This window comes from Alnus glutinosa, chromosome 1, assembly GCF_958979055.1.
Source record: "Alnus glutinosa chromosome 1, dhAlnGlut1.1, whole genome shotgun sequence".
Classification (NCBI taxonomy): domain Eukaryota; kingdom Viridiplantae; phylum Streptophyta; class Magnoliopsida; order Fagales; family Betulaceae; genus Alnus; species Alnus glutinosa.
Genome location: NC_084886.1, coordinates 45,622,792 through 45,692,375, shown reverse-complemented (window position 1 = coordinate 45,692,375; position 69,584 = coordinate 45,622,792). Strand labels below are relative to the sequence as shown.

Genomic DNA, 69,584 nt, shown 5'->3' with positions numbered 1-69,584 from the left:
TTTTAAGTTCTAGAGTGAAAATTGACCAACTTGAAGATGCAGCTAAAACGCAAAATTCGAAAAAGCATAGAGGATTCTGAAATATTTTTCCAAAATATAAAAAAGGATGGACATGACGCTATTTTAGAGGTTTATGACTGGTGGGAGCGCTCTCCTTTAGTCAAATTTTTAAGAAAAATACAAATTTATTGGCTTAGTAATTGCGTCATTTCAATTTATTCTTTGGGTTTGTCAATTTGACTTTTAACTTTTAAGTTTTTACGTTTTCGTTTCACTTATTCCATCCAAAAATGTCTAAGATTGCTTACATGGCATTAACTTCGTTAATGTTACTTTTTGTGATCCTATAAAAAAAAGAAAAAAAAAAGAAAAAGGGTACATTTTTGTAATTGTGATTTCGTAGATAAAAATGCGATTTTAAACTAAATTGCAGAAAATGAATCATTTAGTAATTACGTTTTTAAAAAATTGCGATTTGAAAACGTAGAAAACTGATTTTTCCAATCTCAGGGAAGGATGCGCTTTTCTGAAAAAAGTAGAATTTTAAAGCCTAACTTGCGATTTTAAATACCAAACTGCGATTTTGCCAAACGCTTAATTGCGATTTTAATAATCATTTTTTTAAATCGCACATTTTAAAATCTATTTTTTAAAATAGTACTTTTTGAAATCGTAAACTCAAACGAACCCTTAAGCAGTTTTTTCATCTCACTCAAAAGAATAAGATTTTATTATATTAAAAGGAAAAAAAAAAAAAAAAAAGAAAAAAAGAAAAAAAAAAAAAGACAAGGGTGGCCGAATTACTCCTCCACCCGCACAATGCGGAGTAGATTAAAATCTCGCGGTTATTCAATGAGTAAATAATAAATATATATTTTCCATTGAATTTATTGTCATTTCTTTCTACACGCAGGTTTAGATTTTCTATATCACAGCTTAAATATAATCTTAAGATCCAAAAGCAAGTGATCTGCTTTATGAAATATATATATATATATATATATATATAAAAGTGGGGCCGGCCTTCTTCTTAAGATCCAGAGATTTAATTAGGTCATCTGGGTCCGTCAAATTGATGATAAAAAAAAAATAAAAAGAAAAAAAGAAAAAAGAACTATGATTTATTTATCGAAAACCCAATATAAACCACAACCATCAAAATTATGATTTATTTATCCATTTCTCCAGGACGACCATGACTCAAAACTTGTGTTGTACTAGAAAGTAGAAACATACCAAACTGCCCACTCAGTGCCAAATAAAGATGAGAGCTACAACGAGATATTAATTACTTATTTAGCTGGGAATTAAGAAGTAATTAGATAAATAAGATGAGAAATTAGTCTAGCACGTGGGAAATGGGGTGCCACAAGTGGTGGCCACAGTCCTGGCATTGGGAGAGCTGACAAGTTTTTGGAGGTTAGGGTCCTTCACGTACTGGCAAAGGCAAGGCCTCTGCTCCTTCAATTTGCTGCAACACAAAGATGTGGGCTTGCTAGCGGACGTGATTGCACTCGCACATGCGCTCAGCTCAAGCGGGTTGCATGTGATCGCCCTACACACTCGAGCCCCAAGCAGCACAACAAGCACAACACAAAACGCAACATATGCCGCCCTTTTCATCATTTTCGCCTGCTCAATTAGTGCTTACAAGTTACAACCAAAGAGAGAGAGACAGAAATGGAGATGGGTGCAGTTGGTTGCGGCTGTGTCTTCAGAATTTATAGCTGAGTGGGGAGTGACTGTAAATATAAAAATAATTTATTCTGATCGTGAATTCTTTCATGGATGTCGATTTAAAAAAAATAAAAAATAAAAAATAAAAAAATTTACCTGTCGATGTAAATAGCACTAAAGTTGGTGCGCTTTATTATGGAGGTGCAGCGAAAGTGTGGTGCGCCTAATGATGAAATTTGCTGTAGTGTACGTACTCAGCACGCACATACACGCCACCTACATTTCCTATCGGTTTTGCATAGTTTAGGTTAGAGATCAAAGATCGTGGTTTATCGGCACTAATTTACAATACAATCAAACAATAGTTTTCGTTAAAGTACGGATTAAATCAAACAATAGTTTTCGTTAAATTTCAGATTAAATGATTAAATTTTTTTTTTTTTTTCTTTATATTAGCTTAAGATTTTAGGATAAGTGGTGATTTAATATGGTATCAAAGCAAATGTCTTGAGTTTGAACCTTGACTTAACGAGATATTCGTGGTCATTTAACGTGGTCATTTACCTCCATTTCAATTAATGCTCCGTTTGTTTCGGCGTAAAATGATTTCGGTATTTTACGGTGTTTGGTAGGGGCGAAAATAACGGTCAACGAAAACCATTTTCGGTTTGACCGTAAAACCTTCTTTAATTTTTGGAAAACGATTTACGGTTTTTAAAACCGTAAATCGTTTCCAAAATTATATTCTTCGTCTTTACACGCACGTTTGATATTTGACTGGTCGAATCCGACAATAGTCGGTCGTTCGAAAATAGGCAGCACCGGAATCCGGTATCATTAAGTCACTGGAATAATGCCGGCGTCGGAATCCGACCATCAAAATCCTGCCGGCCGCCAGAATCTGGCGACATCCGGCAACTACGCCGAATGCCGGCAGAATCTAGCCATGGACAGAAACCGGCCGGAATCCGGCCTGATTTGACCGGATCCGGACACTGATCCGGCCGAATCCAACCAAAATGGCCAGAATCCAGCTTGATCTGACTGGATCCGGACACTGATCCGGCCGGATCTGGCCAAAATGGTCGGGATCCAGCCAGATATGACCGGATCCGGACATTGATCCGGCCGGATCTGGCCAAAATGGCCGGAATCCGGCCGGATATGACCGGATCCGGCTACTGATCCTACCGGATCTGGCCGGAATCCAGCTTGATCTGACCGGATCCGGCCACTGGTCTTGCCGAGATCCGGCCAAAATGACCGGGCCCGGAGGTGTCCTGCCGGAATCCGGCAATTTTAGCAGGATCCGGCCAAACATGCTCGCCGGATTACGGCGACGGCAACCGGTGGTCGCCAGATTCCGGCGATAGTTGCATTTTCACTTTTCGTAATTTTTTGTACGAACCAAACGCCGAAAAATATTTTCGAGAAAATAATTTCTTTTGAAATTGATTTCGTTGAAAATATTTTACGACGGAAACCATTTTACGTCGAAACCAACGGAGCATAAATATTTTACGTGTTGAGTCTCATCTATAAAAAATGAGTTTGAGCCCACCACACGTGAGGAAGAGTATTAAAGTATTGATTAAGTGATTAAATTTACTTATTTTTATCAATTTACGTTTTTAGGATAAGTGGTGATTTAACAGTTCCAATTTCTTCTTCTTCTTTTTTTCCCCAATTCTCCCACTTGAAAGAGAAAATATTTCAAAATTGTACAAAGAAGAGTTGGGACGGAGATCACCTACAATAAAATTGTCATATTGTACTATAATAAGATAACCCATACAAGAGTATGTTCGGATAGTCCAAACAAGTAAGGGTCAAACAAACTCTCGCATGGAGACCGTGACGAAACTAGAATAAAATTTTCTTGTTAAAAATGCATTTTTTTTTTTTTTAAGCTTTAAAAACACACACACACACACATTTTAGGTCCTCCTTTTCTACTTTGGCCCCTCAAATTTGTTTTACTATAGTCGGCCCCTTAAAGTTAACTTTCTAGTTCCAAAGAGCTGATAAAAAAGGTTCAATTAACCAATGTGAACTTATGCCTATTTAAGTTGAGGAAGAGTTTAAATCCTATTGGAAGATGCCTCTGAAAATGTTTTATGTATTTGTTTTGTTCATATATTTTTTTTCTACATGGCCGAGTTCTTATCATCATACCAATATAAGAGATCGAGTGCGTATATTGATGGAAAGTCTCCGTGCAATTTGGTAGGATAAAGTTCAAAGATTCTCAAATATGATAGGATTATTCTTAATAACTACTAGAGATTGAAAAAAATTAAAAAAAAAAAAAAAAAACCCATAATATATTGATTGCCAGTGCATGTTACTAAAAGGTTACAATCTCCTTATATAATATAATCGTTTTATGATTTCCTAAGAGTGACTCCAAACATTTTTTTTAGCGATACATCAAATGATAAATGCTACATTTATTTATAAGCGCTTATTTCTTGATATATATGATAGTAAAAATTATTATTAAATTTTAGATGTGATAATTTATATATGATATATTAATAATGATTTTTACTGCTACCAACAAGAACTGGGCATTTAAAAGTACATATATTATTTCTCTTTTCTTTTTTTTACACTGATCTTTATTTTTTTTTTTGAGGTTTTGATGTGACGCGTCATTTACACTTTTGTTGCAGTTTTAATATTTTATATATATTGTTTTTAATTTTATAGATGTTCCTATAGTTCTTGATCTATTTTTCCCTGTAGTTTTTTTTTTTTTTTTTTTATCTACTTTCAAATATAAATAAGATTAGCCGATCAGTCAAAATCGATTGTTACTTTCATGATTGTATCCATTACTTTTCGTGCCCACGCCAGAAGTAAACAGTTCTTCAAGGAAAATTTCATCCTTGATTAATTAGCTGATTATTTTTAGGGTTTACAATTATTTTATTTTGTTATGAGCATTATATTTTTATGAGAAGTGAATGGTGCACAATAGCGTTGCATCACTTTAAAGACATGGGATAGGTCCTACGTAGAACCATGTGTTGGAACTCATCACGTGGAACCCATCCCATGTTTTTAAGACCTGGCATAACTGTTGTGCAAGAATTATTTTTCTATTTTTATTATTAAAGTAGACCTCAATACGTCACATGATTATTTTAGGGATAAGAGTTTTCTTCAAATTAACTTGGATAATTTTTTTTTTTATTAAATCTATTAAATTAACATTTGTACCTAGAACATACCCAAAAAAATAATTTTAAAAAATAAAAATAAAAGAAAGAAGACGGATAAAGGAAAAATATACACATAAACCTCAAAAAGCCGCTCATAGAAATCTATAAAAAGATAATAAATAAAGTAGGGGTGAGGCACTCCTTTAAATAAAATAATGTTGAAAACAATCTAATTAAGCATGATCACGCTTGCCCAGATCGACAAAGAAAAGTGATTAACGATTAATTAGGGCCTCTCTAAGATCGGATCTCCGACTTTTTTCAATTCTACCGATCACTTTTTCATTGCGAAAGTGAACATCTCAGTCTCGAGACCAAAAATCGACTAATATAATAATCTTTTCAACAGTCTAAATTCTCATTGGTCAATGGTCAAAGCCCAACTTTGAGATATAAATTATAATTGGCTAGGCTTATAGATTGAACAAACATAATCTCAAGGATTTCAGTCATGATTACTAAAGCATGAGCCATCCTAAATGATTATCAAACCATGCTTATCAACAGCGGATTATGATTGACCCACCAAGTAGCGGAAGGAAAATTCTTTTTCTGTTCTACTCAAATTTGTAATTTTTTTTTTTTAATCTCTATATCAAGTATTTGAGATATTTGAATTTTGTTTTTTGTTTTTTTTTTCTTTAAAAAAAAAAATTATGGAGTCCCAAAACACAGATAGATTAAATTGAAAACGTACTTTTGAAATGGTGATTCTATTTGTTTCGTTACGAAACAAAACAACAAACATATTTTATATTTAGTCTCTAAGTTTTATTTTGGTTTTGATTTTTTTTTTTTCGGTTTTCAAATTCAAGAATAAGATTTTTAAGTTTTGTTCAAATTTTAAATATGTTCCGGTATCACTTTACCATTAAAGTTAACGGTTTTTCATCTGCCACGTATATCTCATTTGATGTGTTTACATAAACAGCCTAATATCAATGCCACATTAGCAAGTGATTTTAATATTTAATTTTTGAGCAATAAGTTTCTTAATTAGATGTGGTACTTTTAATGTGTTAATAACCTTTGTCAAACTGCTTATTAATTAATATAAAACTGATTATATGTTGCCCATTTAAAGAAATATGTTGATGAATTTAAATTTCATTAAACTATACAATTTTTGGATCACTTATAGACAATTATTTTCTTTTTTTTCTTTTTTGTGAGTTGATTTAAGAGATCTTGAAGTGGATCCCAAAACTTTGAGACCACCTTTCAAATAATTGAGATAAAGTTAGAAAAGCATATCTAGTTAAAGAATCATTTTCAATCTAATAGCCATAACCAGGGTACTTTTTGTTTTCTTTTGTTTATAATATGTACCCACAGGGAGAAAATCATGGCTCCATTGGTGAATCTATTGTCTTCGTCACAAAGATAGAATGACATTTATCTTAAAATTGTTAAAGTATTGATTATGCGATTAAATTTATCTATTCCCATCAGTTTAAGTTTTTGGGATGAGTGATGATTTAACATGATTTCAGAACCTTTGGCTTTGTCGTTCACCCCATTTTTGATTATATACCATGTGGTAGTTTGAGTGCACACGTGAGGAGAAGTATTAAAGTATTGATTAAGTAATTAAATTTATTTTTTCCTATCAGCTTAAGCTTTTAGGATAAATGATGATTTAACAACAAAAAAGATCTAACAATCTTTTATTATTATTATTTTTCTTGAATCTCTTACATCAATTGTTAGGCACCACCGTCACCGGACATGGACATGAACATTGTCTCCATTATCTCCACTGTTTTTCATCCGATTACTTTGTGGTGCTCAAATTTCCCTTGCTTAAGTCTAAATCCCACCTCTTGCAGCTCAATTGACGGGTTTATCATCTCAGCATTAGCTGTAAAACCACCAATCACGGTGGCCTTATCTTGGCCGGCGTGTTAAGATTCTTTTCAAATTGGGCGTTGGCCCATTTTCAATGTCCTTATATATCCACCAACACTATATTAATTAGGGACAAGCTCCCTGCACAACAGGTTGTGTTTGTACACAACCACCCACATTGGTGAGACCCATGTGAATGGTTGTGCACAATTGTGCAGGGATCAGTCCCTTACTTTATGGTGTACAATTGGGTTGTAGTGATTATATTTATTCTTTGACAGTGGTGAATCTAGCCTTGTGAATATAGGGGGTTAAATTGAAAAAAAAAATAAAAATTGAGAGGGCAAAACTAAAATAAAAAATTTATGGGTAAAATTTAATTTTTTTTATTTTTTAAAAAAATTTTTTGAGGCTTGTTGGGCGGGGGGCGAGCCCCATGTAGGTCCGCCTCTGCCCTTTGAGTTGTTCTATAATTATTTTGTTTTTTTTTTTTTTTTTTTGTATAAGAAAAGAAAGAAACTCTTTTTACATTCAATCCAAAACGCTCGTACAAAAGGGGTCAAAGGGCGCCTTTTCTTTTCGACAAAACAAAAGACAAGGATAAACATATCATAGACGCTTATGGAAAAGAGATGGAGAGAGAGATACGAGTGTATTTGGTAATCTTTTTTTCTAGGTCAATTTTGTGTCTGAATAGTAATAATAAGGGATTAATGTGATATAAATATAAAGAATTTAAATGAAAAAGTGAAAAAAGAATTGTTTTGTAGTGAGCTTTTATTTATTTTAATAGTAATAAAAAATTATTAATGTGATATAAATATTAAGACAAGAGTTACAAGAACTCAAGAGACAATGTCACAAAAGTTATAAACATTCAAGAGATGAGTTATAAGATGATAAATTAAATTTATTGTTTTTTTTTTTTTGACATGTCTACACAAGAGGGGGGAGGGGAGATTCGAATTAGTGATCTCTGTTTCATGAGGCGTGGTCTTCAGCCGATTGAGCTACCTCTTGGGGACAAATTAAATTTATTGTTCATAATATTTAAGTATAAAAGACTTGTAATGTTTAGATTATTTCTCTATAAATAGTGTCTTGCATACAATCAAACAAACAATTAAGAAAAGATGTAGTCAAATAAAAGGCTTTAATGTGTGGATTTAAGCCATAAGCCAAACTACCTTAATTATATGTCTCTCTTTCTTATTTCTCAACTCTTTCTCAAATTTTTTTTTCTTACAATAAAAAAGTGAAAATAATTATAATTTTTGAAGTTGACATTTTTTTGAAAAAGTGAAAATAAAGGAAAGGGATGGGAGGGTGGTTACCAAACATAGTATTTTTTATTTCTCTTACACTTTTGTAAGGATAAGGTGTGTTTGGTAAATAATTTTGAGAGGAAAAATGAAAAAGGAATTGATTGATGTAATATAAAGTAAAAAGAAATTTTAAATTTTTGTAAGAAAAAAGTGAAAAAAATTGTTTCCTAAAAAAAAAAAAAAATCATTTTTTTAAGAGAAAGCAAAAGAGTTTTTTTTTTTTTTTTTTTTTTAACAAATGGCATATGCCATCATATATTATGGAATAAAGTCATAGGGTAAGGACAAAACAAGAGGTTACCCCTAATACCCTAAGCCAGATAAATCTAACTTGATACAGCAACCTAAACAATACAAAATCGTTACAGGGACAACAATGAGCCACTCTTTACATTTACAACACAACTTACAAATAGAAGAGGGCAGATCTAACACCTAGGCCAACAAATAGTCCAGTAACTTTTCAGCATCACAAAGGCAAACTGTAAACAAAACACTTAAAAAATAAAACACCCTAAACCAGAAGCACAAATCGGGACCGGCGTCAGGTGGCGCCGTCACTGGAGACCTCCTCAATAGCAGAAATCCACCAGAAGACCTCGGATCCACCGTAAAGCCCCCAACCTCGCCTTGGAAGACAAGCAGTGACCCACACGCGCCGGTCCAGGTAGAGACTTCCTTGGCGCGTGTAGGCCAAGCGCCGAGCGTAAAGGACCGACACGGCTGTGGCTGGAGGCTGCTGGACCGGAAGAAGCCGGCGACCATTGTGGTGAGGCGTGTGTCTTAGAAGAAGCCGCCGAAGAGAGCAGATCTAACACCAAAGAATGAAACCCAAACAAAGAAAACCAGGTCAAAGACTCCGCTGGAGAAACGCACCAGATAGTCGCTTCACAACCCAAATCCCATTTAGTCTTCTGTCGGGGAACAACAACCACTACTGGATCTAACTCGGGGGAACAAAAACCCAAAAACTAAATGGCCGGAGGAAAACAAACACTCCACTAGCACTAGCCAAGGAGGAACAAAAGACCATCCCCAGCCGAAAAGGGCAAGGGGGAGGGGGAAAAAAACACCACCGGAGGAGGGAGGTATATCATTTTTGTAAAGATTGATAGGACCTTTCTTTCCTAATAAAATAAGGAAAAGGGTTACGCGCGAGGGAGTGTTTTTTTTTTTCCTATTAAAACATCAGTTTAGGGTCATTTTAATTTCAAAACTCTCATTTATTTATTTTCCACAAAATTAATAATAGGAACTTAGATAAAAAGAAAACTAAACATTGAACATGATATTAGGAAAAAAAGAAGAAGAAGAAGAAAAATCGCTGGATTTGTGTGAGAATGAAGCAACATTGAACATGTTATGAAGGACATGATATTAAATCCTTATATTTCTGGAAAACTTGTGTCTTGTCACTGTCGTGATGCAAGTAACATGTAAACAACTTGGGTTGTAGGTTTCTTCCATTGATAATAGATTCTGAGCTTTCGTTGGATTCCTTGGATGAAAATGAAGATGTACTGCATTGATGAAACTCCTTATATTATTGAAGTGGGCATGTGAATCGTGATCGACCTAGCTTCCTAGTTCCTGGCTTTGGCGGCCAAGTCATTCCTTTCTTGTAGTGAGTCTCTTTAGGCTCTAAGCTTACAACCCCCGCAACATTCCGTATATATATATAGGCTTAATAGAACATCAGAGGAGGAACAAATTGAAACCTATTCTATCAGAATCTAACAGTTATATATGTCGAGATATTCAGCATATTCGGACCATCAAGGTCAATCACATGGAAGATTGTTTGGTCGTGAAAGGTCTTTGCATGACATCCTTGGAGGAGGAAAAGGTAGTAATCTTCTCCTTGTTAATTGAAGCATTTACCGTTGGAACATAATTTTGGTTAATTCAAGTCGTGTAGTCTTCCCCTTGTTGTTCCTTTTTGTTGTTTTCTATCTTTGGGGGTAAGCGGAATAGATTGCTTTATTCCACCCAAATTTATTCTTGAACATCATCTTCAATTTACACTTTCCTCATATTTTTCTCACAGAATTCAATATTCCAAATCATGCCAATCCCAAAATTTCGATTCACTCTTTCTATAAACCCGTTCTTATCAACTATGCGATGTCCGATTGCTATACAATTGGTACATGGTACCAGTTAGAGCATCCGCAATGACTTATTCATTTTAAATTTTTATTTATAATGAGTCAAATGACTAACCAAACCCTTGAAGAACATTTCCATCCCCTTTTTTAAATCAAATATATTTTGCATTTTATCTACAGTAATCTAACGTAGGAAAGCATTGCAGCTTTATGGACAAGTTTTTAGTTGCTTTCTCTTTCTCTCTCCCTCCCTATCCTTCTTTATTCATTTCTTTTCTCCTTTCTCTCTCCCCCTTTCAAAAGCAAATGAATAGAAAATTATTAAGAAAGATTATTTTAATAGAATAAAGAAATAATTTAGACTAGCGAATGCATGATGTTTTTGAAAAGTTATTAGTTAAAATAAAAAAAAATAAAAAATAGTTTTTAGTTAGCTACTTTGGATTGAAATTTAAATAAGTCCTTGTGAATGCTCTGAATTATGACCTACTTTAGTACTCAAATGTCCCATCAGTCGGCTACATGGAACATGCATGGTCCAAACCAGATGTGGCCTGCTTCATTCCGAACGGAATCCCTTGCAATTTTCTGTCCAAATTACAACCAATTCGACAAAAGAGAGAGAGAGGGAGGGTACTGCAGGGCCTTGGGCAGATGGGTTCCGCACTCCAATTCTCATTCTCAGTCCGAATTGGCTGCAATTTGGGCAGAGAAATATTGTAGCCAATCCTCATCTTTTTGACTCTATATGCCGCATTTATCAAAACTGTGAACCTAGACTAGAATAATAACAATGATGATGGTGCGATATAAGGAAGAGCTCTGCTTCATATTAAGTTGGGTTAATTTTGCAGTTGCTGACATACTACTCTGGAAGAACAATAAATTATCAGCTGCAGTCCTAGCTGGGTTCACCATTATATGGCTTCTTTTTGAAGTTGCGGAGTACCATTTCGTGACTCTTCTTTGTCACCTACTCATCATCACAATGCTCATTATTTTCATTTGGTTTAAAGCGGCAGGATTGACCGAAAGGTGATCACTAAAATGGGTTCTTAAATTTGTGTAGCATCCTCGACAAGTTTTTGCTGAATCTTTCTATTTAATTTTGTTGTGTTATCTCAGGAGTCCACCCAGTATCCAGGAAATTAGACTTTCAGAATCGACATGTAGACACTTGTTAGCAAAAGTTAATTGGTTCTTGTTCAAATTCTACGAAATTTCAAGCGGGAAAGATTTGACACACTTCTTTCTGGTATGTAAAGCTAGCTATGTTCCCTCCACAACTCCACTTGACTACTCTCCAAAGATTAATTGACATGCATGCTTGATTGCTTGATATACAGGCAGTCGCTTGTCTTTGGCTGTTGTCTGTTGTCGGGACTTATTTCAGCTCTTTGAGCCTTTCATATATTGGTAAAATCTAGACCTTTCTTACATGTGTGTTGTGTCTTTCTTGTTCGAGCCTAACTGCTTATACGTTTGTCTTTGCTGCTGTGAAGTCTTTCTCGGCATACAAACACTACCTGTTTTGTATGAGCGATATGAAAAGGAGGTGGATTATCTTGCTACCAGAGGCAACCAAGACGTGAAGAAATGGTACAGGAAATTTGACTCCAATGTTCTTACCAAGATTCCAAGGGGACCAGTAAAAGAAAGGAAATTCAAATAAGTATTGAAGCTGTGGGTCTGAAAATAATTTGTGCATAGAGTGTGAAAATTCATATGTCTATAAACAACTTTATGTGATGTTCAAGTCAATAAAAAAAAAAATCTAAACTAGCTGTATGTGTTTACTATAATATTCTTATAGTATTATGGAATCAACACTACAATATTCTTATTTAAAGATTTATAGGATTTAAGGTACCTATACATGCAACCAGCTAGAAATGTAGCATTGGGGAATCAACACTATAATATTACATATTTTAGAAGTTCAGAGATTGGAAACTCATAGGCCACTGTCAAGGATTTCTTCGATCATCCTGCTGCAAACATCAAACACAACCACCCGCTGTTATGCAAATTATAAGTTACAAAGTCCCGAGTGACCATAAAAGATAAAAGTAGACTCTTTCAGTAACTCGAACAGCTGCAGCCAGCTTCATCTTTGAAGGATGGAGCCGTCTGATCATTTTATTACATGACTTGCTGGCACAGTCAGTGATGAACCAGGTTGGTTACATTTTTCTACACAGATTTAAACGTAATGAATATATATCAGATAAATTAGTTGCTATATCATAACTTATCTCAAAAGTTTAAACGATAAAAAATGATGAATTTAATCATTTAATCGATATTCTAATATTAGTGTTATAAAAGAACAAGTTCTAGCCATAATAAATGATAAACTTGAGAATGACCTCAAGGAGGGTATGCATAGAAGTTGTTTACCTACTTATGACAAAGTTTTAACTGAAAGTATGACATTTGAAAATTTTAGAAAATGGAAAGGTTGAAATGAACCTGGGAATTGTTGGGATACTTTGGGAGCTAGACTCCCCTTGGTTTGAATAGTTGAATGGGGTAACCAATTCCCTGGTAAACTGTGGAGGCACAGTGGATGTGGCAGTGTTTGTAGGCAATGCTTGTGAGTCAATGAGAGGCACTTGCGATTGAGGGACTGGAAGAACTCTTGATCCAGAAATCAAATAAAATCCTGCAGCTGCTGAGGGAAATGGATGGAGATAAAGGCAAGGGAGCGGTTATCATGGGAAGGACTGTTGAGTAACACGCGCTAACCATTCCCATTCCAAATCCTGGCCTTGACAGCATATCCATAAATTGTAAAGAATGGGGAATTTTTGTGCTTTGGATCCCAGCTGGTGACATGTATGGAACTTGGCACAGAGCTCCCCCACCAGTAGACATCATCTAATTTTCAGGAACACATGCAAGAAGAAAACAGTGATGGTGAAAGAAATATTGTCATGCACAGTGTGGTGGGGAGAGAGAGAGAGAGTACTTGAACATGAAGCTTTAAGGCTTTAAGATACTCTACGGCTTTATCCAGCATTGAAGCTCTGTCTGACTGAAATTATATATATTAGCGCTCTTGGTTGAGTGATTATTAAAATGATTAAAAAGCAGTACAATAATTAGAAAACAATCTCAGTGAAAGGTGAATTTATTGAAGAACATTTATAAGCTGAAAGTACCTCTCAAATGCAATCTATTTTATAAGATACTTCAAAGGCTAATCTGACTTCTGCATGAAACAACCTTGAAGATATATTGACAACAGTACACTTATATGGCATTTTGATGTCATTGAATACTTATTCAGTCCTCTTATGTATGTGGAGAAACCAGTGCACTAAGAAGGGTAAAAACTTTTAGCAAGAACATCACATTTCATTAGAACTTCTAGCCCATCAATATGGAGTGTCCTGTTACAATACTTTCTTGATTTGGGAAAATAAATATCTCCTAAGAGTAGCAACTATTTTATTTCTTTCTATGTACTCTTTATTTCCTTGTTAGTCGTTGTTTTCACGTTAAGTAGTATAAGTCAATTCTAGTCATATTAGGTACGTAATATTAGGTATGTATTTCTATAAGAGTATTTTCATAAGAGTTACTTGATTGATGACTCAGCCTTAATTTTTCTTAAGGACATTGTAATAATTTCTCAATTTAAAGGTTGTTGAGTTATGAATAAGAGAAGAGAATAATTAATCAAAATTAGCGTTTGCGTTGTGAGGTCCAGGTTCCCTTTAAGAACCTAAATTATCCTGTTACGAACTTAGGTTTGTAACAACTTGGTATCAGAGCCAGTAACGGCTTCACCACCATCTTATAATTTTGATCAAAGGCTTGATCGTTTGGAGTCAAGTTAGGGTTCAGCGATGCGAGAGCTCTTCACTGTCATGAACTCCAGATTTGATCAACTGGTGGAGGCATGTCAAACAACATATTCAACTTCACCAAAACGAAGCAGTAATAATGCCAATCATGGTTCACATCCATGTGGAGATGATTCTCACAATCATGGTTATGAAGTGCAAGTTGTTTCTTTGGAATGCAAGCAACCTTGTTCAGATTATGTTCCTCATGGGTATTTGTGTGTATAAGCAGGTGCTACATTATTTAATTCCTTCATTGGAACAAAGCAGTATGAGGATGTCATGGTTGAAGAAAATATATTGAAAGGAGCTACGTTTCATGGGGATGTCTTGGAATATTCAAAGTTGATTGTTGATGGTGAAGAGCTTTGTTCTTCGAGATATGACTTAACCGTACCATTTTCTAGGTACGTGACAATGAATGGTCTCTCATCATTTAAAAGCTAAAATCCTAGTAAACATTTAGCTTTAAAATCCTAGTAAACATGACTAGGATTCTTAACACCCTACCCTGCACGAATTCTCCATTTTTCGTACGGTTCGCGAGTTCAATTTTCACCCCCCGCAGGGATGCGGGCAGGGCCAAAAAGGGGGAAAAACCACCCCCTTGCCCCATGCTCACCACTACTTAGAATCCACTATAAAGCCCAGTTTCACCTAATAACTAAGCAATGTAGGACTTAACACTTATGATTATCTTTATAAACCACCCACTCTATGTGTGTTACTCCTCATCTTCCCAATATGAATCCGTGACGTTACAATAAGTCAATTCTAGTCATATTAGGGACGTATATTGGGTATGTATTTCTATAAGAGTATTTTCATAAGAATCGCTTGATTGATGACTCAGCCCTAATTTTTCCTAAAAACGTTGTAATAGTTTCTCTATTTAAAAGTTGTTATGTTGTGAATAAGAGAAAAAAACAATTAATCAAAATCAACGCTTGCGTTGTAAGGTACAGGTCGCTCTAAGAACCTAAATTATCCCGTTACGAACTTAAGTTCGTAACATGTCCCCTCAATATCCTCTGAACTAATTTATAAAAACACAATAAGCTGGAAATTAAAATAACATGTCAATCCAGCCAGAGGAAATTTGCATGTCTTAATAGATTGTATGACGTTCCCCCTAAGATCAATCACTTAATCTACTCTTAATACCTCGTGTATTTTGCAGCATTTAACTACCATAGCAAAAGCAAGGAGACAGAGTATACATGTGCCAGACTTCAAAAGAGGCTAAGAGGCAGCGTTGCTTTTGCATAATAACATATCTTTATAAAACTAAACAGCATAGAGCATGAAAAAGTAATCGGGACCTTGTTACAGTTGGGTATCAGCTCCTGCAAAGCTTTCATCTTCCCATTTATCCGGTCCCTACGCCTCTGTTCGAAACAAAAATAATTTAGCTGATTATACAAAGTCACAGAAATTCTGGCCATTCGGACAGGAAGTATAACATAATTGACAGAGATTCAGAATTTTTGCTATCAAATTGCTAGCAATTAATTCGAACAATAAATATGAGAAAGTCCAATGCAATCCATTTGTTCGGATAAATTTTGCACAGTCCATCTCCTTTCTCTCATAAAAATTCCCTCACGTTCATGTTTGCTGCTCGAATTACTAGCCGTCTGAACAACAAATTACTGGGATTGGATCCACTGACATAACACATTAAGAAAAGAAAGTTTGTTCATTGCTTTATCACCCTCTCAGACATATTATGTGTTTTAGCAGAACGCGTTCTTTTGGGCCGCTCATCTTGCTCTGTCTTCATTTCTTCAGACACCACACCACCTCCCTAAAGCAATATTAAAATGAACAAAAGTACCCATGTTAGAAAAAGAGATATGCTATTTTTTTTTAATCTCTCATCCATCTTCATTCATATATATATATATATATATTTCAAATCCTACATATTAATGATAATTTGAAAAAAATGGCATAGATATGTCAGTCCAAACTTTTAATTTGTTCGTTTGAATTACTTTGCTTTGACCCCCTCGATAAAACAAGTCATCAGCTTTCCTTCTCTTCCCACTTGATTTTCCCTCAACCACTGCATCCAAAACCTCTCTCTCAGTCAAAGCATTAGACGTGGCCTGCACTAGTGGTACTGTTGGATGAAGCTGATCTAGAACATCCGGCAGAACTCCAAAACTATCTTGAAAACTCTCTGATTCAGAGGCTCCAGTGCTGAAAGAATTACAAGAAGTATTAAGCCAAGGATTGGTCTCGAGGTCACCAGGATGATCAGGAAGCAATGACACATCTCCATCATTTAGAGAGGGATTCCAGAGATCACCCTCTTCGTTGGCGGCAGTAGTGAATTCCAACTGATCTGGGACTAATCGCCTCATGTTAAGCTAAAGTGGGTGCTCCACTCTCACAAATTCACACACGATAGCTGCAACCAGATTGTGGGGGTATATATATATATTTTCCTGGGACTTAATTGAGACGCCCGCGTCGGGAAACGAAGAAATCGCAAAGAGAAATGCTATTTTGTACACCAGCATCCCACTGCTATCCCACTCAACCTACGTGGATTTTAATTTTAATTTTTAATTTTTTAGTTTCTTCCTTTAGAATCCCAAACGTCTCTCCCTCTACGAAACCCCCCTCTCTCTCTTCTCTCTCTTCTCAGTTCTCTCTCTCTTTGTTTTCTTCACCGGCAAATCTCTCTCTCCGGCGGTTTCTTCCTTTAGAATCCCAAACGTGCCTCTCCCTCTACGAGACCCCCCTCTCTCTCTTCTCTCTCTTCTCAGTTCTCTCTCTCTTTGTTTTCTTCACCGGCAAATCTCTCTCTCCGGCGGCCGGCAGTCCTTCTTTCGACGGAATCGCTGCCGGATTTCGCCGGAAAATCTCTCTCTGCCAGATCTGCCCGGAACTTGACGGACACGCTCTCTCTCACCGGATCTTGACGGAAACGCTCTCTCTCGACGGATATTGCCGAAGCTCGCCGAAAATCTCTCTCTGGACGGAATCTCTCTATGCCAGATCTCGCCGGAAACAGTTTCTCTCGCCGGATCTATCTCGCCGGAGGTACTTTTAAGTGTTTTGTTCTTTAATTTCTGTATTAAAAAAAAAATGCAAAGCATAAAATCTCTCTCAGATTTCATTTCTCTGTCAGTTAGATCGATGCTTGCGTTTGTTTGCATATTTTTATTTCAATGATTCGGGAGAAGTGAACAAAAAAAGATTTGTGGGTTGATTTTTTTACGTATTTTTTGGGTGTTGATCGTAGCCGATAAGGGGAAAGAAACTGATTTCTAAGTTGTTTTATTTGGAAATTTTCGGGGAAGTTCAAATGGGTGTAATTTTGTTTGATTTTTGGGTAGATGATCAATTATGGTGTTTGTTGAATAATCTTCGTTGATGTCTAATCGGTATGTGATTATGTTGGGATTAATTTGTTTGTTGAATATTCTTCGTTAGTGGTTGCTATTTGTTTTGGTTTATGCAGAAGTTTTTTTATGCAGTATCTTTTTTGGTGGATTCTGGTAATAGCTGATTGAGGTGTTTTTTGCTTTTGGCTTGTTAGTATGTTGCTGTAATTGATGTGTGTTAATATGTTGGGAGAGTTTATAGATGATAGTATATTGCTGCAAAAATATTCCTCTGAACAAACTAGAAAGTATGGAACTTTTTATTGCTGCATTTCAATACTTTGACAAGGTTGAATACAGTTATAGGGGGTGTAATTTTTTACCTCTGCCAAGTATGTGTATAATTTGTTGTGTGTATTTTTGTTGTTGTTGCAGCTACAAATAGTGAAATGATGGTGATAGAAGAGAATAGCAAGCATGGGAATGGAAGTTGCTCAAGGTGGAGTACAATTGGCGATTGAAAAAGAAAAACAACCGGATGAAAAAAAACTATCAGATTTAAGAGAGTTAAATCTTAAGAGATTTAAGAGAGTTAAATCTGTAGAATTTTGAAGCAGTGGTGGCTGCCCGCAAAGCACATGATAGTACGCCTCAAGATGTCGAGATTTTAGATTTTACTTCTTAAAAGTGAAAGTGTTCCAAATGAGACTAATTATTTTTACACCACTTTGATTCAAGTCTATTGTCTTAGTATGTAAAACTCATGCATGTATAACCAATATATATAGAACCTACACCCTTGTGTTTTGGTATAGAGTTAAATGTAGACCAATGGGATGTAAAAAATTCATTACCTGTACCAACTCCATATTCTGATCAAATACCCCAAAATCATCAATGGGAAGCAAGAATAAAAGCAAAAGGCACACCATAATTCATTGACAGCTACATCTAAATACAAAGACAGAAATTTTTTATTTATCATCCCCCAATAGGGTGAAAAGCATAATACATCACAAAGGGCAGATAACAATTTTCATTACATCATAAGGAGGAGGTTGCATAGCACAGTTTGCAAACAAAGGAAGCCTGAAAAACTAGGGCTTGGTGAAACAAAAAAAACAACCCTCCGTGAGGAAGAGGTTGTCATGGCAGAATTTGTATATAAACCTACTGCCACGGCCAAAGCCCCAGAAACCACAAGGCACCAAAAATTTCAAACTGCCACAGCCAACCATCACAATAAACTGGATCCAGGAACATAACCTGCCCTTTGAGGAAAACAGAGAGACCCAACCATCACGTGCAGAACACAAGTTCAAAAACGTGAAAGACTCGGTAAAAGACAATGGACAGACTCACAACTGGGAAGGGGAGAGAGAATAGCCCTAGCACATACATGCAAGATGGCTAGGCTAAAAACACCAGGTGCTGACACCCAGCAATACAAAAACCATGACCACTCGTAAGAAACCATAGATTCAGGACTCGGTAACTACGTTCTCAGGGAAATACAGAATACATAGCACATTAGAAACAAAAAAAAAAAAAAAAATATTCCTTGATATTACCCTGTACAACCATGAGTAGCATTACATTTTTCATTTCTACAATAACCTAAACAATCACAAAATTACATAACCATGATAGAAGTACAAATATAATAAATTTAAAACTATTTAAAGGTCATGATCATGGAATTGATGACATTGATCAAAAAATGAATATTTGTTAGCTCAACACCAGCTTGTGTGAGCAAGGTACTTTGATGGTTGAGAATGTTATAGACTTGAAATAAGATGGGTTGCACATGCACTGCAATTGCTGGGTCTGTTGGAATTATTGCTTTGGCCACGACAGTCATCCAAGAAAGTTTTTGGGATGGGTTGTTATTGATATCACAAGCTAAATGCCACAGAAGGTTGAGCAGTACTCCTTGGCTTAGAGGGAGAGGAACTACAGACAATATCCATCCTATATCAACCTGAAAAGAAAGTTTTCGTTGCATTAGTCACATGTGTATCTTAAATGAACACTTCAAATGTCAAAAAAAGAGTTGCTATTATTCTTTCTCAAAAAAAAAAAAAAAAACAAAACAAAAACAAAAACAAAATTCACCTGTGAACATAACCAAGACACAATGGACAAATCACATCTTGAAAGGGCTATGTGGAAAGCCCGTTCAAAATTGTGCTCACATACCAATCTTGATAATTCCATTGTTGGATCAACGGACACCCCAACCTAATACACAAATGAGACAACCCAATGTTTGAAAAGATTTTAAAAATGACATCAAGTAAATCGTCATATTTGTCCACATATTTATGAAAATACCTGAGTACGAACTAAATGATTGTGTTGATCATCAATTACTGAAGGCAGTGGAGTTTGACTTTTATTCGCTTGATGTTGCTTTGCCTTTGAAGTCTACAATTAAAAAATGGTTAGGTTCATGTGTTTCAAACAAAACGCAAGATAATTATGGGGAAAAAATTGAATGAACCTGTTTTTTGCTTCTACTTGTTTTGGCATTGTTGTCGCTTGATGGCTCATTTGTTACTTGTAACTTCTTCTTCGTCACTTGTTCAACTATTGGCATCATTCTTCTAATCGGTGGTCTCCCTTTACGTTTAACTTTAACCGGACTAAGCAAATTAGTACTTTGCAATGTCGAAGCTTCATCACAACTTTGAACAACCTCATTACAACTAGAAGATGCGACTGAAATACGACTTAATTTACGGCATTCCTCTTTTAAAACATCAACTCCTTTCATCACCGTAGTGTAAATGTGCTTGCTTTTTCCGAGCGATGCTAATTCATTTAAATTCTTGGACAAGCTGTCATATCTTTCGTCATCAGAATTACCACCAAAATTGTCATAACTACTCTTCAACAATGTGTATAGACGCTTTAGATCCTTCCTCCATCTCGTAAGAAAGAATCTTGGTGACAACGTCAAAACCTTTTTTGACAATAGCACAGAAATAGCATGCCTACACAAGATACCTCTTGTTTCAAACAATGCACAAGTACACTTCACTTCTACCTCTTCTTCATCTTCTTCATTGTAATACACACAATGTGATACGTCTTTCATGTTTCTATTAATGACAAAACTTTCAATCACCTGATAGGTAGAAATTGCACCTTCATTTGTAAGACAAGAGTTATTACAACCCACAACTTTCATAAACTCCCCCTGAACTTCTTTGAACTTTGCATTGGTGTATACATCTTGAAATTTCTCCTCTAAAGGATAGGGGGTTAAACATGGAATCATGCGGTTCCAAGAATCGAAATCAGCTTTTTTCTCTTTCTCAACCATTTTCCTCAAAGCATTATCAAATTGATCAACAAATTCCTTCAGTGTGGTCTGTGAGTGCACATAACCATCAAAAAACGCATTCATACTTTCACTACGCTGTGTAGTATTCATTCCAGCCCAAAATGTATCTTTCATATATGTGGGCACCCAAAAAGTCCGCTCATTATATAACCCATTCAGCCATGCATTGTCCTGAAGTTCATAAGTCTCAAGTAGATTTTTCCAATTTTCTTCGAATTCATCACAACTTTGAGAATCATACAAACAAACATTAAGGGCACTCTTGATGCCATTGAATTGAGCATGTGCTGCAAACTTTTCTGGCAGTTTTCTCATAATGTGCCACAAACAATATCTATGTCGAGTTTTCTCTGCGAAAACTATAGCAATTGCATTTTTCATTGCCCTATCTTGATCTGTTATAATTGCACTTGGAGCTTTGCCATTCATGCACTCTAACCAAGTGCTAAACAACCAAACAAATGTTTCAGTATTCTCATTTGATATTAGTCCTGCCCCCAATAGTATTGACTGACCATGATGATTCACACCTACAAACGGAGCAAATGGCATGTCATATCTATTGGTCAAGTATGTCGTATCAAACGTAATGACATCCCCAAAGAATTCATACGCTGCCCTACTTCGTGCGTCAGCCCAAAACACATTACGCAACCTACAATCATCATCGACATCCATCACATAATAGAACCCATCATTCTGCTTTTGCATTCTACTGAAATAATCACGAAGTGCCTGAGCACCTCCTTTGCCAAGACGAAGCTCTCTTGCCTTTTCAATATAATTCCTACAATCTTTTTCTCCAAAAGTAAGCTGCTCATACCCCCCTTTTTCAACTACTAAAGAATTAAAATTCTTATTCGTACGTATTCCGGCTCTATCATTTAACTCAAGCCTTCTTTTCACCGCAGCATCTATATTCTTATAACATCTAAAAAACCTTGTTTTTTCTGGGCTTAAACAATGATTATGCTCCACCACAACATTACTCAAAAACCACTTTCCATCAGCACTCAATGTCGCACAAATCCTGGCTTTACACTGCGTTCTAATTATTTTTGGAACTGCCTTTGTACAATCATCTTTGCCTTTATTTGGTTTGCCTTGGCGAATACATGCAAGGGTTATGTACCTACGACTTCCATCTTTCCCCTTTTTTCCAGTTCTTTTTACCACACCAAAACCAACTTGCTGACCATACTTCCTATAATATTCTTCCACTTCTTCCAACGAATCAAACATCATTAATTCTTTAGGTTCTTCAACTTTATCATTCAAATCTATCATCTTGTATTGTGGCTCATTATCCTCCTTATCATCCAACTCTAAATCACATATAAAACAAGATAAAAAATAAAATAAAAATCAAATCAATAATACAAAGTTCAGATAATTAATACAAAAGTTAAAAGTCTAACCAAATTCAGGTCCATCTTCGTCGATTGAATCGTTGTCATTTGGAATATGTGTACATAGATATTCAACTTCGTCCTCATTCTCCAAGCGTGAGCTTGAAAACTCCATTTAAGAGAACAGAATGTGGCCTTGAATTACCAATACAATAATAATAAGATAATATAATATGCCTGGGTATGTCTATTAAAATGAAATAATGTTTTTTCTAGGAAGAACATTGCAATGAAATATGGTGTACAATGTTATAATTTTATCTAATTTTAGCATTAAACAAAATTACAAAAACATTTAGATTTAAGAGAAAATGCAGTGTCACAAAATTACTAGAGCATTTTCTCTCTACCTTGAACTGAATTTCAAAACTGAATTTCAAAAAAAAAAAAAAAAAAAACTAACAGTTCTGCGCTTCAAGGAGCAGGAAAAGTCCAAGGTCCTGCGCTTGAAGTGCAAGAGTTTTCCTGCACTGAGCTTCACTGAGCTTCAATCTCAAAACAGAGCAACGAAAAAAAAAACCCAGAAAAAAACAAAAACAAAAACAAAAAAAAACAAGCAAAGCAAAACAAAACAAAACTTTAGAAAAATCTAACCTTTGTTCCGTTGGATTTAGTTCCGTCTCAGTCGCCGGTGAAGAACGTCGGACAGCTGGCTGGAGAGAGAGATAGAGAGAAAGATGAAGATGCAGAACTTTAAAAAAAGCTTAACTGTATCATCAAGTGAACGGATCATCTCTTCCTATGAAAAAAAAAAAAAAAAAAAAACTAACAGTTCTGCACTTCAAGGAGCAGGAAAACAGAAAAAAAAAAAAAAAAAAAAAAAAAAAAAAAAAAAACTAACAGTTCTGCGCTTCAAGGAGCAGGAAAACAGAAAAAAAAGTTTTGTTTTCCTGCACTGAGCTACACTGAGCTTCAAGCTCAAAACAGAGCAACGAAAAAAAAACCCAGAAAAAAACAAAAACAAAAAAAAAACAAACAAAGCAAAACAAAACTTTAGAAAAATCTAACCTTTGTTCCGTTGGATCTAGTTCCGTCTCAGTCGCCGGTGGAGATGGCGCCGGTGAAGAACGTCGGACAGCTGGCTGGAGAGAGAGATAGAGAGAAAGATGAAGATGCAGAACTTAAAAAAAAACCAGAAAAAAAAAAAAACTAAACCAAACTTTAGAAAAATCTAACCTTCGTTCGGTCGGATCTAGTTCCGTCTCAGTCGCCGGTGAAGAACGTCGGACGGCCGGCTGGAGAGAGAGAAAGAGAAAGAGAAAGATGAAGATGCGTTGGGAGGGGAAATCGTCGGACGGCCGGCTGGAGAGAGAAAGAAAAAGATGAAGATGCGTTGGGAGGGGAAATTAAATTTCCCCTCCAAACTCGTTTTTCATTCAAAAGACAGAAAAAAATAAAAAACAAATAAAAATGAAAAGCCACGTAGGACTGGTGGGATGCGGGTGGGATAGCAGTGTACAAGGTAGCATATCTCAAAAATAAAAAACAAATAAAAATGAAAAGCCACGTAGGACTGGTGGGATGCGGGTGGGATAGCAGTGTACAAGGTAGCATATCTCAATGGCAAATTGTGTGGAAAAGACGGAGGATTTTGGCAGGTTGCCCTTTAGGCTTGTGCATCAGTTATCTGTGCTACCTCTGTCCATTGTTGTGTACGTGTTGAACACTTGTTGATCCACCTTGGCGTATGTGACTCGTGTCGATCCTAACGGTAAATCAGTGACACAGCTTGATGATGTAAGTGTGCATGTAGATCAGAGTAAGTAAAGCCTTTTCTTGTTGGCTTCAGATAGCTCAGTGGCATGTACCTTGTGAATCTGTGATCACGTGGGTAGGGTTTATTGTCATTGTAGTACTGCAGCCTCGTCACTTGTGCCCTTGTCCCTAGACAATATTCATGAATCTTTTCCCTAGACAACCTCTCAAGAAATTTTATTCCAAACGAACGATAATGAAAACAAGAAGTCCAAAAAGCATGCCTTTTTTGCCCGCTATACAATAATAGATATGTTATTTCTACGTCAATTCGGTGTACACTCAATGTATTTGACAACATGAAACCCACATTACATGTGATGTTGATCCGAGCCATCATGTTGTTTTAATTCGAGTTGAAGTGGAGGTTGATCGCTATATATATGAACTGTCGTTGTGACGATCGATCGATCTTTACTTGATCTCCAACTGAAGCTCTTTGTGATTCTTTAGATGATTTTTGATGAATGGAAGCTAGGTCGACTAGAGCATTAGAATAATGTTGGAAGAATAAATTCTTCTTTTTTTTGTATGTCCTCTCAAATATTATGTAATTTTTAAAATGACATTTAAATTTAAGATGATCATTGATGATACTAAGCCAACATGGCTAAGCTTGAACAAGCCGACAAGCTTTAATTTGTATTTTCTAGTTTTATCCGAAAGCTAGAAATGGGTTATAAAGTTTGGTCCAATAATTTATTGGCACAAAGGTGAAGAAAAGAACCATCATAGATGCTGAACTGCCCGTGTAAGGTCCATTCAATTGAACACTTGTTTTATATATATAAATTATTTTTTCCATCGAATTTAATTATATCATAAGATTTTTTAAACGATTATCTATCAAGGGTCAAAACAGATCTCTCATTAAAAATGGAGAGAGCTCACCATACGAGCTTACTCCATTCAAACGTCGTCACAGTAATTTTCTTCTTTTTTGTTTTCCCCATTCTTTTTCGTTGCCCTTTTGGTTGTTACCAAATGGGTAAATTACACTTTTCTCCTATAAAACTACCACTCATGTCTCACTTATTCTCTAAACTTCAACTAATTACTTTTTGAAAGTTGCGGTCTTAATTTGCCCCCTCCGTCTCAATCAGCCGTAAAGTTAGATGGTTTTGATTTTGAAAACCGACACAATGGGTTTTTTTTTTTTTAAACAAAATTCCAATTCTTGAAATAAAAAAAAAAAAAAGACCAAAACATCAATAACGAGGGAGAATACGTTCCATACTTACGATATTATAGATGATTGGTGAAATTTCTTCCAATCATATAGAATTTATGACATAAGTTACAACTACTTGTCTTAGACCATGAGCTGCTGAATCTGCCTCTCACTACACATGAATTTCACGAGAGGATCGAAAAGAGCATAATTCAGTCTTGAAACTATCAATGAAGTGTCCATACCTGTTTAGAGCTTGGATATTTAAATTGATCTCGTTGACAACCGGCAAAGCCTCTCCTTCTAGAATGATATCAAAAATTTCAATTTCCTTATAAACATATCAGCATTAAGAGCTGTCCACGCGTCGGTCATTGTAGGATCAATGCTAATGAATTGGGTAATACTCCGAGCAGCCAAGACAAACCCCTCGCCATCTCGAGCAATAGTTTCAAAACCAACACGTTCCTCCTTTTTGTCAATTGCTGCATCCTGATTGTTCCTTATGGGGGGGCTTTTCACAGCACTGACTGGATAACAGTTGAGAGCTCGTGATCCTTCGTACCCATAGTATTCTCCGACATAAGGGGTATTTGACAATGGGGTGGATAAGTTTTTTTTTTTAAGATCCTTTTTTTCACATAAAAGAACAATATTTTTTTAATCCAACTTATTTGTCATTTTTCGTCAACAAAGCTGGCTTTGAAAGGGATAAGGTTTTGGCCGACTCTGAATACACATGTATTCCGTTTCTCAATCCACTGAAAATGTAAGGCATCTGATCACTGTGCCCCTTTGCCGCTGCATACCCCTCTGTATTTCCACGTGGCAAATTAAATCTTCCCAAATATAATCACCAGTCATTGAGTTGAAGCCTCCTCTTTTGACTAATATTAGTCCACTAGGCCCTCAACAAGTCATGGTGTACAGGCACAGAGAGAGACAGAGAGAGAGAGCTAGGTTGAACATAGATGGTGAGGGAATGGACGAAGGAAGTGGCACGAGGGGATGGAGGCATCGGCGGCAACGGTGAAAGCTTAAGCAGTGCAGTTTTCATCTTCTGGGGTGCGTTGGTGATGCTTTCTCTTGTTTCAGCAATCATCTTTTCCTGTGGAGATGGCGCATCCAAAGACAAAACCTCAGCAACCCACACCGACGGTTATGGTGCGGCTTGTGCTGCCGGATGTGGTGGAGCCTGCGGTGGTTGAATTCGCTCATTCTCAACGTACACCCGAGCTAGCTAGGCAGGCACAAGAATGGAATGGGATCGGATTTACAAGTATTGCTTCCCTTTTGTCTGTAACGTCTCTTAGAAAGCAATCCGTCCGGTGGCTAGAATTTAATGTAACGTACAGTACTTGAAATTAATTTTCTCAGTTTCTTGAATATTGAATGCCTTGTCTTGCAATATAGCACTTTCTATACAAATATGCAAAAACTTGCATGAGATTTCAATGAGAAGACCCTTATCTTCTTTCATTATTTCAAGTGGTTAAGAGTTTGCCACATTTGCGCAAATTGTTCCCATATTTTTACGTCAAATTATTCTCTTAAATATCATACCTCACCTTTTTTGCCATCCCCATCCATCCCGAAATTGTCTTTTAGCACTGTGCCGTGACAACGATGGCTTCTTTTCAAGGCATCATATCCTGTATTTACGTACTGAGAAACTTCCCTAAATTTGCCTAAACCATCGTAAAAATTGAAGTGACTCCACTGGTACCACACTGGGTCCAAAGGTGAAAATGAAACCATCCAAAAGCCAAATCCCAAGATTTCAATCCCCAACCGGCTTAGGATCTTGTGATCTTCTCCGGTTCAAATTAGAACTAGAGAAGAGTCGGTTTTGTTAAAAAAAAAAAAGGGCAAAATTGTTAAATCATCTTTTTTAAAGAACCGGCTCCTCACCCGTAGTGGGATCAATGGAAATGAGTCTCACACGCGGCTTTGAAAATTTCTTCAATTCTAGAAATCCATTTTCAAAGACTAGAATTATGTATGCAACGTACCGTATAATTTGATTCACAATATAGCTGCCTATATTTCCTTTCTAGGCTGCCATATGTCCGGTTTAGGATTTGATAATGGGGAGTTTGGTGTATCCTGAATTTGGCATCACATCAAATTGATCAACGATTCGGATTAACAAAAAGGGATTCACTGATGCAGTTTTTACCAAAGACCACCACCATATCTCCGAGCAATTTTTACTTTGTCCGGCGGATCAGTATAAGTCTGGGCACCAAAGAGAACACATACTGATTTTTATTTTTATTTTTTTATTTTTTAAACTTGTCAAATCTACAGGATGCTTTGGCATTCTTGCCCATAAATTAGTATGACAGAAAAGCAGGAAAGATCAATGAAATCTACATATCCTTAAGAATTCAAGAAGATATGCGAAGCACATGGTAAGATTAGTACCTGGATAGAGTAGAGGGTGCTACAGCCTACGGACCATCTCACATATGTGCACATGCCATTATGAGGGCGGCATAGACTGAGATCATCCAAGTTGGACAAGGATCATATTATCTATTTCATGGTTAATTTGAAGTTTTTGCATCTAATGGTATACATGATTTTAATGTCGGCATGTCTTTTAAATTTTTTGAATAATATGACATCACATACATCGTTAAATGTATCAACTTTAAATTATAACCATGAAATGAATACTCTCCATTTCATTTGAAATAGAGAAGATAATATTCTATCCAAGTTGGAACAACCAATTAATGTCGCATCGTTGCTAAATTGCTAATGAATTTGAAAGAATAACAACCATTAATGGTCAGCCCGTGTTGATAAGCTAAATGTAGATACATGTGAGTCACAACAACCGTTAATGGTAAGCCCGTGCCTTTCAACTAAAATGGCCCCTAAAAAAAAATGTCATGCAATACCTTGGCTTCCGGATTTCCTTCGAGAGGTGGGTGTTCGTGGTGACAACTACGGGGATTAAGGGTTTGGTGACCCATCTATTTGGAAGTGTGGTTCTTTTTTTGGAGGTGATTCATGATGGTATGTCAGTCCTGGGGTTCAAATTTGATTGTTGATGGGTTCTCTGAATAAGAAAATTGATATTTTGAGAGAGTTGAGCTAATTGAGTTTCAAGGGAGGTAAATCGTTGCTCAAAGAGAGTGGTTATCGAAGTCACTGGAGGTGGAAAAGAGAAGGGTTGTTGGTTGATTTGGAAAATTTATTGGAGATTTGTTTGGGAATCAATATAAGAGTTTCTCAAACCAGTCAATTCAAAGTTTAGTGACTGGCGCAGCAGAAGTTTTGGAGTCGGCCACCTAAAAAGCTCCCTATCTAGTTATAGGCATGAGGCCTTTTGTCGTGAGGAATCGAAATTCATGAAATAAAAAAGTTCGGTTTCCACAGACGACGCCAGCTATTGGTACAGTGGCCGCATCTCGCTCATCAAAGGGAGGATATGCAAGAGAGAAGGCAAGTTAGAGGGTTCACCGGGGTAGATTCGGAGAGACCACTCTAACGCTCAAGTCAATTTAGCAGAGTGAGAAAAATTTGGCAAAGTAATGATAAGGCTAATTAGACTTGAGTAAATACCTCCTGTTCTATTTATAAGCTCCCAACCTTCATTTTTATGATCTTAGAGACTCCCACTACTAATTTGTTACGGAAGTGGAAATTTCTTCTTCAAGTTTGTTAGGGGAACACATGGTGTGACCAAACTGTTTGCTGAGCTGGCGGAGTGAAAAATCAGTTGTTGGGTGTAATATCTTTGGCAAGCCCTCCCTTAGTTGTGGGTCGTCAAGCCTTTTGGCTACTTCCGTGGGTGACCTACCAGGAAAATGCTGGTAACTAAGCCTTCCAATAGTCTCCTAATTCCCTTTAACGATTCGTGAAAATTTCTTTTGTAGGCATGTTGTTAACCAGGCCCTCACTCCAATTTAGATCATTCATTGAATCAGAAATATATCAGAAGAAAATCCCAGGTCATTCTTCTCATCCTGATATGTTCAGTAGAGGACAATTTTTGGATGAATATGTTCACTAGAGGACAATGTATTGGATATATACATTTTTTTCTCTCTGACGCTGAAGTTATGGTCTGACTCATCTATTTATGTGCGTATATAAATTGTAAGCATACCGTGCACAGATATAATCATCCTTTTCAACATCGAAGCTCATTCGTGCCTGAAAGTTGTAGTCAAGAGTAAAAGATTTAAATTCCAAGATTTTTCCTTATTTCAGTGGAAGATATATCCATGCGGAATCTCTCTGCTGGAATTGGTATAAACATGTCTCTTAACTCCTCTGGAATGTCAAAATCTTCAAGAACCTGCAGAAGCGTTATACAATGGCATTCATACATCACGGAAATCATACTGATTAGAAATGAGCAGGAGCCTTAACGAGCTTTTAATTTGGGAGACATACCTTGAAAGCACCATCTACATTACGACCACCCACAAGGAAAGTGCATCCTGTATTTTTACATCCAATGAGTATCTCCATCATCTTCTTATAGTCCCCATCATAGTATTTGGGCTGAAAAGGCAATAGATATGTTTCATAAAAATCAGCTAAACTATCATGCAATGTGATGCTTCAACCTTCACCATATATTGGCATCAAATACCATGAAACAAAAGCTAAACATAAACTTCTTTCAAAAACTAAAGCTCAAGAGTTTGATGTTTTTTTATTTTTCTAAACCGCCTTCACTGTATGTTTTGGGGATTTAGGTGCAAGTGTTTTTTGCAATGGTAAAGCCATACCCATTAGAGGGGTTGCAGCTTTGAGCCTGAGGATCTTGTTTTCAGAAAAGAGACGCCTATCCTTTTTAGGCTGGTGGCTAACCATCACATTAATACGAAATGGAAAATACAAAATAAATGGGATTTGGCTGATACAGTAGCATTTCTATTTGCAACAGTGAACGTCTAAATCAGTGAGTTGTAAAGCATCTGAGTGAAAGAAATGTACATGAAACAACTGAGCTCTGTATACAACATAAGACAAACAAATTAAGCTTGAACAATCATAAGGAAACTCGTGCGTACATGTACAATGTCATTGCACACCATTTTCTTTTTTTCTCTCTTTTTCCCAAAAAATTTGTAAGTTGATTTGCTTACACCATGTTTGCCAGTTTTTAATTGAAGAGAATGGAAGGCATGAGACATATTCATAAAGAAAAGAAAATAGGGTAAAGTCTTGTTTGAGTGTTCATGATGACAAGTTGAGGAAACTGATCATCCATTATTTGGTTGATAAGAGAAAAGGGAAGGAAATATTATATTTTTTATTTTTACGTTATTATGTTGTAAGGATAATTTTTTTTACCAAAGAAATTTTCCTCACAAATTCACTCCTTCCCTACTTAAAAAACTCACAAACAAGAGAAAAGTATTAATCCCTACATTATTTTCCATTTCTTTCCATCCAAATCCCTTCCCCCCATATGCACGTTTAAGGTAATTATTCTTTCACTTTGTAATCTTAAAGGCATTAACTGTCATTGATAACCTTAAGTAGAGTTGGTGTTTATTGTCAGTTTTGAGATGACGATCTTTCAAGTATGCTGGTCAAATTTTTATCATCCTATTGTTCGACCTGTTCTTAAAATTTATCAGGCTTTAAATGCTTCTTCCTTCTCCTCCTTATAAGTGAGATTTTTCTGGTTTTGTTATTATGTTACCTTATGTAATTGAAAAGATTAGTCTTCGAATTCATAAAGCAGTAATTGTCTTTTAAATTTTTAAAATGATTATATTAGTAAAAGTTGGATGCTCATTAAATCAATTCAAGGAAAATCACGATTGTTTAAAATTCTTTATTTCTTCTATTTTTTGCACCCAAGATGAGTTCAGATTCTGGGTAGGTTGTTTTCTTGGCCTTCCTCTACTCAAAACCCTAGTCTACCTCTAAATGCATGCAAACAGATTGAGAACACAGTGCAGACCAATAGATAATTTATAATGTCCAGCAGAATATATATCACAGCCTAGTTTTGAGAATAAAAGATTCAGAGAGGGTTCCCAGGTGCCAAATATATGTGAGTAATTAATTGCAACATTGACATCTATTCAAAAACTAAACACCAGAAATAGATTTCATGGTAAAAAGATTCAAGAAGATGCAGGTTTCTAGAAAATCATAGCTTCATGGATATGCCAGAGAACATGCTTCAATGACATACACTTTACTTTCATTAAAATTGAAAATGATGATGATGATGATATGAACAATATTATATGTAAGGCATGTCAGTTCAAAATTATCTTACATTAATTAGCCTCACTGCTGTATCAGCACCAATTACAAAACAACTGCCTGGAAAAAGTTCAGCTTTCTTATAAAAATAAGGCTGATTGGAGATAATTACTGTCTTCCCTGTATTCAAAGAGACCAATCATTAATACAAATGTCCAGATTATATATCATATAACAAGCTGCTATCCTCCACTATAAATCAGATTAAAATGATAAACGTTTCCCTTGTTAACCACACAAGTACTAACACAAGCTTGAACCACAGAGCATATCACAAAGCTAAATCTTGGAAAACCTTAAAAGTTTATGAATGAAAAGAAAGAGTGCAAATGTATTCCCATAAGACTCATAGGCCAAAACGTAGACCCTTTATCAGTGACACCTGTATTTTTTACAAAGGAGACCTTTCACCATCCTAGTTGTTTATTAATACAATTTACAGAGGCAATGTCTTCAGGGTGCCTGTTGGTTCTACATTGCACTAATGCAAACAGAAGATGAAGGGCAGGCTAGATCCTATTTTCTACAGTTACAGGGCATCAAAAGTCACACATAGACAATCACAGATAAACTAGCTTTGAGTGACATTAACACAATTTTAGCAGTAATTGCAAAAAAGGAAAAGAAAACGAAAAAATTAGAGTGGCATATAGCCAACTACATGGTAATTCTTTGGTTGGTTCTTCTCTTTTCCAGATTGCCCCTCACCCAGGTAATATTATTTACCCAAAACTTAAGCAATGTCCAAACACCATAGATCAGCATCAACTATGAAGGAATTTGAAACCCATAAAACAATGTAGAGACTCAACCTCACCAACTTTTTCAAATTGCTTGACACGATCTTTAACTTCTGATACTGATAGTGGAGGTTTGTCTGCATTAACTGCTGATATTTCGAAGCACGGATACCCGTCACCACAAATGCTGCATAAACAAGAGTAAAATTGATGAGAAGTGTTTCATATAAATTCCCATTGGCATTGGTGACATAGACAGTATGCAGGTCCACATAAATGCTTAATCTCGGAAGCAATGTATTGAAGGTCTTCTGTTATGAGAAAATCCAACTTCATTCAAAATAAATTTATGTACCACATTCCAATTTTGATTTTGCATAGATCAACTAATTTTGCATAACTTTTCTAAGAGGTTTCTTATACACCTGCCCGATATTTAATCATTATATTAAAGTGAAAGATCAATAAAAAAAAAATAAAAATAAAAAAAAAAAGAAGGTTTTTAGCCAATTCAAGTAGTTGAGAGATACGACTTGCTTCAGTTTCTGAATTTGTTGCCTAAGGTTAAACTTTGTCCTTATTTTTCATTTTTCTTTTTATTTTTTTGCACAAGCCTGTATTCCTAAATGATGACAGCTCTATGAGATGATTCAAAAGTGAGTCAAACATTTAAGAATCACAGCTTTTAAAATATAGTTAATGTACCTAGCAGCAACTTCCAAGAGCTTGAGGTGACCATCATGTAATGGATTAAAAGAACCAGAGAGAATTATCTTCCTTTCAGCACTTGACATATCTGTGCCTACAAAATATTTCCTATATGATTGAGAGAGAGGAAAAAATGTACAGTGCTAATTGAGGTTGATATGAACCAAAGGTCAATACCACTTGAAAATGGATAAATCTTAAAGCATATTTGCCCATTTATAAGTTGCTCTAATTCTTGATCTTCATTGAATTGCTTTCCACATCCATCAGATACTTCGGATTCTGTCAAGCCTGAATCAAATGTTGCTGGAACCATGCATGCATTTGCAATTTCCTGTAACCAAAAAAATAAGAGGCTAATTAAAATGCTAGAGGAAGTGGGTGACAACATAAGAAACAGATTTGAAGTATTAGATCAAGAAAGTCGTGTTTGGCAACAACTTTCAAATCTAACAAAGGGAACACATTCTTTTGCCAGATAATCCTTCTCTACTTATTATGAGATCACAAGAATTCTTAACAGAGAATAGCATTTTCATTTAAGGAAATAGAGGCAATTAGCTCTTCTAAAAAGTTACATTCATCTTTAACATTTAACATGTACCTGAAGTAAAAGATGACTTGAAACCCTGTCTTCTTGCTCTCTTGTTCGCAAACCCTACATTAGTCAAGTAACAGGACATAAATACATTTTGCAGTGCTTACTATTAAACAAAGCCAAGAGGATGAGACTCCACTTTTGGCTATCCTGGATGCTAGCGTTAGGGAAGAGGAGTTTCATCAGGAAGCTATGGTTGCGCGCCAAAAGACTAAAGGTATAAGGGACATGTTAAATTTGAAAAGCTCCATCAATTCTGGCGATGATTATGCTTCCTCCCGGCATCGGAAAGGCAAGGCTCACGTGATGTAGTGTTTGAGTGCCTTGTGGGTCTTAGGTCTTTTGGGTTTTTGGGGTTTTAGTGTCTTGCAGGTTTGTTGGGTCTCTTCCCTTTTGGGATGGTTTGGTTGTTCTCTTGTATACTTCATGTGTGCTTAAGGGCTCCTTTACGCTTTTTTAATAAAATTTATTACTAATTCAAAAAAAAAAAACTACCTTTGACAGTGTAACTGTAGATACCCAAAGCCGGTCAGATGTCCTTGTTGACAAGTAAAACCTGCAAATGATGATGAAACAAAAAGCTGAGCAGAGCCAAGTTGAAAAGAAAATAAATGCCGAATCAGGACGAAACCTCGCAAAAGAACATGTTACTGACTACAAGATCCAGAATTTTCTACACATGAATAACAGTCGTTCACTAACTTGAGCTTAAACTGCAATCTACAGTTGAGAGGATCCTGGTCAGTGCTAAAACATTGGGCTGATACGCGACAAAAAAGAGGAACACCAACTATATTCATTTGACTACTTTGTAAATAGAAAGTGGGAAGCGTTCTATGAAAGGCATAATGTATATCATATAGCTAGATGGAGATCCTTTAAAAAAAAAATTTTTAAAAAAAAAATAGTAATAAAAAAGGTATGACAAAATATTCATATCAATCCGTTGGACGCAATTAAAAGTCACGGTCCATTCCTTAGTTCGATGCTTTGATGAGCAGGTGATAAAGGATGTTAAGGTTGATTTTATAGTTTGTGGAAACTATGTTTGAATTTTTTCCTTGGTACTCTTTAATTTTGCCTCCCTAGCCCAATTGACTGAGACTATGTTTGAATCTCTTGGTTGAAATTCATGAACTTGGCTCTAATTGAGAACATAACGAATGAAATAACTTCATATACAATGATCTGTGATTCCATGACAAAATAAGAAGTAGGTCTCTCGAGCCTTTCTTAAAGAATAAGTACCAAGAGGTATTGTTCAAACGCACTTCAGGAATTCCCACTTCACTGTATCATACGCCTTTATCAGGTCCCTTAGCAATCCCCTTAGTTGAGGCCGATAGGGTAGGCTATGGGTGGCGCCCTTGTTTATTGAAATGAGTCTGGGGGAATTATATAAGGAGGAAATCAATCTATTTCTTTTCTTTTGCCTTAGAGGTAATACTATTTTGTGTCATCACAAGGCAATAGATAAATTATAAGTGAAGACCATTCTCTTGTTGGCCAGAGTTCTAAGATGTTACTAAAAGTCTGAATCCATGAATGCATTAGGTTACCAATTTGTTTCAAGAACAAGAAATGTAGCTCTATTACTATAAAGACAAAGCTTACTCATAAAATGAAATGTGTGTGCATGTGCGTCCATGAAAAGTATCATGTTGATACTGAAAATTTGATAAATACCTGTGGTCCCCACGTTTAGGGTGTGTGCTAGCCAAAGAACCAGTAAAACCCACACCAAGAACTGGAGAACCTATTGAATGGACAAATAGCAGCCGCATAAGGTCACTGTAAAATTTGGATTTCAAAAATGTATCTATTATACCAAATAAGCTTGTACTCAAGAGTTGAGTATACACAAATACTTCCATACTACTAGCAAGGTTGTTAAACAATTAAAATTAAACTGATAGTGTCACTGTATAGCTTGCAAGCGATTCTGGCAGTATTCACAGTTCAGCCAATGAATTTTAAATGGGGAAAAATGAATAAGATATATACTAAAGTATGTGGAAGTAACATGGGCGCACAGATTGTTAAATTTGAGAATTTAAGTCGTAACAGTAATCCAGTATAAAGATTATGTGAAAGTAAATCAAAGTACTTCAGGTACAGGTATTGTCGAAATCTCCTAATTATAAAAACACATTGGCTTGAAACAAAAACAAAATTCCAAGACTTTCAAACTTTTGCACAACTGAGATCATTAATCAATACTTGTACAATAATAATCAATCGGTGTTCTGGTTGCAGCATCATGTATTCCAGATCATATAACGAATCATTACAATTTTTAATTTTTTTTTTGAATAAGTAGAAAATTAATATTAACAAAAAAAATAGTATTGTACAAACACCGACAAAACCAATTAAACCACAAACAAAACAGAGGAAACCTCTGTAAACTCATCTACCAACTAACAACCTGATTAAACCAAAACATTAACATCAATGTTCCAGTTCAAACACAAACTAATATATTCCAGATTCTTCTTAAAACTTCTCTTCCCCGAAACTCTATACCGGACTTCCCAGATGATAGATTTCAATATATGTTCTTCAGTTTTGATCTGTCCTCCATGCCGAATAGCATTACGAGCCTTCCAAATTTCATAAACGGTGGCACTTAGCACCAACCGACAAAGAACCCCTCTCATGGCCTTCGTCTTCCAACTTCGACACCCTTCCTCAAGAATATCCTCCCAATCATTTGGAGGATTTGGTATATTACACCGTTCCATACAAATTCGCCATAAGCGAGAACAAAACCCACAACCAAAAAATAGGTGATTTCTACTCTCTGTACCATTCCGACAAAATACACAAGCAGTGTCGCCCTTATACCCCCATGCAAGCATTCGATCTCCAGTTGTAAGTCTATTCTTAAACACCAACCAAAGAATAAAAGCCTGCTTATGGATGGAGTAAGAGTGCCAAACCAAAGGCCACCAGTTGACACAGCTTCTCTTAATTCGGAAGTGGTTCCATGTATCTGCACTAACATAAACACCAGAACGGGAGATGGTCCAAACAGGAGAATCAACAATACCCAAGTGCACTTCTAGAAGTTTTTGAATTTCTACAAGATCTTCAGAGCGAGCCGGTCTCCAGCACCATATACCATCCTTCAAGACAGAACTTAATTTGGCCTCCAAATTGCTACAAGAATCATACACAATTCTGAAGCCAAACTTCTCCACTAAGGCACCAAAAGGATGCCAGTTATCCATCCATAAATGGATATTTTCTCCAGTACCCACCTCAAATCGGATCAAACCTCTAGCCAAATGTCGAAATTTGAGGAGCTTTCTCCAGCACCATGAACCATTTTGAGGGGTAGAAACATTCCAGAAACTCTTCCCCTTCAACAAATAGGCTTGCACCCAAGCCACCCACAAAGAGCCAGACCGAGCAAACATCACCCATATATGTCTCATAATTGCTGAGGTGTTCCAGGACTCCAAGTCTTTCAATCCCAAACCTCCCTCCTTCTTAGGAAAACAAACATCATTCCAAGCCACTTTTGCCTTTGCATTATCCTTAACCCCACCATTCCAAAGAAACCGGTTAAAAACTTGGCTTATATCCTTGAGAACCTTCTTAGGAAGGATAAAGATACTCGACCAGTATACTTGGAGACTGAAAAGCATAGAGGACAGTAACTGCAACCGATTTGGAAGTCCAAGAGTTAATCCTGCCTGTACTTCTATCAACAAGAGCCTTACAATCCCCAGCTGATAACTTTGAGGAAATCAGAGGGATCCCAAGATATCTGACCGGGAGAAGACCTTCCTTCATCTGCAGATCTTCAAGCAAGAGTGCCCTCATTCCATCAGAAACTCCAGCACAGAACAGTGAACTTTTAGAGGGGTTTGCCTTCAAACCTGAAATCTGTTCAAACTCCAGCAGTGTATTCTTAATGACAGCAATAGATGACAAATTAGCTTCCGAAAAAATGAGTAAGTCATCCGCAAAACAAAGGTGAGTAAGCCTTAACTTAGAGCACCTAGGATGATACTTGAACCCCTCCCTTGTACTAGTGTGATCTTCCAGAACTCTAGGAAAAACTTCCATGGCAATTACAAACAAGTAAGGGGATAAAGGATCCCCCTGCCTTAACCCTTTTGCACCCCTAAAAAAACCCACCAAAGAACCATTTAAAGAAATGGAGAACCGGGGAGAAGTAATACAAACCTCAATCCATTTAATGAATTTTGAAGGGAAACCAAAACAGGATAGGCAATGAAGGATAAAATCCCAATCCACCGAGTCATATGCCTTCATTAAATCAACTTTCATAGTGCACCGAGGTTGCCCTTCCTTCCGATGATAGTTCTTGACTAATTCTTGAGCCAACAAAATGTTTTCTGAGATGCTTCTTCCAGGAATGAAAGCTGATTGATTTCTGCCCACTACATAATCCAACACAGGAAGGATGCGGTTAGATAAAAATTTTGTAATGCATTTGTAAATTACATTACAACAAGCAATCGGCCTAAAGTCCCCCATAGTTGCAGCATTTGTCTTCTTAGGGACTAGGGTAAGAATGGTAGCATTTACTTCCTTAAGAAGCTTCCCATAAACAAAAAAATCCTGAATTGCTTCCACCACATCAGCCCCCACCATAGACCAAGATGCTTTAAAAAAATCAGCAGTATAACCATCTGGCCCAGGAGCTTTATTGGACTTCATACTGAACATAGTATCCCTTATCTCTTCTGCCGTAACAGCCTTTATCAAGAGATTAACATGCTCCTCTGGAATAGCTAGGCGAATCAAACCACTGACCCTAGTAGCAAGATCAGGAGTGAAAACTGTAGACTTAGAGCCTAACAACTTCCTATTAAAATCTTCAGCCAGACCTTTAAGATGATCAACATCCTCAACTTTATTCCCCTGCTCATCATACAGGAAAGAAATATAATTTCTAGCCTGCCTCCCCTTAAGCATCCGATGAAAAAAAGCAGTATTTTGATCTCCTAATTGTAGCCACTGCACTCGAGTTTTCTGCCTAAGGAATGCCTCTTCAGCCTTTGTTATAGAAACATAGGCATGAAGACACTACCTTTCTCTAAGCAGGCTACCAGCACTCCCCCGAGTATCCAGGACAGAATCATTACAATTTTACTTGCTGAATTTCTTCTTTTCCCCTTTTCACAAACCACACAATTAATCAGAGTCGGACGCAGACTGAAGTTCTTCATCAACACAATAAGGACTACAAAAATTGACAAGCTACAACTATTAGCAGCAGAGCATAACAATGCAGAAATAAGCTCTACGTAGCAATGCAGTAGCTGCTCTCTTGCATTCAAAATTTGAACAATCTTATAGCGTCCTATTACCATATAGAACTTTTAGTTGTTGGAGCAATGCACAAAATGGGCAACAAGTCAAGCACAGTATTGACTCAAACTCAAGGACCAAATTGAACACCGATTAGTATAACTATCATTTCTTTCAGAAAAGTAAAAATATTATTGAAAAACATTACTGGTTCGGGTTCCTTATGTCAAAATTCAAATAATGCTTCACCTGGGGTAGAGAGCTTGAGCGCCCGATTATAAGCCGACAAAGCCATTTCCTCTGCGGTTTGTCGTCCACAAAGCTGGGCCGGAATCTACAACAACATTTGCAAACGGAAACTAACAATTCAAAACGTCGTAATTCTGAATGAGAAATCCAATATTAAAAATCCGGAAATAACAAACAATTATAAGAACCTTGCCGAGTAATTGGATCATGGACATTCTAGAATAAGGGACCACGGCTTCAAGGACCGTCTTTGAAGCTCCAGGCACCGATAGTAGCCACCCTAGAGCCTAACCACATATTATTTTAATCAGTTAATTAAAAGCCGTCCATGCCATTCATGTAGCATAACCTAGAGAGAGAGAGAGAGAGGGACCTGAGAGGCTCCACCGGAGAGATAGAGAACGGCCTGAGTGGGACTTGAGTGGATGGCTTCCACGACACCTCGGATGCAAGCGTCCGTCATTATCGTCTCGTCCTTGTTCTGTGATCAAACTTTGTTCGTCCTGCTGGATTGATTGGCTCAATTGGCTGAGAGTCTGAGACCGTTCAACGTCGTCGTTCGATTCCTTTGAGAAGCTCTCACAACTAAACGAGCGCCACTTCAACGCACGGTTTTCTAGCGGGACAGCCAGATGGCCTATTCGCATTGGACACCCATAAAATAGCATATGACTTTTTTTTTTGCTTTTTTTTTTTTTTTTGTTCTTTTCCTCCAAAATTGGCCTACCCATAAACCCACCCAGTGTAGGCAAAGTATTGTGCAGGCCCAAGACCATGTTTACTAGGCCCATATCATCCTCCCTCGGTAACAAGCAATATTGTTACATGGATCGTAAATTCTTAGAATATTTTGTGATATATATTTACTCAAATTTCAATCATTATCATATTTTGCAGTATTTTAAAAGTGATAGATGTTAATATTAAAAAAAATCTCAATTATTTAATTTAAAAATAATAATTAAATTTTTTTAAAAAAAATATAAATAAAATATGCTAAAAATTAGTATTTTAAAACTATACTAATGACACTGTTTTTGTACCCTTTTACCCGTTTATTTTCTTTTACTTATTTTGCTTTTACTGTACTGAATCATTTGCAATATTCCTCCGTCCAGCTAATGACAAACAAATGGTAAGTTAACAGCCTCACCTTTTTCTTGTTCGTCGTCTTCTTTTTTTGTTTTCTTTGATGGTCCGTCCCTAACACCCTTTCTTATTCTCTCCAGGACACAGATTCTCCCTTGACCCTTCTTTCCAAAAATAGGGTCATGTGCACCGACTCATCCGCGATGTGCGGATAAACTGTCCAAGCAACCCCTCTTTTTGCTACGAAGCCCCTCTAATTATATGAATCAATTCATTTTATGGGTAAACTTTTATTTTATTGCATTTATTTGTGTATATAGTGTGACCTTATTTAAAAATTTAAATGATGTACTAACCTGTTTGCTGTGTGGCCTAATCTAAATCTGGACCATAAAATCTAGAAAGTACGTTATGAATTTGGAATTTATATTTGTGAGTTTTTATATTCATCGGAGGTGGTTGGTCACTCTAACCGAACCTTTAAGAGTAGTTGCACCACTACCCCATGAGCTATCGGGGATTTTCACGACTACTCCTGACGTGCGATCTGGTAGCCGCGACTATATCTCTTCAAGTTATCCCGTCAACTCCCGTGTGGTAATTGGGGTGACGCTGACCAAAAGATTATAGGGTAATTTTTTTTATCTGATTTGACAATGTCACATCATAAAATAAAAGAGAGAATAAAATGAAAATATAAGTAGTATTACTCTTAAATTAATCATATATAAGCCCAACTCAACTCAAATTTGAGTGTATTTTACTATATATTTGTCTTTCAAGATTGTTTTTAGACCGAGTTATATATGTTCATAGGGTGTAATGTGATCCCAATAATTGCCGCAATGCATGACCTTAAGCGGGAAGCACGTACAGTTACAAGAATAAATAATAATAACAATAATAATAAGTATTGAATGATGCTATGGATATTCACAATTTTACTATAATTAATTCTACAATTCTTTACAATTAAATTCACGTTAGTCACAAAACTTTAACCCTTTCTTCCGCGCGCATTATCGTTTTGTACATCCTACCCCCACAGCCTGCCTCCTCTGTTGCTGCTGTCTCCGCACTTGTACGATAGTATTGACAACCTCGTTTCCTCCTATTCCTTAGTGTTAGAGTAACTCGCATGACTATCCCCACAAAAACTCAGAGTCTGACTATAACTCTCTGTAAAAAGAGACATACAATTGGTCGAAAGGATAATTTGTCCACCCCAACAATCATTTTGGGGGTGATATGGCTAACATGGAATGAGTGTTGATGTGAATTGCAATATCCATTTAATAGTTGATGTGATAAAGCTCACGGAGATTATTACGCCTGTTTGTAAAAGAGATGTAGCAAAATTGGCAGCACTCCAAACATTTTCAAAAGTATTATGAATATATCTTAGTTTCTTAGAAATTTCGAAAACGTCAAACAAAATTACGTATGCAGATAGTAAAACGTGACATACCTTAAAGCAAACATAGAAAAACCGCAGCCACTTACGCCATGGCCCTTAATGAGCCCATAAATAGTAGTTGCATGGAACAAATAACATCATAATCTATTTTCGTTGTGTATGGAAGCATTTTCACTTTGTTTTATTTTATTTTCTTTGTACATTTAAAGAATGGCAAAGACCCTTTTTTGTAATCTCTATTTTCGGATCCTAGTTTGAATTTTTTTTTTTTTTTTTTTAAAAAAAAAACCATTATCAATTCTCTTATATTCAATGAGAATTAAATTGTTCTCTCATATTTCTCTCTTCTTTCTTTCGCTTACTCTGTTTGTTCATCCAGATACTCTATTTTTCAATATGGTATCAAAGCAGGTTCCTTAAGTTGTTGGACGATTTTTTTAATTGTTGTCCAAATGCTTGGCCATAATGCCACACGTGAAGAGGCATATCAAAGAGTCTCACATTGTCATAATTTTCTTGACTTTCGAAGTTTATAAACCATGAACTAGACCCGTTAGCCTAAAATCTCTTCTCTTAATCTGCGAATGCAACACTACTTTAACATTATTCTAATTTCTAAGACATCCAGAGTAATTAACAGGGAATAAAGAGAAGAAGAGAAAGATTATTCTAAAAAATATAGACAAATGGCTTGGATAAAGAAGAACATCATATGGAAAAATTTGTCGGTGCAGCCGACAAATATTCTTTTGTACAGGTGCTAATCTGTGTAGTTATGAGTGATAATACTAATTAATCACTGTTCTGTTTCTGTATCACGGGTGGATGGGCAGGCCAAAAGATGTCTTTGTTAAAGGAAAAGGGGGAAAGCAACGTTTTTAACTAATATTTGTTTGCTGTAAAGCGTGGACTAGCCTTGCTGCCTATGTTTCATTATGATAAAAGAGGTCCCAAGAAGTGAAATTGTCACGCTCCCTCGCTCGCGCTCCTGTAACCAGTTCTTCCTGTCCCCGCAAAAAAGAATTGCATCTACCATGGGTGATTGGCCGCTCTCATCGGCGAACTTTTCGCCTCATCTTCAAAGTGTATGCGTAGTCTACATAGACATAATTGGCCTCCACCGAGGTCCCATCATCCAATCACCCTTCACTCCTTCCAATTGGAGTGAATTTGTGATGGTGATTCTGAAAGTATATAGTACTTTTCATTGCGATTACAATACTATTGTATCATCACAGTTTTATATTGGGAAGAAATAAATAGTTTATATATAGTGAGTGGTTTATAAAGATGTTCATGGATGTTAAGTCACAAGTTGCCTAGTTACCAAATGAAACTGAACTTTATAAAAAATTATATGAAAACTTTAAATTGACTAATCTTTTTGAGTTGATAGCGCAGATGTGTCTAGTGCTGACGTGACCTTGACGAGGACGTAAGGGGTTTAAGGCAAGGAGTTTGTAACACCTCAGTATCATATTGGAAAGAGATGAACAACTCACATAAAATAAGTAGTTTATAAAGATACTCATATGTGGTAAGACTCACATTGAGTTTTATAAAAAATTTAAGGAAAGCTTCAAATTAACTAATCATTTTTTTGTCGTTACAATTGTACCTCATTTCATTAGACTGATGAGATATTAATGAATACTATCACACCAGTCCATTAACAATAAGAATATAGTACTGAACATTTCTATTACTATTATGACACTACTTACTATCTATTCAAAATGGGTTGGTAATATACACCTTTTAGCGATGTTCAAATCATCTCACTTCATATCCAATTGATGAACTTCTTAGACTCTTCCCCACCCTCCTCTCTCGGACAGAAAAGAGCCAAAATCAAAAGTCATTAAGAATCAAATTATGGTAATCAAGTTTCATGGAATAAGATAGAACAACAAAAGTTTATTTCGTATGTTCTCGATGGCGGTACCCAAAAGCCAAAATGACAGCGAAGACCACTCTAATCTAGCATCGTTAATTATCTTTTGATAATTATTTTAGCATCACCCAATGAATCATTATTTACTAATTTTTACCGAACTGTCGCCGATTGCCAAGGAGACCATTCTAGAACTCGGGTAGACTCGAGACCACAGACCACAGCAACGTGACACAACTTTGGGTCACCCAACTTCCCTACACTTTATTAATTTACATTAAGGGCCTCGAAAACGACCTTTTTTCCTTTTATATCCCCTAATAGAAGAGTCTGTAAAAGGCCTAAAGTGGGGTTCACCAAGACAAACGGCTACTTGAATAGGTTCATTTCATACGCAATTTAGTGCCAATTTCTCGTTACCGTCTCCATATCACGAGCCTTTCAATTAACTTTCGATGGCTATATGTCTGCCGTACTGGTGGAGTTGGACCCACTTTGAATGAAAGATCAGGACCATTAATATATATTATGATCTCTTTGATTTTTGTGGTCAAACCTCTGGCAAGTTGGTAATGTAAAACGTGGACTATTTTCAACGTTAGGAGGCTATGGAGAATTCTATTGGTTTTGGAATGAATAAAAATATGTTCGTCGGTTGGGGCAAGTGACCACAATCATACCATGTCCCCCTAACGGCTCATACGCAAATGAGGCTAATCATGACTGTCCAACGCATTGACTTGCCTATCTTCCTCTGTGGGCCGTCCGATCATTTCCATTCATTGAAGAGAATAATTTTTTATTTTTTTTCATCTCATATTAAAAACTTAATTACTCCATGCCAAAATTCAGCTCTCTTGCCTAAATAATTTTGATAATGGTTTTGATTTTTGTTTTTTAAAGGTTTTTTGATGTGTTATACCGATAATAAACATGTTTTTTATGGGGTTTACACTAACGTGTTTTATGTGTCAAATTATTTTGAGAAAAGTGTTTTCAAAACTATTACTAAATTTGGGTATGTTTGATAATGGTTTTAAAAAACATTTTTGGTTTTCGTTCGTAAAAAAAAAAAATGTTTTGATTAACTATAAAGGCACAAGTATATTTTTGGTGAGATTCACATTAGAAAAAAAAAAATCTGTTTTAAAAGTGTTTTGAATTGTTTTTTTTAATGATTTTTAGAAGAAATATATTTTTGGTTTTGAAAAGCATACCAATGAGTGAGTATGATTATAATAATTTTGAAAAGTATTCTTTTTTATTATGTTCGATAATAATTTTGAGAAGGTTTTTCATTATTTTAATTTTAAAAAGTGTCTAGATTTTGTAGACTCAATATTAATGCTCTTATTAGCCAAGAAGTTGAGAAACTTTGCTAGGGCTCGGCAATTATGGTTGGCAGGTCGGGTTCGTGTCAACCTAACTGACATGATTACACAATCGAGTCTAACACGAACCCAATCCGATTATTAATCGAGTTGAATTATGAAACTCGAACACGACCCGTTTGCCAACCGTGTTACTCGAACACAACCCGGGTAACACAATTCACTAATTCAGTAATTTCAGCCGCTGGCTCTTCTGTCTTCGTTGCTAACTCACTGTTACCATCAAGCACTGGGTCTTCTGTCTTTATCGCTAACTCGCTATTACCATCAAGAATCCAAGATTCAGATTTCAAAGTTTTAGACACGAATCTCTCTCTCCATCCTCATCCTCTCTAGGTCCTCCTTTTCCCTCTTCAGCTCCTCCCTAACCCTCCTCATCTCCATTGCTTTCTTTGACTCCTTCTTTGGCCTCATCAACCCCAACATGAACTCCGGCACACTCGCCACTCCCACCAGAAACCCCATGTAAGGAGTCAGCAGCTCTGGCTTCTTCACCAAAGGCGTATACGCGTTGAGCACTGCGACTCGATGTTTAATTTGTCCTAGGATTCCCATAACCTTTGATTCCCATCCAACGATGGCAAAACCGTCCCCAAAACACTAGAATCTTTGAGAACCACCAGGATCGGTTCCGTGTCATAAAAGCCTATTCTTCACTGAATCACTAAATTCATTTTTTTTTTTAATGAACCGTGTCATAATTGTGTTCGCGGGTTGACACGATTATAAATGGGTCATTATCGAGTTGACCCAATTATGACCCGAACCTGATAACGTTAAATTCAAACCTTATTTTTTCGTGTCATATTCGTATCAAATTTACAGGTCCTGTCAAAAATTATGAAGTCTAAACTTTGTTCAATATTGATGGTTACATGCAGGCTATGCAGCAGAAAAGAAGGTGAAAAAAACATATATTAGAGTGTTGTTAACTCATGAGAGCAAACATCCTATAAAATATCAGGAGAAATTGGTTGGACTGAGATATTGGAATATTTCCGCCATTGTATATATGGGGATTCTCTAACAAACGTTTTTCTTTTCCCATTTGGTTTTCTTTTCTCTCTTTTCATCTATCTTCCCAAGGTCTTTGCTTGCTCAACCTTTACCGTTCTTCAACACTTCCTCTTTTCCATCACTGTCAGAGCTTTCACACACTCTCTCTTCACTCTCTCTCATACCTCCATTTTTCTAACTAAGCTTTCTCATCACTTGGTTTTCGGCTACAGAGAGGTAAGCCCTGTAAGCCCCATCTTTGTATTTAGATTTCCTTCAACGGTCATTTTCCTTTTGCTGGGATATGTTTCCCTTGGTTTTGTTTGTTCTTCTTCTCTGCAACTCTCATGGTCTAGTGGGTTCTTTGAGTAACGAAGGCTATGCCCTTTTGTCATTCAAACAGCGCATTACAGAAGACCCAGAAGGGTCTCTGAGTAACTGGAACTCTTCTGATGAGACCCCTTGTTCATGGAATGGGATTACATGCAAAGAACAAAGTGTTGTGTCTGTTAGCATTCCAAAGAAGAAACTTTATGGGTTTCTTCCTTCTGCTCTTGGAGCTCTCTCTCAGCTCCGCCATGTAAATTTGAGGAACAATAAGTTCTTTGGAACCTTGCCTGTTGAGCTCTTTGAAGCTCAGGGGCTACAAAGTTTGGTCCTTTACGGGAATTCCTTATCTGGGTCTGTGCCAAGTGAGATTGGGAAGCTCAAGTACCTACAAACCTTAGATTTATCCCAGAATTTCTTCAATGGGTCTTTACCCGCTTCAATTATTCACTGCAAGAGACTCAAAACCCTTGATCTCAGTCAAAATAATCTCACTGGTTTTCTGCCCGAAGGGTTTGGAACTGGTTTGATTTCTCTAGAAAGACTTGATCTCTCATTCAATAAATTCAAGGGTTCAATTCCTAGTGACTTGGGAAATTTGTCTAGCTTGCAAGGCACTGTTGATTTCTCTCATAATCTTTTCTCCGGTTCAATCCCAGCTAGCCTTGGAAACCTTCCTGAAAAGGTTTATATTGATCTCACCTATAACAATTTGAGTGGGCCTATTCCCCAAAATGGTGCTCTGATGAACAGAGGACCAACAGCTTTTATTGGGAATCCTGGGCTTTGTGGCCCTCCATTGAAGAACCCGTGTTCTTCGGATACTCCCACAGCGAGTTCACCTACCTCAATTCCGTTTTTGCCCGATAACTATCCGCCTGTGAATCCTGATGATAATGCTGGAAAGAGTGAGAAAGCAAGAGGGTTAAGTAAGAGCGCTGTAATTGCAATTGTAGTGAGTGATGTAATTGGCATTTGCCTTGTAGGGTTGCTGTTCTCGTATTGTTATACTAGGGTTTGTGCACACCGTAAGGGTAAGGATGAAAATGGTTATGGTTTTGAGAAGGGAGGTAGGGGAAAGGATTGTTTGTGCTTTAGAAAGGACGAATCAGAGACTTTTTCAGAAAATGTTGAGCAGTGTGACCTTGTGCCTTTGGACACACAGGTGGCATTTGATTTGGATGAGCTTCTGAAGGCATCAGCTTTTGTTCTAGGAAAGAGTGGAATTGGGATTGTCTACAAAGTTGTGCTTGAAGATGGGCTAACCTTAGCTGTGAGGAGATTGGGTGAAGGGGGTTCTCAAAGGTTTAAGGAATTTCAGACAGAAGTAGAAGCAATTGGAAAGCTAAGACATCCTAATATTGTAGCTCTCAGAGCCTTTTATTGGTCTGTCGATGAGAAGCTGCTTATCTATGATTACATACCTAATGGAAACCTTGCTACTGCACTTCATGGTAATTTTTACCAGCCCCTCATGATTGAAAATATATATATATTTTTTTTCTTAAAAAAATATCTTGTCTTTATGGTAGTTATTCGACTAGTTTGATTTATTATAAGGAGATTCGATTATTGTCTTATTGTTTTTGAATTGATTGTTTTGGTTTAATGACATCAGGGAAACCTGGAATGGTATCTTTCATACCACTATCTTGGTCTGTTCGGTTGAAAATTATGAAAGGAACTGCAAAAGGCTTGGTCTATCTGCATGAGTTTAGCCCCAAAAAATATGTCCATGGAGACTTGAAGCCGAGCAATATATTGCTTGGACAGAACATGGAATCCCAGATTTCTGGTTTTGGACTTGGGCGGCTTGCTAATATCGCTGGAGGGTCCCCAACCGTGCAGTCTAATCGAATGGCCACAGAGAAACCACAAGAGAGACAACAAAAGAGTGCAACCTCGGAAGTTACTACAATTAGTTCATCTACTAATATTGTCGGGTCTAGTTATCAAGCTCCTGAGGCACTTAAAGTGGTGAAACCCTCACAGAAGTGGGATGTTTATTCCTATGGGGTGATCTTACTTGAAATGATTACCGGAAGATTGCCTATAGTGCAAGTGGGTGACTCGGAAATGGATCTTGTTCGTTGGATTCAGCTCTGCATAGAAGAAAAGAAGCCACTTTCAGATGTTTTGGATCCATATTTGGCTGAAGATGCAGATAAGGAAGAGCAGATTATCGCAGTTCTCAAGATTGCAATGGCTTGTGTTCATAGCAGCCCAGAAAGGAGACCAGCAATGAGGCATGTCTATGATGCTTTAGACAGGCTTGCCATGTCCACTGATTGAGAAACCAACAAAGCTACGAATCTGGCCATTGGTGAAGCTTGCCGTTTAGTTCACTGATAGAGATACAGGGTTTGGTGAATTTTCCTAATTTCTTTTTTCTTTTGTTTTAAAAGGAAACGAAGAAGAAGGAATCATTTCAGAATTGAAAGTAGTGGGGGAAGAGAAAATGATTAATTTGTGTTCATGTTCTTATTCTCTTTGTCAATTGTCAACCATAGTGGCTAGATGAAGGTAGGTATGCTAGGGACAGCATGCTACCAGAAGTTGGCACTTGCTTTGCATGAGCATGCTGTTCGTGTATTTTCGTCTTGCTCCTTCGGCAGACCTTTCGAATGTTTCTTCTTGTCTGTAGTTCAATGAAGTAAATTATTTTGTTTGTTGTTTCTTTCACTCTACTATGGCAAATAAAATTATTAAACAATTGAGTACAAGAAAATTATACACCACTCACATTGATGCAATTTATGCAAATCTAAAGATTGTGATAGCCCTACTTAATAGGGTACGGGTGGGCAAATTATCGCCCCGCCCGAGACCCAAAGTTTTTGGCTGAGTTTGGTAAACCCCTTTTTTTTTTTTTTTTTTTTTTTTTTTTAAATATATTTTCACTTCTTCCTAAAAACTCAACATCAAAATATTTTAATTTTTTTTTAATTTTTATATCAATTCAATTATTTTTTATTACTAAACCCAAAAAAATATAAGTGACTAATACGACTCTTAATTGGATCAAAACACTGAAACGAGTCAAAAACCCCCATTTAAACCTCAACAAAAACCCATTTAAACCATAACAATTTCAACGTCGAACCGTGTCCAAGGCTCTACATAGCCTAACAGGTGTCTTGGGGAAGTAATTGCTCTTAGTATGAGTTACTTTACTAGGAGTATTAGTCAAAGAGAGCATAAAGTGAACATGGTATAAAATTTTAAGACCAACTTTAACATTATTTCTGTTTTTTAATTAGTTAAATTTTGATAAAGTAAAATGTTTCTGGTCATTAGAAAAATGTTTGAGTTCAGATAATCTGGTGCTTATTCTGTAATCATTCTAATATTGGTACTGATTCTACCTATAGTGCATGTCTTGCTTGTAATTGCCATATCTTTCTTGTTGGAGGTTGTCGTATACGTACACGTCAACTTCAGATGATATTCGCACATCTTTTTCTAATCTATCTTTATTCCCCTTCTTGTTTTTACTCTTGCAGATGTCAATTTCAATGTTGAGTGTTCTTCAACTCTCTCATGTCAAATATAAAGAGTAATGCACCATGCACTGAACTGATAGTTGATTTTCTGCTTTTTCCCAACCATGTGACGCGAATATAGGGGGTGAACTTCAATCTATTGAATCAATCTGCCAGGAGATTCTTGGCTGTCTTTTGGATTTATTCGGTAATCAATCTGCCTGTTATTTGACTTCAAAATAGCCTCTTGTTTGTCGTGTTCATCAATTAAGTCTAGCCAGTAGCCATGCTAGCTTGACATTTTCTATTCATGTCTCCGAGAAATTACAAGCTTTCTCACAGTGCTTAATGACGAACAAGCACGTAAGGGTTGTCTTTTCAACTAAAGAAGTTTTGGGGCAGACATACCTTAAGAAGAATGTTTTTTTTGCTATGCATTATCAGTTTGTTGCCTTTCTTTAAGGATCTTCATGACTAATGCTGCAACTATTATAAACCATTCATTGTTGCAGCAACTCTTATACACGCTGGCATATATGAGAAGAAGCTTACTTGTAAATATGAAAACCCAGAATTAAATTTCAACTACTAGTCATCAGATTGATATGAGAATGCCTGAACATTCAAAATTACATTGGTTTGACCAACTGAAACTTTACTTTTTGAGAAGTTGAGAAGAGGAAATTCTGTGTTTGTGATCTGTATGGCTTTATGCAGTTCCCCTAATGCATTGCACGTCTATGCTGAGAAGTTGTGCGCTACTCGTGTTAAACATCCTTTGTTAAGCATTTGATTGGAATGGATTTCACAGGTCATTTTTGAACAATGGAAACATTGGTTGTCTCATCTTCTTAGATATGCAGAATTGGCTTTATACCAAAATATAGATAAAAGCTAATATTTGAGCGTGTTTTGTGCACATTGATGGTTTCTCACCTTCTTAGGCTTTTTTAGCAGAAAAAACATTAGGGGAACAGATATTAATGCATCAGAGAGACTTTTTTTTTTTTGGGAGATTTCTTGACGAAGACAAAGGTATCTCTGTGATTTTGTTCTCTGGAAACGCTTGACAGAGAGCTGGCAAAGAGGGATGAGGTAAAACTTGCTGATGCATGTTTCTCTTTCTGGGGTTGAGTCACCCCCCTTGTTGATGACTTCTGGTTAGCTTATTCTACATCCACATGCTGCATAGTGACTCAATGGTATTGTGTCTTCCATATCTGCAACAATGTAGCAATTGAGCGATTGTCGAGCAGGAGTACAAGAGGGGATGAAAAAATTTGGTGGCTTAAGATAAGCACTTCATCCTTTTGCTGGCTTAAGATAAGCATACAGCAATGGTTTGTTATGGTGATGAATATAAGCGCAATTGAAATTCCTAGGGAGTTATACATTTGTGTAGTGATAAGACCACTCACTATTTCTTGAAGCTTGATCTCTCCCCCAGATGAACCCTATAGCCAAGAAAAACCATGAACCAGAATAGAAGAGCTTGCCGCTAGTGAACGAAGACCTTCTAAGGATAAGAAACATAGGGCGAAAGAGAGAGCCAAAACTCGTCTCTGGGTTCCTAGGTATCCACCATAAGTCTTTCCTCATTTGAACCCTGCCCTTAACTTTAGCCAACGTGAAGGCACCAGAGGAGGTTGTTCCTCTTGCTGAAGGTGAGAAACCATAGAATGTTTTTGGTTTCCAGTTTTGCTCTCCCTAGAAAGTTTGCACCCATCATCCATTGTAAACACTGCAGTTTCACCCAGTTCTTGATTGCCCGTGTTAAATACAATCTTGATGATCTGGATATTTAGCATCTATGATATTGTGGCGGTATTGTATAAGCTTCAAGTATCGTGGCCTGCTAGTATGCTCCCATGCTCTTACAGTCATTCAGGGTAGAAAAGTATCAGCAAGGAGTAGAGGGGAAGCCCTCAGTGATTTAAAAGTGTCAATGATCGCTAAACAATGTGTGCTTGTAGAGATATTATATGCAGTTCCACACATTCTGGAGAGAGGAAGAGAGAACTTAAAACATGTAACCAGTGGCGGAACCAGAATTTTAGTTCGCAGCATCATGTAACCACGTGAAATTTAAAATTATGTAGCACTAATTTTTTGTATTTGCGAAGGCATTTGAAGTACCAGGGCATAGTGAACATTTACCCCTTCAAGTTAGTTGTTTGAGGCGTGTTATGAGTATCTGCACTGATGTATGCTGAATCAAAGTTTGCCTGGTGTCCTTTGTTGAACAATTTCATTACATGCATCTGTCTTTGTGATCCTCTGTTTTGTTTTGGATAAGTCATTTCATGATTCTCTGTCATATTATTATTTTGCTAATTTCCTAATCCAAAAGCATTATTCTTGAGTTACAAACTAACGAATTGCATGTCTGCATTGAACTGACTTCTTCCAGCATTATCATGCGCTAAAGAACTTGATAGTTTGATCCCAAAGAGACCCTTTTTGGTTGCATTTGCAATCTAGTACTTAACAGGTCCGCCAAACAAACACTCATCAGGACCACGTATGCAATTTACCTAAAAGTTATGATGGAAATTATGATTGTCAAAGACATTTCTCAAAATATTGCCAACTTAATTTTACTTCTAGGTCAGAGATGCTTCACAAACATATGAGAGGGGTAGAAGGGAGGGAATGGAGAAAATTCAGGGGAATTTTCATGAACCAGGGAGAAGAGCTGCATTCTTTCGTGCAATCCTCAGCCGCTTCACGCATTCCACAAACTCCCTGTCACGAGTTCAAGAAGACATATTTTGGAGTTTGATCTAATAAGCAAAGAGAAAATTGCAACGGATATGACAAGAAGAACCTACTTCCAAGGCACATCACCAACAGCCCTCCAATTCTCCTCTCTATCCTTATAGAAAAGTGAGAATTCGGATCCAGCCTGGAACAACCTTAACCCAGATACGGATTGTCTACCTGAAATATATTCAATGGTTATTTTACTTCTGATATGTATGATTTTGAATCTTCTAATAAGAATGTTGGTACCTACCAAACATGTCTTCTAGCTGAAGTGCAAGGCTAGAGTAACCACCATGATCAAGAATGCAGATTTTCCGGCCAACAATAACCCCATCCATATTAACCTTCACATAAGCCCACCTCTCTTTGCTTTGGACTCCCTCTGACTCTTCATCATAATCTTCTGGGATAATTCTTTGATGCAAACTGTCGCTACTTTTCATGTTTTGGTTGGCCTGGGGCCAATCAATGTGGTCATCATATCCCTCAAGGCTTACCACTGATCCAAATGAAAACTCTGGTTAGTACAATACATGATGGGAAATATATGAAAGAGAAAAGAGACTGATGAAGCGTTGAGGCGACATCTTGTTAATATAAACAACAACATTCAACATCAAAAACCAAGGGCCTACGATGTCCGGAGGGATGATAAGCTGCGGGTGGCAGAGTTCTCAGACTAAGACCGAGATCGATGAAGGCGTCATCCTCCTTAGCTTGGTAATAAACTGACTCAAGAGACGAAGAGTTGAGGAGAAAGCCTGATGTGTTTGAATCCATTGGAATATTGCTTGCTGCACAGAACAACTTAGGAAGTGTCGGTTGATATGTTTTGCTGATTTGCTTTAAGTGGAGTGGAGAGTGGAGGTACCAATTTATAGAGTGTCTGGGCCAAAAACAGCGGAACATGTGAAGCGGAAAAGGAAGGGCTAGTGGGGGCCGGGTTAAGTACAGAAGGAAGACAAGAAAGCGCCCTCCATTATCCATTATTGAATGATGCTTATCTTCTTCTGCTACTATCAACATGCAAGTACAAAGGGTGGTTGAAAACAGCATAAGAACAAGGGATGGCCAAAGTGATCCTAACAAAAGTAGTTTCGGATTCTGCTTCCTAACATTGCTACAAAGGTTCAGACTACTGAGGTTGGTATCCCAGGGTCAGGTAACCATTGTCGGATAACCAATTTAACCTGCTTCGACCAAACAATAAACATGTTAACGACAAAAAAGGTAAAAAAGTATGTTCTTTGTTAAGTGTAATAACTATTAAATTGAAACCCAGAAAAATAAAAGCAATTTTGCTACATATGATATGTGGTGCTTCGTGGCTCGTGCGTGCAGTGGATGTACAATATCAGCAACGGTAGCGCCGTAGCCGCAGCGGTGCTCTGGTTTGGGCAAGAATTTTCTGTGTCTTCTAGCAAAGCTAAGTAATATGTCTTTAAAGGCAGGCAACATTATTGGGCAAGAATTTTTGTTTCTGATCATCCTGAATAAATACACTCTCTTGGATGACAGTGCTGCCACTTGTAAAGGGTCCAGCGATCTTGTCGAAACCCCACTTCCCACTCCCCCTTCACCCTAGGGCCTAGAAGAGGGTACCACTATTACACTACGTGAAAGATCCTCCAACATAAAGGCCATTTGAAACGGTTGGTGTCTTTGTTTTTTTTTTAAATGTCTTTCCATCACTTGCAACCAATTAGATGGTGGGAAACATGATTGATGGGTAGGCAGCAGTCCAGCAGGCCTAAGAACATAGACCTCCAATCTCAAAAAGGTTTGGCCCCAGAAAGGGGCTGCAAGATCAGTCCTAAATCAGCTTGAGCTTCAAATAATTTTATCTAAAGCAGGATTATCTAATCCACCATAATGCTTACACCCTTCTTCAATGTCTCACCTCCTTTCCAAGAAGAGTTCTCGAAATTGATGAGAAAAACATTTTATCTGCCAACGCTACAGCTTTGAACCATCTTTCTTCGACAAGGTTCCTTCAAGTCTTGAAACAAATGTCATCTCCCCCAGCCATAGGGTGTTTATGGGACGGGTGCCTTTAAGTTCTGTACGGATTTTTCTGAATTGTATTTCCTATCAAATAAATATTAAACTAAAACCTCGCTTTAAGAAAATCACTCAAAACCACAAAAGGTGCATTAGAGCAAATTATCCAAGGATAATACGGGGCACCTTAAAAGGTGAACATCAACAAACTTGGGCGGGTTAGACAAGCAAGGCACAATCTTCCTTCGAACAAATTCTTATTACACAATTGACCAAGATCCACACGCTATATGATGGAAAGAAGCAAGCCTTTTTGTTCCTTGTTCCTTGATTTTGATTACCCTATCACCAATTCTAATGATAATTTACAAAAAAAAAAATAGTTTTTCTTTTGATAAGTAATTTTTGACCTCAAGGGAAAAGGGAAGGGGAGATTTAAACTAGTGAGCTCTCCGCTTCATGAGGCGTGATCACAGTCAATTGAACTAGTAACAAAGCTTTGCTTCGCAACTTCTGCTAACAATCTATGCATGGAATGCTTTATCTGCACATCCTCCCTACACCAATCAAAAAGGCAAACAATTACAGTCATTGAGAGTGGCATGAACCAAGGAGCATCGTTTAAGCTTGGCCAAGATCCTATGGGAATGTGTAATGTCCAAAACCAAAGAGAGAGATTTCATGCCTGCTTGGAAATCAAACTCACTCAGTGCCGTGAAGTTCCATTGCCCAGACAATCATGTTGAGTCATGACGACTAAGAAATTGGATTATACAGGGATAAACCTGCTCCATTGCCTGCATTATAAAAAGCGGAAAAATAATTGAAAGAGGTGTCAACTTATGCGATTATTTTCATATTAGTTCCCCTCCAAAAAAGTTAAAAAATAAAAAATAAAAATAGAAAGAACATAGAATCCACACCAATCGTCCTCCCACCAAATCATAGTGGGCATAATGTGGACCTCCAGGTTCTCCAAATACTTTATAGGTAGCCAGGTGCTGAGGAATCAGCTTAACAGTTTCTGGTCGGTCCAAATCATCATAAGCAAGAATACATAATCATAAGCATGAAGCATGGAATATTAATATCAAACAGGAATAGATACACAGATCATCTTTAATTTAAACATACCCTCCACAGCTTCAGGTGGGCATATAAAATCCCGGTCACCAGCGAGTGCTAAGACAGGGACATTGATTTTGTGTATATGATCCTTGTAGGAAAATGTGCCACTCCTGTCGCGTAACCCACCCTCTCGAAAAGCTGTAGTTAGCTGCAAGATAAGGTTAGCAGGTATGGTACCTGCCAGTTGTAATCGGAGGTTACATCTGTCAGTACTGACAATTCAAGTATGATATCGTGCATATGATGGAACCATTGATGCAGCCTGCTGATTGGCAGCATGTTGTAGGCGCCACCCAAGGTCTAACAATATTATTTCTAGACAAAAGGTACAGAATAAGAAGTTTAACTTTAAGTAGAATTAGAGGGAACTTTGCACTTAGTCTACATGGATGAGTGATTTCTAAAAGAAAGAACCACCATTCCATATGCAAAAATTCCACTCTTATCCAACTAAATAACTGCAGAAGCAAGGGTCAAGAAAATGATGGATAAGCTGAAACCAAGGACCAATGTGTTAACTGCTTAGACATACAACTCCAACTGAAATAATCGGTTGATGCCTTAGGCAAACTCTTAAAAATCATTCCTTCTATTAAACCATAAGCAATTATGAATTCCCTTATATGGCAAACACCCTCAACCTTACCCTGTCTTTGCTACGAACTGTTTTGGTTTATATGGTGGAAGTCCATGAATAATTTTTTTTTTTTTTTTTGATAAGTCCATGAATAATTTTTGCAGGTTCCAAATAACCCAAATAACTTTCCTTCGTCTTGCCTGCTAGCAGGTTATATCTATATAACTACAGATACAATTAAATCAAATCTTTTTTTAGTACCCCAACACCCATGCATCGTTGCAATCTCATTTCACCAATGCTCCATTGGTGGACATGTCTCACAACCTCTCAGAATCCTACACCTAATGAGTAGTCTGTCTTATGTGGCTTAATAAAGTTTCTTGTCCAATTAAATAAATTACATAACCATACAACACTACTAATCCACATGTTTCTCATTATCATGGGGATAAAACACTCATGGATTCCCTAATCACTGTACTCAACAATCAACTCTTGTACACTATAGTGTAAGTTACCAGAGAAAAAAACAGTCCCCTTCTCCAACCCCACAAATAAAGCCAAACAAAACCTAAAGTGATGTATTATCGTCAGTTCACTCTACACAAAAAGTCCATAGTTGGCTATATCACAATAACTGGTGCAATCCGAATATCTACTTCACTTTTATAAATGGCACGACAATGTTCATTTCTCTTCATTTTCAAATTTAATTATTGGGCGTGGGAGAATAGGAGTCAGTCCTGGGGAAGACGACCACAAGCTATCTACAAAATAAACATAATCTTCCACTTTATCCGTTACAAATCCAGATTATCAATAAGACATAACATAGGGTTTATAATTAACCTCAACAGAGAAAACTGTCCTCACTAAAACTGTGATGACGATTCAAAAATCATTTACACAGAACATACACGAATATGCATGCCCATGTTCACGTGGCCATATGTACACAAACAAAACAATTGAGACTGGGAAGACTGTATGAGTGTAATTTAACATATTACGTCAACAGGGAAAACTTACAAAAGTTGTTCAAGATGAGCTTTTCTAACAACTCTGGATGCATCATGTCCTCCGCTGAAATCAGATAATTAAGCCAAGACAAGACATAAGGAGGTCGAGATGAAAGTGGATAAGCTGCTGCCAGTAGCGCCCCTAAAGGAACAACAGGTACATTAAGAGCCTGTGCAGGATCTGCCTGTACAACAAGTGCCTTGATATTAGTTTATAAACAAAGGGTATTCTGCAAAATTTGAATTAGACAGTCCTTGAGCCAAACATAGAGATGATCCGATGATTTTACATCCACTTACAAGTGGTAAGAGCAATTTGAGAGTTGATTTTGAAGACATGTAGTCAAGGGATGATGCCAAAGTTACAATAGCCGCGAATCTGGAGTCTCTTCCTTCAAAAGCTTAGCAAGATAAAATAAATGAATGCATCAATAGGATGCTTTTTTCTTTACAAAACAAAAGATCTGATTTATTTATTTTATATATATATATATACTCATACAGTTTAAATAAAATATGAAAATTTAAATAAAGTATAAAACCTGAAACTATCATAATAATGGCTGGTCGTTTCTGTAAACTTATAGAATTAATTTTTTTGATGCAGGGAAAAGTGTAGAGATTAAGGGCTAAGCACGTTCAATCCTTGGTACCAGAATTCACTAGGAAGAAAGAGAAATCCTTTTTGAATAATTTTATTGAAAAGGCAACTAATAATAAGGAAGTCCAAAGCATACCTTTGAATAGGCAACAACCCAGAACCCTAAGCCTAATAACATTAAATGACAAAATAATCCTTAAAATTATAACAAACATAAAAAATAATGAGAAAAAAACTCTAAACACCGCTAGATCTACATTCTTTTTTTTTTTTTTAACGAATATTAATTTTATTGCAAGAAAATGGCAGAGCCCTCCAACACGAATAGTATACAAGAGAGCCAATCACCTATAGGCTTCTATAACATAAAAAATTAATCAGATCTACCAAATCTGATGAGGAAAAGTTAGGAACATATATAATATAACAACCCAATCCAAAAGAGATCTAAGAAATGAGGATTTAGAGAAAGCACGTTGGACTCGCAGTCCTCAAAGAGACTAGTTCCTTTCTTTCGATATGCTCCACATTAATAAAGCATAAATAACTTTTCAGATTGCCTCTTCCAACAATAAAGCAGCTCTAGGATGTTGCTAGGCCTGCCCATGAAACCCCAAATAAGTTGAGAACCAAGAGCTAGAGATCTCTAGCGTATTCGCAATGAATGAGAAAGTTGAACTACAGCCTCCTCATTCTTTTTGCAAAGGCAACACCAGTTAACAAAAGAGAAACCCTGCCTTCTAAGATTGTCAACCTTGAGGATTCTACCCTTTGTTGCTGTCCATAATAAGAAAGCAATGCGAGAAGGGGCCTTAACTTTCTAAATACTTTTCCAGGGGAACAAACAATGCTCTCATATTTGTAATGTTTTATAATAGATCGACATTCTCGTTTGAAGTGGTATTCAAACAGTGCTTTGAACGGAGTACTTTTGAAAGTGCCCAGGAACTCCATTGGATGGACATTTGAATGCCACTTCAAATGCAAATGTAGATCTAACAGTGGCTGGGTCTTTTTCTCATTATTTTTGCTATGTTTATTACATTTTTGAGGGTTATTTTTTAATCTTTTAATGTTACTAGGCTTAAGGTTTCGGGTTGTAGCCTATTCAAAGGCATGTTTCACACTTCATAATTATCATTAGAGGTCTTTTCAATAAAATTATTCAAAAATAATTTCTCTTTCTTCCTGGTGAAAGGTCTAGGGGTGAAGGTCTACACACATTAAACCCTTGATAATTTGGAATCCACCAGGAAGAAAGAGAAATTCTCTTTGAATAACTTTATTAAGAAAAACACCAATGACAATTATGAAGTGTGAAACATGCCTTTAAATAAATTACAATGCAAAACCTTAAGCTTAATAACATTAAAAGACATAACAACCCCTTAAAAATGTAATGAACATAGCAATAATAATAAGAAAAAAACCCATCTGCCATCATATCCACATACGAATTCAAAGTGGCGTTCAAAATGCGTCAGTACTTCTGAGCCTGAAGCTCTGTTCAATGGAACTCGAAGTGTGAAAACCCAAAAAGATAGTCCCACATTGAGAAGATGAATTGTTCGCATGGAGTGGACGGATTATAAAAGAACTCATAGGTGCTAAGTCCCACATTTATTCCTTACTAGGTGAGATTGTGCTTTATTAGTAATTCTTGAGAGCTCCGATTATAACGTGAGTAATCATTTTAGAGTGATAGTACAGATGTAACTAGCGGTTTCCTTAGGTCATTACATAAAGTATCATTAGATTGATAACCTAGCATTCGAACGACCTATTCATGATCTTCTAATGATACTCTCTCACTTCCCTCCCGCATGAGCTCCATTCAAACGGTTTTGGAACCCGTTCAAACATACTCCTCTCTTAACCTTCTTTATCTAGAATTCCTCCATATAATCTAGTGCGATTTGTTCTTCAATTTTTAAAAAATCTTCATCAACTAGTGAACATGTTTAGACCACACTACATTGAGAGAATGGCCATATTGCACTAATAAGCAAAGTATTATATTCCATAAAACAACGGAAACAATAAAGCCTATGAACAAATAAAAATGGAGATTTCACACCACGCTAAAGGTGTCTAGTTTCTGTAACAAATAGTAAGCAATTTCATCACAACAATACCATGCCACATATCCAAGTCTTGGCACAAGAACTAGCATTAGACACAACTAGAACCATTACTTTTGAAATTTCTCGGTGATAAAACGCAACCAATTGAGAACAGACAAACTGAGATCTCTCTCGATGCGACTACAATCACCATAATTAAAACCTTTTCAAACAGTAGAAATAGAAGTCTTATTTGTTAAGCATATATACTCAACCGGAGTTTATTCTTCGATTGAAACAATGGGCCTTACATTCATATCAACTTTTGGACATCAACCTTACTAACTACAAGTTTTAATCTCTGGGGGTGTTCAAAAACCCAAAAACCCGACATCTGACCGACCCCGATCAGCAGAGTCGGCTTCTGACGGGGGCGGGTCAGATGTCAGAATATTTTTGTTTTTGACTTCCGACCAAAGTTGGGTTGAAAAGTTGAAATATGGGTGGTGAGATTTCTAGCCTGACCCAACCATCACATAAACACACATAAATACCCTTTAGTAACCCCAGTCACCTCCTTTGCCAATATGCTTGAGAAGAAGAAGAAAGAGGCAGTTGCCTCAGTCTCCCCCCCAACCCTTCTCCCTTCTTCATCTCTGTGTAGCGGCCATTGTGGCCGCTAGATCAGCCACCAACTTCCAAGCCAACATTGTTGGTGGCAGCTCGGCTTAGAATTTTCTCAGAGGGTGGAGGCAGAGTCGAGGTCGATTTCGTCTTCCAACCCCCTATCAGATCGGAAGTCAGCAATGGGCTTTTCGACACCGCACATGTTGATACCTAGCCCTATTAATTCCAAATTAAACCAAAAATAAAAAGAGGACATTGCTAACTATACAAGCAAAAAAGAGGTAGAAATCTCGGGTGTGAATAGTTTAAGATTATGACAAACTACAACTAAAAAAAACATTGTACACAATAAGCTTCCAGCCACACATAGTATAAGGGCACTCCATTAGAGCAAGCCATGAGATACAGTGAACAGCTTACTTACTGACCGCATTAAAAATCTCTAGCCTGTCAGCAGGTTAACATAGTGGTAACATGATGCACTACAAGGGATGGAACCATACCGCATCGTGACAGAGTTGCATAAAGCAAGATACCACCCATGGAGTGTCCAATTGCAAGCAACTTACCATCCTTTGGCCTGCTTTCTTCTATTATATATTCCACCTATATTGACAAAATTGAAGACTGTTAGTTCATCATGTCAAGGGTAGGCATGCTTAGATTTTTATTATAGCTTTCGAGCAAGACAAGTGTCACCTCACCGCAGCTGGAACATCCTCTTCCAAGTAATGATCAAAATCCCAGTCATATTTCACTATCAAGTCAAGTTGTTTCTGAAAGTCCTCTATCGTTGAAGCGAGACGCTCTTGCAAGTCAAACAACGGAGGTGAAACCGATCGTTGACCCTCTTCAATGATACTAACAATTCTTTGACTAAGATCCCAGATTTGGTTAGTAATACTGGAATTTTGTCTTGTTTCCAACAAATTTGATAGTTTTTCCCTTATCTCATTAAATCGTTCAGATAATTGAGAATCCACCAAAAGCTTTGATATCTGGTCAAAAAATTTAGCATACATGATCCTGGACTGACCTTCACTGAGAAAACCAGAGAGTCTTTCTGACAAACGCATAAAGGTTTCTGTCAACTTCATCACTAGTCTTGATTCGTCCCACACTGTTGCTGTACCCATCATGTCTCCCTCAACAGCTATACTCTCAGATTCTTCTCCTTTGACAGAAAACGTTTCAGATTCTTCCAAGGCACCAGGAATGGTTGACTGCGCTTCCACAGGAAAAGCTCCATTAGTTGTACTCCTCGAAGCAGCTTCCATCTGCTCAGATCTTTCATAGGCAGACTGCTTAATTTCTTTAGACTTTGATCCCTGCACGCTCAACCCAGCACCACGAACTTCAAGGATCCATGTGTCAAAACCTTGGCCTGACATGTATCGAGCAAATGACGACTGGAAAATCTCATACATTAGTGAGACTGCAATAATGTGGTATAGAAACATAAAAGATGTAGCAAACAAAGAAAGGTCAAGTATAAAGTCTGATTGAGCAGAAAATGACATAACAAAGCATACTCGAGGGAACCCAACCAACAAAGTCCTAGAAATTGGAAATTAAAAAAAAAAAAAAAAAAAAGTGACATAAAGAGAAGTTTTGATGAGTAAGAATACTAGGAAACAGGCAAACCCATCCGTAAGAACATAGAGGTGAGACAAATTGATCGCAAAATGAGTGAAAAAGGTCCAAGTTGATTCAACCAAGTCCAACCCGAAGAAGTGGACACCCTGGGGAAGATCCTCACCATGGATAACTTAAGAAAACGACGTGTTGTTGTGATTGACCGATATTGTATGTGCAAAAAGAGTGGGAGATTGTGGATCATCTTCTTCTATATTGAGAGATCACCAGTACATTGCAGAGTGCTATCTTCAGTCGTCTTGGGTAACTTGGGTTATGCCTAAAAGAGTAGTAGACATTTTCGCTTGTTGGAGAGGGTTGGGAGGTACTCCTCAATGTGCAGCTATGTGGAAGTTGGTTTTGTCTTGCCTTTTGGTGCCTTTGGAGGGAATAAATGATAGATGATTTGAAGATACAAGGGGACAATGGTATAACTAAAGTCTTTCTTCTTCAAAACTCTTTACCATTGGACATCTGCCTTAAATCTTAATTTGCTTAGTTTTCTTGATTTTCAATTTGTTTTCTAATTCTAGCTAGGTATTTCACTTGTATACTCCAGCATACTTGGGTTGTGCCTTTTGTGCTTTCAATGACATTTCGTTTACTTAATAAAAAGAATGTGGCTGTGGGTGAGGGAAACTCAACTTCCATGGACTTAACAGAGGACATGGCTCTTAATGGAGCTACATGCTGTCACAACTGGAATTGCAGCCTTATTGAGTTCGGTAAACCACTGCTAGCATTATATGTCATTTTATACAGCTTTCTCTTACACGTCAAGAAGGAGAGGATACTCTTATTGCAGTTTTATAATTCACATTCTACCTTAACTAGATAAGCAATGACCTTTCTAGCCAGTCTCTCCCTCCTCGTGTATGATAGTTGAAACTATCATAAAAGAGTCAATTTGGGTATCCCCACTTTCCTGGTAATCAACCTCTACCATTCCCTAGTTCTAGTTAAGATTTATTAATATTACTATTTTAATATGTTTCTAATTAATCCTAGTGGCCTGCATACCCTAAAACATTTTAGATTCTGATGCACATTTTACTAATTTAGTTCACACATTTTCAAGCACCCTCTCAACCCAACTCAACTCAATTAAGTCTTAGTCCAATTAAATTGGGACCAGCTCTGTAAATCTTCATCGATTGATTTGGGTTGGTCACATGCATTCTTTCCTAACATTCTATGCAATCTAAAATCATACTATTTATCGCTGCCCCCATTTACTTGATATCATTACTGCACAAGCAAATTAAATGCAAATAACATACCATCATAAGCTTGGGTAAAAAAAAAAGAACAATCACACACACGCAAATGCAATGCTTTAGGAATTTCACATTACAATAATCATACCAGGATATATAAATTTTAGTAAGAGGAGGGTTAAAAAATAATAAAAATTACCTCAGGAGAGAGATCGTATCCAATGGCGTTAGTTCCCACCCCAGACAACAGCAACAGTGGATGATTCCTCGGAGGCGCCTATATATAAACGCATTAAACAATTACCATAATGGCAACAGAACAATATTAATCACAGTAATATTTAGGATAATTGAAAAAAAAAAAAAAAAACCAAAAACCAAAAACCAAAAACGTTATTTGAAAAACTAACTAAAAAAAAAAAAAAAAACGTAATGTGGGGAACCTGAGGGGATGGATGGTAGCGCCAGAGGGCGAGCCTCCAATCGCAGCTGGGCACGGAGACATAATGGAGCTCGTCGGCGGTGCACATGGACGGCTTTTCCGGAACCTTCAGAACGACGTCGCTCGCGGAGTCCGCGGAGGAGAAAGCTCTCAAGATGAGCGACGACTTCGTTGTAGCCGTCGGGGAGGAGGAGGAATAATACGGCAGAGCTCGACGCGCGGCGGCGCGTGAGAGGATGAGGTTGGGGCTGAGAGAACGGAAGGTCGAGGATGCCATGTGCAGAGCCGAACGAATATCGGACTGAATCGTCGTTGCCATTTTCGATCGTGTCGTTGTAGCTGGCGTTCACCGTCTCATTTCTTCGGTGCTTTGGAGGATGAATCTCCTTTTCAGCTATTCTGGTCTTTTGCTTGAATTGCTTTGGTGGTTACGTGGAACTACGACAGGCGTATATCCAGAAAATTCAACGAAATCCAATCTCAGAATTATCAATTTTTTCTTTCTGAGATGTCGGGGCTGTTCAAGTTTTGTTCCACATTGTCGGTGATTTTTGGAGTTGACTTTTTTTTTTTTTTTGGAAAATTATTCCTTTTTATTAAAAATAAATTGTAAAAAAAAAAAAAAAAAAACGTAAACGAAAATTTTATTGAACTTGAGAAAATTTTGTAATAGCCATAATGTCTACTGTCTCTGTATGTTAGTAATTTTAAAAGTTATATTTTTTTTTTCAATCAATAATAATGTAATTTTTAAAATCATCACTTAATCAAAAATTAATAATAACCAATTACAAGTAATATTTTTTTTTTTTGAGCAAGATAATAATAATATTAAAAATAAATAAATTACATAAAAAAAAGGGGGTTGAAGACTTTAACAAACACCCAAATTCAGACATGGATAAGGATTCATTACAATTTATTTGAAATCGTAAATTTTTAAATTATATACTACATGCTTTTTACATCAAATAAAATGAAAAATGTACGTATTAAAAATGTGAAATTTTGTATTAAAAGAAAAAATAATTAATTTCCTAAAAAGCAATAAATTCCAAAAATCACCAACAAGTTTAGGAACAAAATTCTTCAGTCCTGACCAGGGGTGGAACCAGGATTTTTGGTGAGGGGGGACGATTTTTTTTTTTATTGGGGAGACGGACTTGCATAAATACAAAAGTATATAGATATTTAAAATCTTCATAGATTTGTGTTTCTGCATATTGTTATTAAATAAAAGCATTGTAGTCTTATATTTAATCTCATGGCATCACAAACATACAGTGGTATAAACAACTAGCAAAATAGCTTATCTAAAAAATAAAAAATAAAATCTAGCAAAATAGCTTAGAAAAAAAAAAAAAAAACTAAACATAATCTATAAGGTCTAATAAAAACGATATTTATAATCGTTGAATTTTTCTCCTAACAATCCTTTAAAGCCCCAAATAACAATGCTATGAGTCGAGCCAAATAATGGTGAAATCATAAATGATTAAACCATTTAACGTGTGTTGCCAAAACAAATATTGTGAACCCAAATGACTGCAAAATAACCACTCAAAAAATTGATTATTGGTTAGAAGTCACTTAGAATAACCACTCAAAAAACCAAACCATTTAACTTTTTTTTTTTTTCACATCTTCAGAGTCTTAAACCAAATTGAGTTTCTAGTTAGAAGCCAACTAGAATATGGAAGGAAATTAAATGAATGGGGTATTTTAGATTTTGTGTTAAAAGATGGGGCAAAACTAAAAAAAATAAGTTAAAAGGGGACACAAATATTATTTTGGGGGGACAAAGTATAATTTTGGGAGGAAAAAATTATTTTTTTTTTGGTATATTTAAGGTTATTTTTAAAAAATTTGGGGGGACGACACGTGGGTCTGCCCCTGGTCCCGACATCTCACATTATTATTTTCAAAGCTCTTTAGGATGAGTTAAGTAACTACATACTCATTCCTCCTTGCTCTTGTGGTTCCATGAAAACAATTCATGATTATTTTCACCATGAATATGTGTTTCAATTTTTAATGGGTTTGAATGACACTTTTTCTCACATTTGGGGTCAATTTCTGCTCATCGATCCCCTGCCTCCCATTAACAGGTTTTTGCACTGGTTCTTCAAGAAGAACCCCAACGAGAGGTATATGCTTCTATTGGCTATTTCAGTCACACTTCCGTTCCACTTATGAGTAAATATGTTACCTCTTCTTCACCATCTAGGTCTGGTAAGCTACAGTTCCTGCACAAAGACAAACCTACTTGCAGCTGTGGTATTATCAGACAAACCATAGAGAAATGCTACAAATTCCATGGTTTCCCCCCTGGTTTCAAGTTTACCAAGAACAAGGGAGGAAGCCCCCATTCAGCAAATCAGGTTCAAGACTCTGAGCCGCATTTTTCCTCCATTCTTGCTATTTCCATTACACCGGAGCAATGCCAACAGCTTCTCACCTTAATCAAACCTGCTTCATCCGAATCTTCTGCTCACCAAGTAAGTACCCCAGTTCATTAGGATCATCTTTTCTCAAAGATGTCAGGTAATTTCATTTCTTCTTGTTTGCTAAATACTAAACATTCTATTTTTTATTCTTCTCAATCTTTTCGTACTGCATCCATACCTCATCATAAAAATTCATGGATCATCGATACAGGTGTGACCGACCACATGGTTGACTCGATCACCTTTTTCACATCTATCACAGTTGTTGTTTCTTCTTATGTGAAATTGCTCAATGGACAAATAGCTCTTGTTACCCACATCGGCACAGTCAAACTTTCGGATTCATTGGTTTTGATTAACGTGCTTTGTGTTCCTTCTTTTTCCTTCAACCTTATTTCTGTTAGCAAGCTCATTAAAACCATCAATCGGTGTCTTATCTTCATCCATAAATTTTGTTTTCTGTAGAATCTGCTCAATTGGGGGACGATTGGAGTGGTTGAAGAATAGGATGGCTTGTTCTACTTGCTGCAACCAAATTCTCCATTGCTGGTTTCTTTTTGTGTTTTCTGCTTTTTCTATGAAAAGTGTATCTAATGACATCTGGCATTACTTTTTAGGGCATTTGTCATCATATAGACTTCATTTACTACAAACTTATGTTCCTGAAATTTCAGTAAATGATAAATACATTTGCACTATTTGTCCTCTTGCCCACCAGCGTAGACTTCATTTTTCTACTAGTCATTCAATTACTATGTTACCTTTTGCATTAATACATTGTGATATATAGGGTCATTTTTCTGTTAAATCTATTAATGGTTCTCAATATTTCCTTAAAATCGTTGATGATTATAGTAGATTTACTTGGGTGTTCTTTATGCATGCTAAATCTCAAACTCATTTTATTCTAAAATCATTTATCAATCTTGTGGAAACTCAATTTCAAACTCAAGTTAAATGCTTACGTACAGACAATGGCATTGAATTTATTATGTCTGATTTCTATGCTTCCAAATGAATAATTCATCAACGTAGTTGTGTGAAAACACAACAACAAAATGCCATTGTTGAACGTAAGGATCAACACTTGCTCAATGCTGCTAGAGCCTTGTGGTTTCAAGCACACCTTCCTTTATTTATTTATTTTTTGGTGATTGCACTGCCACACACCTTATTAATATAATACATACTCCTCATCTCTTTAGCAAATCACCGTTTGAACTTTTATTCAAAACACCTCATTCCTATTCTCATTTACGTGTTTGGCAGCTTATGTTATACATCCCTTACTCGCACTAGGTCCAAATTTGACTCACAGGCTAAACCTTATTTATTCTTAGGCTACCCCTTAGGTGTCAAAGGATACATTTTGTTTAACCTTTACACACATTCCATTTTTATTTACAGGGATGTCATTTTTCATGAAACCATTTTTCCTTATGCATCTAATCTTTTGCATCCTACTTCTGATGGCTATTTTGTGATTCCTCACCCTTCTCCTGATCTTGCTTCTTTTCTTTTTGTCTCTGATTCTACTGCAGAGCTCGAACGTACACCTAATACGCTCGAGCACTCCCCTGCCCCACTCAAGCGCTCACCTGCCCCGCTTGAGCACTCCACTACCACACTCGAGTGCTCTCCACAAGTCTCTTTTCCACTTTGCAAATCCTCATGGATCCGCTAGTCGCCTACCTATCTACAAGCTTTTCATTGTCAGTTGGCCACCTCTTCCCCCCCCCCCCCCCCCCCTTCAGCCTCCTTCTTCGGACAGTTATGCTCTTTCACCAGGTATACCTTATCATTTTTCCTCATATCTTTCTTATGCTAAGCTTTCTAATGCTCACCATCATCTTAACTTATCTATCTCTTCCATTTTTGAGCCCCAATTCTTTCACCAAGTTGTCAAATATCCTTATTGGCGAGAAGCTATGCATGCTAAAATTGGTGCTCTAGAAGAAAATCACACCTGGACTTTTGTTAAGCTCCTTCCTCACAAGAAACCCATTGGTTGCAAATGGGTTTACAAAGTCAAGTTTAAGCCGGATGGATAGGTTGAGCGATATAAAGCTCGCTTGGTTGCTAAGGGTTTTACTCAATGTAAAGGGTTAGACTGCCATGTGACTTTTTCTTTTGTGGTTAAGCTAACAACGGTTTGATTATTGCTTGCTCTTGCTGCAACTAAGAATTGGCATTTACACCAACTCGACGTCAACAATGCTTTTCTTCATGGTACTTTGAATGAAGAGGTTTACATGCAGCTACCCCCTGGTTTTGCATCTAAGGGGGAGTCCAAAGTTTGTAAACTCAACAAGTCCTTGTATGGTTTAAAACAGGCTTCACGCCAATGGTTCTCCAGGTTTTCTACTACCTTGTTAACTCATGGCTTTGTACAATCTAAGTTGAATTATTCTTTTTTCACTCGACTACAAGGTGATTCATTCATTGCCTTATTTATCTATGTTGATGACATTGTCATTGCTAGTAATGATATTGATGTTGTATCTTCTCTCACTGCATTCCTCAACTCTCACTTTCATCTCAAAGATTTGGGCACTGTCAAATACGTTCTCGGTTTAGAGATCGCTCGGACTACCAAGGGCATCTTTGTGAGTCAACGTAAATATACTCTTGACATCCTCCAAGACAGTGGTCTTCTGGTTGCCAAGCCTTTTACTTTTCCTATGGAGTCCAATTTAAAGCTTTCACGGGATAACGGTCTCCACCTTGAGGATCCTACTCCATATCGACGACTTATTGGCCAATTGAGTTACTTAACCTTCACACGTCCTGATATTACTTTCTCTGTTCAAGTTACTAAGCCAATATATGGATAGTCCTCGACAGCCACATATGGATGCAGGTTCACATGTTCTTCATTATCTCAAGAATACTTCAAGACAAGGCATTTTTTATCCTTCTTCCTCAGATTTTATACTCAAAGCTTTTTGTGATAGTGATTGTGCGGGCTATAGTGATTCTCGACATTCTATCACATGCTTTTGTGTTTTCTTGGTGATTCCCTCATCTCATGGAAATCCAAGAAACAGTCAACCATTTCTCAGTCACTTGGTTATCTGCTTTACTTCGGGATTTCACTATACTTCATCCTCAGCCTGCTCTCCTTTTTTGTGATACCAAAGTTGCTTTGCATATTGCTGCCAATCCAGTCTTTCACGAACGGACTAAGCACATCGACATTGATGGTCATCTCATTCGTGATAAAATTCAGCAAGGTCTTATTCGCACTATGCACATTACATCTCAGCATCAACTTGCTGACATTTTTACCAAGCCTCTTGGTCAGGTTTCTTTTGATTTTTTGCTTTCCAAGAGGAATATATATATATATATATATATAGTCCTCTTGAGGCTAGGGGGAGTATGAAGATAGCATCAAGCGATCGAGCGAACAAAGAAACAACTTAAGTGTAGACAGTGCTTGAGCACAAGTTAAAAGAGCTCGAGCGACTTTACTCGCACATGCAAAATTTCGAATAAGCACAATACGTAGCTTTTAGCTAAAGTCTTCTAGAAGATTCTATAGTTGGTTAGTTTGTTAGATGAG

The 69,584-nt window shown here is 36.9% G+C and overlaps 7 protein-coding genes and 1 long non-coding RNA gene across 18 annotated transcripts; 3 read left to right on the top strand and 5 right to left on the bottom strand.

The window, feature by feature from the left end:
* Positions 1-9,763: 9,763 nt before the first annotated feature.
* On the top strand, positions 9,764-12,028 carry LOC133852698 (reticulon-like protein B14). The gene is made up of 5 exons (XM_062289459.1): positions 9,764-9,923; positions 11,040-11,220; positions 11,311-11,440; positions 11,532-11,601; positions 11,688-12,028. Exons 1-5 carry the CDS (start codon positions 9,824-9,826, stop codon positions 11,855-11,857), a joined length of 651 nt encoding a protein of 216 aa, XP_062145443.1. The 5' UTR covers positions 9,764-9,823; the 3' UTR covers positions 11,858-12,028.
* LOC133852689 (transcription factor PIF4-like) lies at positions 12,012-16,531 on the bottom strand. Its single transcript, XM_062289450.1, has 6 exons — positions 16,034-16,531; positions 15,751-15,843; positions 15,359-15,424; positions 13,157-13,222; positions 12,658-13,065; positions 12,012-12,378 (listed from the first exon to the last, which is right to left on the bottom strand). The coding sequence occupies exons 1-5, from the start codon at positions 16,403-16,405 to the stop codon at positions 12,787-12,789; spliced, it is 876 nt and encodes a 291-aa protein (XP_062145434.1). The 5' UTR covers positions 16,406-16,531; the 3' UTR covers positions 12,012-12,378; positions 12,658-12,786.
* On the top strand, positions 16,111-18,196 carry LOC133852705 (uncharacterized). The gene is made up of 2 exons (XR_009895966.1): positions 16,111-17,090; positions 17,810-18,196. It is a non-coding gene; the product is annotated as an uncharacterized LOC133852705 (long non-coding RNA).
* Positions 18,197-18,326: 130 nt separating this feature from the next.
* On the bottom strand, positions 18,327-23,485 carry LOC133852654 (protein FAR1-RELATED SEQUENCE 5-like). 7 transcript variants are annotated; one of them, XM_062289428.1, is made up of 8 exons: positions 23,312-23,485; positions 23,144-23,217; positions 22,730-22,788; positions 22,145-22,270; positions 19,881-22,051; positions 19,712-19,804; positions 19,493-19,618; positions 18,327-19,358 (listed from the first exon to the last, which is right to left on the bottom strand). In XM_062289428.1, the coding sequence occupies exons 4-8, from the start codon at positions 22,248-22,250 to the stop codon at positions 19,050-19,052; spliced, it is 2,805 nt and encodes a 934-aa protein (XP_062145412.1). In that variant the 5' UTR covers positions 22,251-22,270; positions 22,730-22,788; positions 23,144-23,217; positions 23,312-23,485; the 3' UTR covers positions 18,327-19,049. The 7 variants fall into 7 exon arrangements, 4 of the variants coding, with proteins under 4 accessions (XP_062145412.1, XP_062145405.1, XP_062145425.1 ...); XM_062289421.1 differs by having other exon boundaries at positions 22,730-22,784; XM_062289441.1 differs by having other exon boundaries at positions 23,144-23,213.
* Positions 23,486-28,971: 5,486 nt separating this feature from the next.
* On the bottom strand, positions 28,972-39,491 carry LOC133852643 (uncharacterized). Its single transcript, XM_062289413.1, has 12 exons — positions 39,271-39,491; positions 39,086-39,184; positions 38,898-38,982; positions 35,046-35,115; positions 33,855-33,915; positions 33,366-33,419; positions 32,939-33,095; positions 32,759-32,855; positions 32,131-32,240; positions 31,327-31,433; positions 29,475-29,585; positions 28,972-29,376 (listed from the first exon to the last, which is right to left on the bottom strand). Exons 1-12 carry the CDS (start codon positions 39,358-39,360, stop codon positions 29,260-29,262), a joined length of 1,158 nt encoding a protein of 385 aa, XP_062145397.1. The 5' UTR covers positions 39,361-39,491; the 3' UTR covers positions 28,972-29,259.
* Positions 39,492-45,743: 6,252 nt separating this feature from the next.
* Positions 45,744-48,686, top strand: LOC133852633 (receptor protein kinase-like protein ZAR1). The gene is made up of 2 exons (XM_062289403.1): positions 45,744-47,465; positions 47,630-48,686. The coding sequence occupies exons 1-2, from the start codon at positions 45,989-45,991 to the stop codon at positions 48,301-48,303; spliced, it is 2,151 nt and encodes a 716-aa protein (XP_062145387.1). The 5' UTR covers positions 45,744-45,988; the 3' UTR covers positions 48,304-48,686.
* Positions 48,687-51,924: 3,238 nt separating this feature from the next.
* LOC133852626 (auxin-responsive protein IAA32) lies at positions 51,925-54,368 on the bottom strand. Its single transcript, XM_062289396.1, has 4 exons — positions 52,895-54,368; positions 52,510-52,758; positions 52,325-52,433; positions 51,925-52,238 (listed from the first exon to the last, which is right to left on the bottom strand). Exons 1-4 carry the CDS (start codon positions 53,313-53,315, stop codon positions 52,169-52,171), a joined length of 849 nt encoding a protein of 282 aa, XP_062145380.1. The 5' UTR covers positions 53,316-54,368; the 3' UTR covers positions 51,925-52,168.
* A 136-nt stretch (positions 54,369-54,504) lies between these two features.
* Positions 54,505-64,082, bottom strand: LOC133852609 (uncharacterized). Of its 5 annotated transcripts, none has more exons than XR_009895959.1 (10): positions 63,574-64,080; positions 63,330-63,407; positions 60,983-61,687; positions 60,782-60,884; positions 57,288-57,388; positions 56,998-57,172; positions 55,395-55,565; positions 55,184-55,284; positions 54,946-55,057; positions 54,505-54,817 (listed from the first exon to the last, which is right to left on the bottom strand). XR_009895959.1 is itself a non-coding variant. In XM_062289382.1 (10 exons), the coding sequence occupies exons 1-9, from the start codon at positions 63,889-63,891 to the stop codon at positions 54,998-55,000; spliced, it is 1,812 nt and encodes a 603-aa protein (XP_062145366.1). In that variant the 5' UTR covers positions 63,892-64,080; the 3' UTR covers positions 54,505-54,817; positions 54,967-54,997. The 5 variants fall into 5 exon arrangements, 1 of the variants encoding a protein (XP_062145366.1); XR_009895960.1 differs by having other exon boundaries at positions 57,288-57,379; XM_062289382.1 differs by having other exon boundaries at positions 54,967-55,057.
* Between the last annotated feature and the right edge of the window lie 5,502 nt (positions 64,083-69,584).

Bases quoted from the DNA above. Each gene is read 5' to 3' on its own strand.
- LOC133852698 (XM_062289459.1), top strand. From the start codon at position 9,824: ATGTCGAGATATTCAGCATATTCGGACCATCAAGGTCAATCACATGGA. The intron at 11,441-11,531 runs GTATGTAAAGCT...CTTGATATACAG, and splicing joins ATTTGACACACTTCTTTCTG to GCAGTCGCTTGTCTTTGGCT. The intron at 11,602-11,687 runs GTAAAATCTAGA...GCTGCTGTGAAG, and splicing joins TTTGAGCCTTTCATATATTG to TCTTTCTCGGCATACAAACA.
- LOC133852689 (XM_062289450.1), bottom strand. From the start codon at position 16,405: ATGAGGCGATTAGTCCCAGATCAGTTGGAATTCACTACTGCCGCCAAC. The intron at 15,425-15,750 runs GTGATAAAGCAA...TGTTTCGAACAG, and splicing joins CACATAATATGTCTGAGAGG to AGGCGTAGGGACCGGATAAA. The intron at 13,223-15,358 runs GTCCCGATTACT...ATATAATTTCAG, and splicing joins TGATACCCAACTGTAACAAG to TCAGACAGAGCTTCAATGCT.
- LOC133852654 (XM_062289428.1), bottom strand. From the start codon at position 22,250: ATGGAGTTTTCAAGCTCACGCTTGGAGAATGAGGACGAAGTTGAATAT. The intron at 22,052-22,144 runs GTTAGACTTTTA...TATGTGATTTAG, and splicing joins CGAAGATGGACCTGAATTTG to AGTTGGATGATAAGGAGGAT. The intron at 19,359-19,492 runs GTGAATTTTGTT...CTTTCTTTTCAG, and splicing joins TGTCTTGGTTATGTTCACAG to GTTGATATAGGATGGATATT.
- LOC133852643 (XM_062289413.1), bottom strand. From the start codon at position 39,360: ATGACGGACGCTTGCATCCGAGGTGTCGTGGAAGCCATCCACTCAAGT. The intron at 33,420-33,854 runs GTAGTTTTTTTT...TGACTAATGTAG, and splicing joins CTACAGTTACACTGTCAAAG to GGTTTGCGAACAAGAGAGCA. The intron at 29,377-29,474 runs GTATGTCTCCCA...ACGCTTCTGCAG, and splicing joins ATGTAGATGGTGCTTTCAAG to GTTCTTGAAGATTTTGACAT.
- LOC133852633 (XM_062289403.1), top strand. From the start codon at position 45,989: ATGTTTCCCTTGGTTTTGTTTGTTCTTCTTCTCTGCAACTCTCATGGT. The intron at 47,466-47,629 runs GTAATTTTTACC...TAATGACATCAG, and splicing joins CCTTGCTACTGCACTTCATG to GGAAACCTGGAATGGTATCT.
- LOC133852626 (XM_062289396.1), bottom strand. From the start codon at position 53,315: ATGCTGTTTTCAACCACCCTTTGTACTTGCATGTTGATAGTAGCAGAA. The intron at 52,759-52,894 runs GTAGGCCCTTGG...CATTTGGATCAG, and splicing joins TTATCATCCCTCCGGACATC to TGGTAAGCCTTGAGGGATAT. The intron at 52,239-52,324 runs GTAGGTTCTTCT...AACTCGTGACAG, and splicing joins GTTGGTGATGTGCCTTGGAA to GGAGTTTGTGGAATGCGTGA.
- LOC133852609 (XM_062289382.1), bottom strand. From the start codon at position 63,891: ATGGCAACGACGATTCAGTCCGATATTCGTTCGGCTCTGCACATGGCA. The intron at 57,173-57,287 runs GTAAGTGGATGT...CTTGTTGTACAG, and splicing joins TCAAATTGCTCTTACCACTT to GCAGATCCTGCACAGGCTCT. The intron at 55,285-55,394 runs GTATGTTTAAAT...TGGACCGACCAG, and splicing joins CCCACCTGAAGCTGTGGAGG to AAACTGTTAAGCTGATTCCT.